The sequence below is a fragment of the Carassius auratus genome, chromosome 31 (genome assembly GCF_003368295.1).
Source record: "Carassius auratus strain Wakin chromosome 31, ASM336829v1, whole genome shotgun sequence".
Lineage (NCBI taxonomy): Eukaryota > Metazoa > Chordata > Actinopteri > Cypriniformes > Cyprinidae > Carassius > Carassius auratus.
This window is the reverse complement of record NC_039273.1, coordinates 7,528,971-7,584,593: the sequence shown is the minus strand read 5'-3', so window position 1 is coordinate 7,584,593 and position 55,623 is coordinate 7,528,971. Positions and strand designations below refer to the sequence as shown.

General features: G+C 38.1%; 2 protein-coding genes and 1 non-coding gene across 3 annotated transcripts; all 3 read left to right on the top strand.

Annotated features, from left to right (window-relative positions):
* Positions 1 to 3,524: 3,524 nt before the first annotated feature.
* LOC113050379 (probable G-protein coupled receptor 22) lies at positions 3,525 to 10,994 on the top strand. Its single transcript, XM_026213294.1, has 2 exons — positions 3,525 to 3,851; positions 9,115 to 10,994. The coding sequence occupies exon 2, from the start codon at positions 9,214 to 9,216 to the stop codon at positions 10,795 to 10,797; it is 1,584 nt and encodes a 527-aa protein (XP_026069079.1). The 5' UTR covers positions 3,525 to 3,851; positions 9,115 to 9,213; the 3' UTR covers positions 10,798 to 10,994.
* Positions 10,995 to 15,812: 4,818 nt separating this feature from the next.
* On the top strand, positions 15,813 to 15,885 carry trnaf-gaa (transfer RNA phenylalanine (anticodon GAA)). Its single transcript has one exon. It is a non-coding gene; the product is annotated as a tRNA-Phe (tRNA).
* A 254-nt stretch (positions 15,886 to 16,139) lies between these two features.
* LOC113050380 (inositol hexakisphosphate kinase 2-like) lies at positions 16,140 to 55,255 on the top strand. Its single transcript, XM_026213296.1, has 7 exons — positions 16,140 to 16,244; positions 28,969 to 29,120; positions 50,850 to 51,180; positions 52,824 to 53,040; positions 53,310 to 53,458; positions 53,597 to 53,772; positions 53,897 to 55,255. Exons 3-7 carry the CDS (start codon positions 50,958 to 50,960, stop codon positions 54,422 to 54,424), a joined length of 1,293 nt encoding a protein of 430 aa, XP_026069081.1. The 5' UTR covers positions 16,140 to 16,244; positions 28,969 to 29,120; positions 50,850 to 50,957; the 3' UTR covers positions 54,425 to 55,255.
* Positions 55,256 to 55,623: the final 368 nt, after the last annotated feature.

Here is a 55,623-nt window from a genome sequence, read left to right as displayed (position 1 = left end):
TATTTTTATATTTTTGACTGATTTGAATGTTTTCATGTATTACGCTCATTATATTATGTGTTTATTTCCATTATAGTATAAGGATTTTACAGTCATGTTCATTTTATGTGATGTTGGAGCAATTTACAGATTTCTTTGCACATTTTTAATAGCACAATAAAAGTAGTCATTTTCTAAATATACATTCATACATTGTAAAGTGATCTTTTCTACGTGTTCCATATTTGCTTGAAATAACCATTTGTTTGTGCATCAATCCTAGTCATACTTGTGATGATTCACTGATGATCCTGGACCGTCTTGTTAAGATGCCAGTGTACACTCATTACTACTCCTCCGGGGCTGTCACTCAAACACTGTTTTCATATGAATTTCTACTCATATTTATTCATTGGCTGCATTTTAGCCAGTCCATCTGTTAGGGTATTTTGTTCTATACTCTCATGCCTGCTTAATAACATTGTTTGAGTCTTATGTTTTTATTCTGTTCTTTCTTGAGATTATTCTTTCGTTGTGCCTTTTAATGAGTTTATTGTAATGTCAGTCACTGACAACTGCATCGAATTCACTGAAGTGCTTACAGAGGTCAACCATGTCTTAATCTAGATCATGTTTTAATCAAGCCTTGGGTGCACTGAATATTTAAAAAAATAAATAGCTTTCGTGTAGATGCATTCCTCATTCTCTCAGATCATTGCATATGCCTTTTAAAGGGCCCTTTCCAGATCCACTAAATATCCTTGGGAAGGAAGGAGTTAATTGCATTTTAAAAGATTAGGTGACATTGAATTTGACATTGAAAAGCAGTCTTTGCCTTTTCATTATTGTGCTGAGCATTAGAGTTCATAGAGGAAACGTATACACTGGAAAACAATGGGTAGAAATTATTTTCATTTAGAAATTGCTTGAAAAGAATCGGCAAGTAAACATTGAATTATATGTGAAATTTTGAAGTAGAAAGACTGAAGTAGAATTTTCTTGTAAGACATACTCCAATAAAATGTTTTATTTACAACTTCAAAAATATTTTTACAGTGTACTTAACCCTAAAAAGGACAACGTATCCTGAGGGGCTGTAGGGAGAGGGAGGGAAATTGTAGGTCTCATTTCTGGGTTTCAACATGACCATCTGTAGTGAGAAATCTACAGATCTTCAGATAAAAGTATATATTTCACATATTTATAATATTTGGAGGGGATTTTTATATTTAAAAAGTAGTTGTTAATGGTAAGCTTATTACATTTATGTTGCAATTTTATTAATTTAATTTTTACATTTTTCATAATCTACAAAATTATGTTTTTTTTTTACAGTCATGGCCAAAAGTTTTGGCAGTGACATTAATTTTGTGTTTTGCAAAGTTTGCAGTCCAGAAGCTTTTGTGATGTTCATTTTCATTGTTTCTAGATTATTGTGTTATGTGATCAGATGTATTTAAATAATTGCTAAAAGCTTCATTGGTCAAAAAATGAACTTTTCACACACACCCACACAAAAAAATTCACTGTTTTTTGATCCTGACACGAAATGACCAGCTAACATTTAATTGACTAATCATATCAACAGCACATGTGAAAGTGTGAATGAGTACTAGTCAGGTGAAATCACGATCATACTAGATTGTAAGAGCAGACTGATTGTTATAAAAGGAGAGAAGAAGTGCTTCCAGTCATGTTCTTGTTAGCAATGGTTACCTTCAAAGAAATAAGTGTAGCAGTCATCGCTTTAAATCGAAATGGCCTCACATGCAAGGAAATAGCTACAAAGAATATAACCCCTAAAACACCATTTACCAGATCATAAGGAATGTCAAGGAGAGAGTTTCGTTGGTTTGAGAGCATCTGCACACAGAGTGAGGCCAAGACTTTTGGACAATGGCCTGGTGTCAAGAAGTGCAGCAAAAAAGCCACTTCTCTCCAATAAAAACATGAAGGACAGACTGAAATTCTGCAGGAATTACAAGGACTGTACTGCAGTAAGCTCCCTGCCGACTGTTTGGAGGTGACCACTAGGCTACCATGAGTCCTGGGATGTGCCAAAAGTGAAGACCTGAGACCATCAATGTGTGGGGTTGCTTTTGAACCAAGGGAGTGGACTCTCATAATTTTGCCCAAAAATACTGCCGTGAATAAAGAATGGAATCAAAACGTCCTGCAAGAGCGACTTCTTCCAATGATCCATTAGCAATTTGGTGATCCGTGTATTTTCCAGCATGATGGAGCACCATGTCACAAAGAAAGAGAGATGAAGAAGTGGCTCAGAGATTATTACATTGAAATTTTGGATTTGTGGCCAGGCAACTCCCCGGATCTCAATCCCATAGAGAACCTGTGGTCAGTCTTACAAGGCGAGTGGTCAAACAGAGGCTCAAAAATTGTGATCAACTCCGAGAACTAATAAGGTAAGAATCGATGGCCATCAGTATCCAGGCAGGATTTGGCCGTGGAGCTAATATTCAGCCAGAGTGTTAGAAGAACAAGTTTCAACACTGTAAATATTGACTCATTATTTATATATATTAGGGCTGGGCAAGTTCAATTCTGCATGATTGCCTGGATATTTCTGAGAGGCAAAAGCGATAGATATGTAAAGCTATATATTGTGAGAGGGCCATGTGTTACCGCACTCTACTGCAATGGGTCCTGCGATTGCGCAGGTCTCTAACAGGAAGGTGCCTGATGTTTTGATCAAGGCTCTGGACTCTAAACATAACTTGTTTTTCTGTAACAAACTATAAAATATTTTCTGTAAAATAGTTAATATCCTAGCAGTGACAAATAGCTTGTTTTGTATATAATTTAATTACATCAATGTTATAAATTTAGATTTACTATAAATATTTTAACTGCTACAATGTAAAAGGAATACTGCTGTAAAAATCACTTTATTTGTTAATAAGGTGATTAAGTGTTTGCTAAGCATGTTATTGCACTTTTGTTCATATAGCAGTAGATACTTTTAAATGTAAAAGTGCACAATACACTATTTTTGAATGTTTTAAATGCATATATATATATTACACACACCCCAGGATACATCGCACATTTGAGGGTATAAATAAAACAAAAATAAATTAATTTGCGTAATAAATATAAATGGCATTTTACTTGTTCAACAGAATTTTACAAATAATGTTTAGTTTAAGTTACGAGAGAATAAATGTGGTTGTTTTTTATTTGATTAAAATGTTGTAACACGCATTGCCTAACAAGCATTCTTTTTTCAGTCAGTTTATACACCCAAATGGGCGACGTATCCTGGGGTATACACACATTAATATCTAAAATAAAATTCATGTTAAAAAAAGACTATGTCTTAAGACGATGGAAAATAGCAATAAATTCATTTTCTGATTTCTCTTTATGGTCTTGCCCTTTATAGGGTTAAACTCATATTTACATAATGTTTACAGCTCGCATGCTTAGTGTAATGCCGATTATGAAATAAATAAAAAATATATATAGGCTAGTAATAGAACATAGTTATACAATGTTGTCCACACATAAACCGTATCGTATAAATAGGTTTCTAAGAATCGCGCGGACAACTGAAGACTGCAGTTTGTTTGTTTGTGTGTGTGCGTGTGTGGATGCGCGAGGGAGCGGGTTCAGTACGTACGTCTGGTACACAGGATAGCGGCACTCATGGGTACTCATAGAAGCACAGTGGCGACTTCTATAACCGTTTAGCACCGCTGAAGGTGCGACATTTATTCCGGGCACGTACCTGACAGCGGACTGTCCTGAAGCCCCTAGGAATCTCGCGCTCTAGTAGAGTGAGAGACAGAGTAGAGCGCGCGCTCCACGGACCGCAGTGGAATGTAGCGGGGTTTCCCGGCGCGCGGGACAAGGTGAGTAAAAAACCTCCTAGATGCATCTTCCCACTACTCACAAGGCTATTGATCTTTTCACTTAATTGCCATTCGGTTCCATTTTACCACCACTCTTCATTCATTTTTGGGTGTTAAGTGATACATTTGGGCAGAGCGCGCATGGGAATATAAATGATAACCGAAAATCAGCAGTCTTTTGATCTGGACTCGACTACTAATATTCCTAACACTGCAAAAAGAATTGGCAGCAATGTCATATGCGGGCTATGTCGACACTACGGACGATTTGTGTACGAGCTAATCCATGTGTTGCCTGTAATCTGCAGTCAGCCATATGGAATTCAATGTCATTTGAATGGCTATATTGCACATTTTTTCATTAGTTTGTATAGCCATTATTATCTGTCACTTTGCACTCTCAGGCTTATGAGAGTTCAGTTTGCATGAGGGTATCATGATGATTTCAAACACAACTGGGCACATGCACATGCTCAGAGACACGTGACTCCAGCAAATTATTTAGTGAAAAATAGTTAAATATGCCTGCGTCAAGCATTTGACATTCATCACACACATTATCATATTGCTCCCACATGCACACACATTCTCAAAGATTACAGTCAAAGGGATTTTCAGATGCACTTAAGATCAGGCGGCAAGATGCCAGTTGAAGGAAGAAAAAGGAGAAGAGGGTGTATGAGACTGGTGTGTTTAAATTTCTCTTAAGATTAAAAGCTACAGCTTGTTTTTAGGACATGAAGCAACAGTGAGGAACAATGGAGTGTGGCGCAGGTATAAGTGGCCCTGATGTGTTAAGAATGTGTATGGAAGGAAAGAGGAATCTAGTTCATCAGCTATTTTAGCTCCTAGATGTGAAGTTATTTTGGTTCTTCCCTCTGTAGCGACTGTAGTTTCACGTGCTGTCACGCTCTTTCATTTCCAAAGAGTCTGTAAACAAATTTAATGCATTTGCATTTTCATTCCACTTTTAATATAGCTCATTATAAATCAATTTTGACTCTATGCAACAGTAGCACCCTTTTGTGCACAGAGACATACCAACAGATTCATTATAACATGCATATGTGCAATTTGTTGGATAAATATGTGGTTTGAATGCCTCTGCTCTTGAATAGGAATAAGAACATTTTGTGATTGTTTACTCACACAAGTGTCATTTCAGACTGTTTTTTTCTATGGAACACAAAGGAGAAATCTGGAAAAAACCTGACAAGGCTTTACAGGTTTTATCTCATCATGTGATCATCTTAATATGGCAATTTTATATGCAGAATGAGGAACAAGCTATTAGTCATCCAAAACTACAACTAAAACCATAACAAAATGTAACAAATTCAGCAGCCAAAGCAACATTTCTTTGATTTAACTTGATGTACTAATAACTAAAACTGAAATAAAAACTAGCTAGTAAACTATAAACATATATATATATATATAAACTATAGTAAAAATTACAAAACAAAAAAAAATAAGAATTTTTATTTTCAGGTTAATTATTCCTTTAACAGGGTACAAACTAGCATGGACAGAACAAATTGGCTTGGAAAACAATGGTAATGAAATAGTCTGATAAATGGCAGAAAGAGCTGAGACAGCATTAGTCTAAAGAAAGATGGATGGATGTCTAGCATAATGTAATGATGGATAGAGGGTAGGAGGTAGAAACAAACTCCTCCAGCGATTTCACAACACATTGTGCACCTGCACTTTCCATTCATCTCTCATTCTCTCTCTTTCACTAATCCTTTTTTTTTTTTTACACACAATGCCGTGATGTGCCATTTCTGACAAAAGTCAGTCTTACTTATTGTTGTCTCACTGCTGTGAACATTAGATGTTGAGCTTCAGTTATTCATTTGTACTACAGAATCCAAGCCCTAAATCTTTGTCCCCCCCCCCCCCCCCACCCTTCTGCAGTCTCATTGTGTTAAACATCAAAACTTTCTTCCTGCGGTCATTATCGCAGATGTGCTCAAAAGGCAAAGTCTGAGCCCCACTTGAACAGCCACAGATGCAGAAAGTCTCAGATTTTGTATTTTGACCACCCTTAAACTGTAGACCAGTTGCCATAGTAACAACCATCCTAGAAATGGGATCAGTCTCAAGTCGAACTCATTTATTTATTTATATATTTATGTGTTTTTTTGTTTTTTGGGGGAATGGCAGGCTGCTGTGATTGCGCAGCCTATAATTTCAGATCTGCTTGTGTTGATGGCATGTATTTTATATTTCGAGTTTATTAGAATAATAACCATTTCTTTAACATGATAAATCAGTCCTTATACACTGCAATGTCCATAGCCAAATTCATCAAGGTTTCGGCAATCATTTGTGTCCATGGTGTTGTGTGAGAGATCGTTGTGTGCTGTAATTCTACTGTCGTAGTACTTCTCTTGTTGGACACAAAAACTTATATGTGTGCAGGAATGCAGAATTACACATACACAATTGCTCACATGTACATCATAATCATCTTTACTGTCCAGTCCTGCTAGATCAATACCTCATTACAAATTCAGAAGGGCAAGTCATACCCCTCTTCCACCAAAATGATGCCAGTGCTTGGTTGGTTGCATTTCTGAATCTCTCTTAGTCCCAGCCTGCATTTGAATGAGTCTTGAAAGAGTGACGATGATGTAACTGACTATGGTACTACTAGGGATGCACCAATATTAATATCCAGATATTCAACTGCCAGATATTCAACTTTGAAATGATCAAAATAAATTTCAAATAAAACATTAAAAAGTTTTTTTAAATTATAAGAATTATTTTACAAATGTATTTATATATATATATATATATATATATTAAAATGATATATATATATTCATTTATATACATTTTAAACTTTTATAGATAGATAGATAGATAGATAGATAGATAGATAGATAGATATTACATTTGAATTTATTTTTGTAAAAAAATAAATAAATAAAGCACTAAAAATAAATACCAAAAATGCTTTTAAATACAATTTCTTAAAGGGTTAGTTGACCCAAAAATGAAAATAAGCCCATACATTACTCACCTTGAAGACATCCTGGGTGTATGTTACTTTCTTCTTTCATACGGATTCAGTCTGCATTATTTTAAAAATTGTCTTTGATCTTTCAAGCTATTTGATGCGACTCAGCAGGTGTTGCACTGCATCTGTCCATGAGAAGTTTAATAAAAAGTGCATCCAGTAAAAAAAAGTGTCTCACATAGCTCCAGGGGGTGAACAAAGGGCTCCTGTAGCGAATCGATGTGTTTTGAAAGGAAAATAACGATATTCAAAATGTAATATACAGCTTAATATAGCTTGCTTTCACTGTTGGAAAATGGATGCAGTTCCGGAGGAATGACATATGAGGCAAGTGTTGCGCATGCACCGGTGAGTAGGGCTGCGCGATAGGGATGCACCGAAATGAAAATTCTTGGCCGAAACCGAAAACCGAAAAAGAGAAATCCAAGGCCGAAAACCGAAACCGAAACACCGAAAGAAATTATGTGAATTATTAGTACCATTGCATTTATTGCTATGACCGTGTACTAACTTTACTAAAATTAAGACATTGCAATTGCATAAATTAATATTAAAGTTTCAAAGATAATTACAATTACATAACTTATTAAAAAAAAAAAAAAAAATACATAATTACAAATGATGCAAATATTTATTAAGCACATTGCAACAATCATTGCAACAAGCACAGTATAAAATAAAATTCAAACTAAAAATGTATCCCACTCATGTGTATATTTAATAATAATGTACAGGCCTACTAGCCTGCAGAAAGGTTTTAAAATGAACATTTCTCTCATAAAAACAAAGTGCATTTAGGTGAAGTGCATTTGAAATTTTTCTCTGTAGGACTAGAAAGTGCATTACTTCTCCAGTTGGCAAGACTGTTATCACTTCTGGGGATGGGGACTTCAGACAGTTAACCATCTAGCTGTTGAGCAGTTGAGCTTGTAATCTGCCTGACATTTGAGAAATATTTGAGAGAGTGTATTTAAATAGGACCAGGGCATAAATAAACATTTTTATCAAATTAAAGCAGAAATCTAGCATAAATATGGCTACAATCTGATATTATGTATGTATGTTTGTGTGTGTGTGTGTGTGTGTGTGTGTGTATATATAGTAGCCTAAGAACAAAATAGCCAACGTATTATTATTATTTGAGGCACTTTCTTGCAGAATTCCACTGAACATATCAGACAGCGATGGTGCATGCCCCTCATCTGGTGCAGAGACCAGTCTTTTTTTCTGCGCTCTGATCTGTCTCCTGCGCTTGGCTCTTCTCCGTCTCCACGCGGGTTCTCCGCATCCAGCGCGGCCTGGATCATTTCTCGTGCGCGCTGCCTTATTTCCGCATACAAGTAATGGTCTTTATAACGCGGATCAAGCACATTCGCGATGAAGTGCAGAGGATCCGAAAAGATCTCAAGAGAGAGAGAATGTTCTCACTGGTGTTAAGTGAATGTCGCGGGGAGCTCGTGGTCTTCGCTATGCAGGTGCACGTGCAGGTCGCGGTTTCTGTTTGCGTCATCACAACATTTCGGCCGTGTTGTTTCGGTGATAAAAGTCTATCGGCCGAAAACCAAAAAGGCCATTTTCGGCCGAAAATTTTCGGTGGCCGAAATTTCGGTGCATCCCTACTGGGCGATATATCTAACGATATGATCATGCGCATCTAGTCAGTAAATCTGGTTCCATGATTACCGCTAAATCGCCATCACCTGCTTTCAAATCGAACAGCATTTAATATAGAGAGCCTTAGATCACTGAAAAGCTACACAATATCGCGTTCATTATCCAAGATGATCTCATACATAATTCCCCCAGAACTGTGAGTGCAAGCTAGATTAAAGTGATTATTAAGTTTTAAATATAGATATTCTTCTTACAAAAACGCATCAATTCGCTACAGAAGGCCTTTGTTCACCCCCCCCCCCGGAGCCGTTTGAGACACTTTTTTAATGGATGCACTTTTTATTAAACTTGTCAAAGACCTGTGCAGTGCAACACCCGCTGAGTGGGATCAAACAGCTTAAAAGATCAAAGACAATTTTTAAAATAACTCTGACTGGATTCGTCTGAAAGAAGAAAGTCATATACACCTAAGATGACTTTAGTATTTAATGGCTTAATTTTAATTTTTTAGGTGAATTAACCTTTTAAATGTAATTTTTTTTTTTTTATGCTATAAAATTTGGGCTGTTCATTAAACAACAGAACGTGGTTCATTCTGTTTTTGTCTTCCCATCATAGAGCTGTCAATCATTTATCAACGCCTCAAGAAAATACCTGAGCAGGTGGATCATGGCCAGTGGGAGTGGCTGGCGTTACTATGCCTGAAGGCGTGTGGCGATGGTGTCCATGGAGACAGATGGCAGCTTCACTGGGGGCCACGGTCTGTCCCTCTTACAGACTGAAGATAGCGTGGGGCCTGGACTTCCACAGCAGGAGGGGGCGTGGCTTGGATTCCGGGCTACAGTGAGTGCTGTGCTGATGCTGGAGCTGCTCCTGGGGGTTGGTGGCAATTTGACCGTGCTGGTGTTATACTGTGGTCACTGCAGCCTGTTGGAGTCTGTCAGTCATGCCGTCACACTCAGCCTGCACACCCTTGACCTACTGCTCTGTCTCCTTTGCCTGCCAGTAACCGCCACACTCCTCATCCTTGGTGGAGCCTCGGTTCCTCACCACGCCCTTCTCTGCTGTCTCCACGAATCGGCAGCCAGTTTCGCCTGTGTGGGCACCGCACTTAACCTTCTTCTCATCAGCTTAGACCGCTATGATATCAGTGTCCGGCCAGCCAATCGCCTGCTGACACCTCGAAGGGCAACCATTTTACTTGTTGGAGTATGGACAGTTTCTTTAGCCGTACCTCTCCTACCATTCGTGGAGGCGGGGTTTGTTTCAGGGCAAGGTGAGGGGGTGTTTGTGCACTCCAATAGCACTGTGCTTTGTTCAGAGTGGGGGGGATCTCTACAGGCTCATCTGTTACTACAGGTTCCTGTGTTTCTCTGCTCTCTTGCTGTGATGCTGTTTACATACTTGAGAATTCTTCAGGCACTGCACATCCGCATTGGACGCACACCCAGGCCCCATCGAGACAGCAAGCGGCCTGTACAACGCCTCTGGTTACGCCGTAAAAGGTCAACAAGGTCGCCGGATCACACAACGAGAAACACACCCATCTCCCCACCGCCGCTTTCGACTGGGCCGCTTATCGCCTCGGATACAGTTACAACAGTAACCATCAACACTGAGACGAACACTCCCTCACTCACCACACCACTTAGCCCCACCCCTACTGTGTCTGTAATAACCTCACCCTTAAGCCCCACCCCCACTGTTTCAGTGGTAACCACGCCTTTGAGTCCTGCCACATCTATGTCCGTCATAACTAGCCCCCACGTCCCTACCCCTGCTACATCATCAGTGACCATGCCTTTGAGCCCTACGCCCACTGTGTCTACGGTAACCACTCAGCTAAGCCCCGCCCCCGTCCAAGGTCCACCCAGCATGGGCGTGGGAGCGTCAGTATCTGCCATTTTGGCTCTGCGTCGAGCGGTTCGTCGCCACCGTGATAGGAGGGAACGTCAAAGGCGAGTCTTTCGCATGTCTGTCATCATCATCCTCTCATTTCTGCTATGCTGGGCACCTCTCTCCATCATGCCCCTTCTCATGCTGGCCATCGGGCCCTCTGATTGGATAGAACGCCTGAGACTCTGCTTCCTTGTGCTTGGATATTGGACGGTAGTGCTACATCCGCTGCTGTATGCATTCACGCGGCAAAAACTGCGCAAAGTTCTGCATACTCGTCTGCGCAGGCTGAGGTCGCAAAACGTGCAGACTCGTATTCGCACTAAAACCAGGATCCGCCGCAAGCAAAGGGCAGATTGCAGCGATGCTACTGACCGCTGCCTGACAGAGGCTGTTAAAGAGTGAGTGTTTGTATGTCTGTGACTTATAACTAGGCTCACACGGAATCTGAATCTGTGCATTCTTAAGTGTTCGTCCGTCATTCCCTTTTGTTTTAGTTTATTCGAGATTTTGGATGATTTAATTATGCTTTCAGCTGATAATATCAATATTTTCAGATCCATTTAACATATTTAACCATGTTTAAATCCAAGGCCGTAACTGTATTTTGAACATTGGGGAGGGGACCAAACATTTTTTTTTTCTTTGGGTAAGGGAACAAAGAAAAACAAAGGACTAGAATTTATTGTAGAGTAATCAATTTGAGCTATTTGCAAATAATATTTTTATATTAAAATATGCACACATTCACTTAAGGCTGAGGTACAGTTGAGCGTGCAACAGACAGACAGATTCTTTTCAAGTGCTTGCATATATCAAATCATTTGACGTGTGCTGCTGTCCTCACAAAGTCTGTGTGGACAGAAATATTGGGCTGATCATGGACATCATTAAACTGTGTTAATGACGAAAATTGCAAAATGCCAAAAGGAGCTCATATGAGTTAACAAAATGTAAAATAGTTATGATTTTTTTTAAATAGTTACGAATGAGATTGTGTTGCAAACACGCACAAGTATACTTTAGGCTAAATTCTCTGCCTAATATGCTGAAAACAGCTCCGTTAATATTTTTTGTCTCGTCAACATAAAGTTATGAATTACATGAATAAATTCAAAACGGTGAAATTAATATTTAAGTTAAGATATATCATATAAGTTAAGAAAAAATAAAAGTTCATATGTTTAGCTACTTGCGTCTTCACACTCTTTCACCCCTAAACCAGAAGCATCATACTTTAATTCGCTCTCATCTTCTTTGAACAATGAAGCCTTCTTTGATTTGATTGGCCATGTCAATTTTTTGGACATTGACAAGTGCTATTAGCCCACTGATGCAGACTAGTCTAAAAATTAAACTTTTTGTTATCCTACCAACAAACAGAGGAGTGGTAATGGAACGCAGCAGAACAACATCAAGGATATCAAATACTGAGGTTAACAATTTGGCCATATCTAATTATTGAGGGGACTTGTGGTTACAGGCCAGGTTAAATCTATTCCTCCGATTTTCCCCACAAATCTGTGTAGAAAATGTCAAAGAAAAAGAGAAAGTCAGCAGATTCCGTCTGGGCCTGTTTATGACTGTAGGTAAAAGGTGTGTGCTGGAAACCATTAATGTGTTAGATGTGTTAGATGATATGTGTGACTAGCTCACCTCTATAAAGGAAACTAAATGACGTTGGTAGGTCTTTATTATCCACCAGTTTGTTGTATTATTGGCAAATAATCAGCATAGGGTTTCTAAAGCACACTGAACTCTGAGGTCAACAGGGCACTGTCTAATTAACAAGTAGAGCACAAATATTCCCATGGTGCTAGGGAAAAGAGCAAGACTGAGAGAGCGTTCCTACAGGTGTGAGTCTGCCAGAGGCCATGTGCAATAAATACCAAATCCAGGTTATGCATCGCATGAGATCCATATAAATTAGTACTTACATTTTTGCATTTATTGTGTGGTGTAAAAAGTAACCGTCTGTCCACCAGTACACATACATGTGCACATATTTTACATTGTGCTTCTCTATATCATTGTGTTTATTAATGTATATGATCAGGGATGTAAATAGTCACTAATATTTCTGTGGTTTGAAACTGCAGCCAATTTGAACTCTGCTCTACCAAGGGCATGTGTACTGGTTCATTCAGTTTCAGAATACTGACAAAACAACTTTTACAAAGTCAAAATCTATTTATTTTATTTGTGTCCCATATACTGAATGTATATCTTGTGCTGTATATTATTTCAGATTGAGATTGTTATTGTATTAATTTATAATAGAGGAGCAATAAGTCTGAATTAAAGTAATAAAAAAGATTCAGCCTCTTTGCTTGTTTGCTTTGTTTGTTCCCAACCTTAGCTGTCAAAATTCATACCTCTGACAGAAAAACATTAAATTTCACGTATACATCTTTTATAATATTTTTTAATTGTAGTTTTTATAATGGCAGATGTGGTACATTTCTAAAATTTATATAATATACTGAAGTTAATATAACTTGACCAAATTTGGTCAGTTTGTGTTATTTTTTCTTTTCTCTGCCAATGAAAATCATTTTAACGCAAGTGAAATCAAACTGTTTTAAAATCACACCATTCTGACTCCACTCTGAGTTTTCCTGTTCTTTCTGAAAGGAAATTGCTGTTTGTTAGGGCAGTTTGAATATGTAAATACTAATCTGTATATTTTGACTGATTAAAAATCAGTCTGAGCCACTAGCTCTGATAGTTAATTGGTGGTAGTGTCATTTCATTATGTGAATGTATTAAGAAGTGCAGACTGCTTTAATATATACAATTAGTCCATGCTGAGAAAGGTTGACTGACTTCATCCCAGTTGATAAAAGTCAAACAGGCAATTAAGTACCTCCTCTGTCTCCGTCAGTGTTTGCAGTCTCACACAGAAGATCAAATGCCATTTGAGGTATACTCAATAAAGTACCTGTTCAATCAGTGAAATGGTAGCCTTTCAAAGTCTCTCTACCTGATTCAGAGACCTTAAATGTTATTAATCTTTAAAGACTTTGTTGCGGTTCAGCCAATATGTGTGTAGCGAGTGGGAAACATTCATTCCTCATTATCGGGGACAGAAGCTGCACTCCACTTGTGAAGTCTGAACGTATTAACTCTTATTAATATTTGATGACACACGCTGACATTTGCAGGAGCCTAATAATTGGAGGGCCGATAATGGGGACGGGACCCTGCACACAGATGTGGATGCCTGACTTAATGGACATGGACATAACTTTGACCACATAGGTTAATGCAGGTCTATAACACCTTGCTTCTACTTTTCCATAATTGATTGACAATTATTTCACATCACCCTACCACTGCAAACAAGAAATTATAATGTGTGCTTTTCTAATATTGATTTAGTGGACATATTGTGTGATTTGCTGCTATCTATAAATTTCAATGTGTAAGGTTTACTTTAAAAATATTGTGCTAGAACTGTAACAATGAGGGTCGTATAGGCAAGGTCCAATTGTGGCTTTTTATAAATAAAAAAAGATCATAGTCAGACAGGCAAAGATCATACTGTACACCAGCAAAAAGTGTCCAGAGGGCAAGGCAAGAGAATAATCCAACACAGGCAATAGATAAAGGCAAGCAGCAAATGATCAGAGGTGAGATAAACAGGCTAGGGTCAGAACAACAACACTAGGAAGCAGAATGCAAGCATTTGGTATGGCAGCTATAGGTTATTCAATACTGAGCAGCTGTATGTAAGAGAGTGCAACTTTTATAGTGTCTGGGTTATTGGAAACAGGTGAGTGTGTGATCAGAGGGGATCTTGGGAAATGGAGTCCAGGGGTAATGTCTGAGTGGCTTATGTGACAACCTCTTGTGGTGAGCAGGGAATGGATCATGACAAGTACTATGGTACTGTCTGTACCATATTCATACATGTATACATACACACAACCATTTAATAGTTTAGGGTCGGTAAGATTTTAAAATCTTTTTGAAAGAAGTCTCTTATTCTTGCTTTTACTGATCAATAATAAAAACAGTAATGTTCTGAAATATTATTACAGTTTACATATTATTTTAATGTCATGTCTTCCTGTGATGACAAAGCCACTATTTCAGTCTTCATTGCCAACCAACCCTTCAGAAATGATTCTAATATGCTTATTTGCTGCTCAAGCGACATGTCTTGTTATTTTTACAGTTGAAAACCGTTGTGCTGCTTAATGTTTTTTTTGGAAACCATGATACGTGTTTTTGTGTGTGTGTGTGTGTGTGTGTATTTGTGTGTGTGTGTGTTTCAGCATTCTTTGATTTATAGGTATTTCAAAAGAATAGCATTTTTTTCTTCTAAAATGTCACATTTAATAATAAATAAATAATTGTGTGACCTCAAACTGCTGAACAGTAGTGTACACTTTATTCCAAGGTACTTGGTAAGTGCGCATACATACTTTTGACACTAATGTATCAGAGTTTATGCTAAATATGCTTAATTCGCAGTCACAGCTATTTTATTTTATTGAGCACATTTTATATTATTCAGAATAATGCACATGCACGTGAACATGCCTATACAAACATCGAATTAAGGCTATTATTATGGTTGCATTCAAAATGGCCTATTTGGAATTGTTCATTTATTTCCAAATGAGGACAATCAATGTACTTAATCAAATTTCTTATATTAAGTAGCATTATCAGCGTATTATCCCCATCACCTTCCTTGTTTCTGTCTGACACTCTCCCTTTTTAATTTGGAAAACTCAAGTATGCTGATTAGTATGGATGCCTTCTGTTTGTGAGCCTTCGTCAGCAAGGATAGAAAAGGAGAAAGAGAGAAGGTTGGTGGGAAATATTTTTCTTACTGTATGCAACATTAAAACACTGTCGTGTATTCATTAAAATCTCTTTCTGGCTTTCTCTCTCAATTCTCTCTCTCACATGCATCTTTTTTAATCTCATCTGTTCCACTCACTGCCATCATCTTCTTTTCATCACTGACTGTGCCTTGCTTTCTCTCCCTTCGTTCTGTCCTCAGTCCTCTCTTCTGTAGACTTACATAAGAACAAAGAAGAACTGCCTTGGCAAGGGGAAAGTCACCTTGGAGGAGAGAGAGAGATAGAGAGAGAGAGAGAGAGAGAGATTCGTGTGGGCGGAATAACTAGCAGAAAGCTGAATCCCATGATCCCATGTTGACTAATCAATTTTAATTTAATTGTGTTTATATATGTTCTGCCCATAAGTCTCCCAATAAGAGATTTTGTAAATTGTGTCTTGTAAATAAGTGTTTAAAAAAAAATTTGACATGAAGCGGTAAGTACACATTTCCGTGTGTTTTTCAGATTCAGCACCTAAAACATAGTACTTTTTTTTATGTAATTATGAATAAGGAAAATATAGAGAATTAATAAATTATTTCTTATTATTTTGTCGTTTCATAAGCCGAAATAGCTCAGTTGGGAGAGCGTTAGACTGAAGATCTAAAGGTCCCTGGTTCGATCCCGGGTTTCGGCAAAGCTTTTTCCTCACTTCAGAGTATCTAGAAGTAACATTAACAGTTACGTCAGCAGGCAAATGTTATGTTCGAAAAGCATGAAGAAAAGTTGTATAATAGAAAAGGCAACCCGGATTAAAATACTGCAAGTGGTGCTCTACCTCTCTTTCCGGTTATGAGTTGTGGAGTACATATAATACCCTGATGATGTCGCTCTAGTTTTAGTTTTATTTGTTCGCCCCTGCGATTTTGCTCTAATTGCTCCAGAGGGCGATGTTGATCAATAATTCCGCAGTCTTACCTCGTGGAGCCCGCGAGACATGAAAATTGTGCTGACCAGAAAAGCATGAAAGTCGCTGGACTGCGGTATGACTTCCCGGTACAGTACCAACTGTATAACATCTTGTTTTACACCTGTTTTAATGTTTAGAGCTCAACTGACATCAGACCTCGTTGTGCCTCACAATATGCTGCTGCTTGGCCTAAATGTGTGGTCTGTTACATAGGCGACCATAACATATCCTTACAAGACAAACTTTACAGCATTTTTTTTTAAATGATCTTTTTTCTATTTTTGACACCTCATGTTTTCAGCACAGTTGTGTAATCTTCTGGGTATCTGTTTTTTTGGTTTATCTATTATATCGAAACATCTCGATGAAATAACGTTAAGTAGCCTATATCTATAATATCTCAATCCCATTTATAATGTGTATTTATAATATAACCACTATGTATTTTTTTCTCCTATTTACTAACAAAACATTTAATATTTATTAGGAGTTAAAGGAGTAGTTCACCAAAAAATGAAAATTTCCTTAGGATTTACTCATCCTCAGGCCATCCAAGATGTAGATTAATTTTTTTATTCATCCGCACACTGATTTTGAAACTTTCTCACCAGTGCATGGTGAGAACTTTCTCTGCAGTGAATGGGTGCCGTCAGAATGAAAGTCCAAACAGCTTGTAAAATTATCAACAAGTAATCCACTCTCCAGGACATCCATTAAAGGGTTAGTTCACCCAAAAATGAAAATGATGTCATTAATAACTCACCCTTATGCTGTTCCAAACATGTATCTTCGGAACACAGTTTAAGATATTTTAGATTTAGTCCGAGAGCTCTCAGTCGCTCCATTGAAACTGTGTGATCTGTATACTGTCCATGTCCAGAAAGGTAACAAAAACATCTTAAGGTAAACGGTTCGTATCTCTAATACGCATTAATCCACAAATGACTTAAGCTGTTAACTTTTTTAATGTGGCTGACACTCCCTCTGAGTTCAAACAAACCAATATCCCGGAGTAATTCATGCACTCAAACAGTACATTGACTGACTTAACGTGTTTTAACTTAAACCTTTGACTCTACCAAAATACAAAATGTAATACTATATATTTGTGAGTAAATTTAAAGCAAATTTTCATTTTTGGGTGAACTATTTTTTTTAATTCCATTATTTTCTTCAGTTTTCATTATGTACAGATATATATATATATATATATGTTGTCTCTGATGTTATTGTGATGATAATCTTTGAATTGGATCAGTTCTGTGAAATGCATCATTATAGTTCATCAGAATAGTGACCTTTACAAGATAGATCTAATATTTGTATTGTGTCAGTGTAGTTTCACTTTTTATAGAACTGACCCCCCTGGGCAACACGTGCAAACATTTTAGAGTCTAATGATTCACATTTAGCACACACATTTTGGGAACTGATATTGCGTAACTGAAGACCAGTCAGCCAAATCCCAAAGCTACCACTTCATCTCCACGGAGTCTCTATCACACACATACCAAATACACAGAAACTTCTTCAACTATAACATCTTTTAATATCATCTTCAAACAACTTTATCTTAACAGTTCTTGTTAAATCGATCATTACATTCTTGTCAGTCACGCTCTCGTATTTGACATTCTGTAATATATTCCTTTTTTCTTATTGAAGCTGCTTCCTAATTTATTTTTACTCATAGTCTCTGGAGGTCACTGAACCCCATGAACCATTAATTTAACACGTGGATCGGGTTCTACTTCCATGTTTCTGTTCTCTAATGTCCCATCTTCTAGATATAGTGTTTGGTGTCTACATAAGGAATTTTGGTTGTTAGGAGAATGCAGGACACAATTAAATGAAATATATTGTAGTTTATATCTCAGTGTGGACAGTATGTTCCAGGAGAACTGTTTTCATCTGTAAATTTCTCCAGTTTCATTGTCCAGTCCTTAACTGACTTCTCATTAAAAGCGATGTTTTTGGCTATTTTAATTAAGGCATTGTTGGATGTTCTCATGCAGGAAGAGAGTGTTTTCGGAATTGCATCGTATTTCAAATCACCAGTACACTGAACCGAGAATCGTTTCTTTCGGACGCGTCCGATTTGAGAATAAGAGTGAAAATTGCTTAGTTTGCTTGATTTTGCAATAAATCCAGCGATCGTGAAATCCTGTAGGGACTGAAATCTTGATTTTTCACAATTTGTATGCTTTTCCTGGGTGAGTCGGAGTGCTGTGCTAAAAGAGTCTCATGAAACGCAGTCATGCACAGAGACCAATGGCCAAGGTCAGGGTAGTACTAAATTAATGTTACATTTTTGTTTGCTTTCGAACCCTATCGTTTATCCCCCAAGGATTTTGAATATACGTCACGTGTCGTATTGGACCAATCTGTGATACTTTTGCGTCATTTAAATGATGCTGATCTCCATACACTGCCATCAAATGGACAAGCACGTGTAGGACATTTATAAAAATAAAAATAAAATTAAAAAGAAATCTCCTTATGACAGGCATAAAGCATTAGAACAACACAAGAGTGAGTAAATGATGACTTAATTTTCATTTTTTGGGTGAACTATCCCTTTAAGAAGCAGATACTCCTTACAAACCAAAATTTTGTTGACCGGCCAGACATGTTTTGTAGGGCGGAGAGCATGACAGAGATGAGCTCAGACAGAACACGCATAATAACACATGAAAAGATGCTGACAGGACTGCGAGACGGAGATAAAGACTGTCCTTTAGTCTTGCAGAAGCATATTCTAATGACAGGTCTGTCTAGTCTCACAGTGCTTGGAATTACTTCTGTGTGAATCACATGAAGAAATGGGGATATTGTTTTATCAGCAAAATCAAATAAAAAATATAATGTTTTTCTTAAATTATTATAATTTTTTTTTTGTATTTTCCATAATTGTCACGAGTTAATCACCCCCCCCCCCCCCAAAAAAAAAGAAAATCACATTTTGAAGAAATAATTCTACAAAAATTCTAATTTGAGGAAACTCTCAGGCCTTCTAAAATGAGCTTTTTCTACTTTAGAAGAAATTTTGCATTACATCACTTGGTCACCCATAGATCCTCTGCAGTGAATGGGTGTCATCATGATGAGAGTTCAAACAGTTGATAAAAACATTATTGATCCAATAGTAATCCACATGACTTTAGTGCATCAATTATTGTATTGTGTAGTGAAAAGCTGCTGCATGTCTGTAAGAAACAAATCCATCATTAAAAGTGTTTTTAGCTTCAAACCGTATTGTTCATGATTTCAGCAAATTGTAACTTTTGGTGAAATATTCAATGTAATCAATGTTAATTACTATAATACAGTAAAGAAAATAATTTCTACGGTACAGTAATGGTTGCAAAAATTTACTTTGTCTTTTAATTTAGGGAGTACCATATGACTTTCTTTACAGTTTTTTTATTTATCTTTTACTAACAGTCATATGAAAATTTAGTGGTTTGTCCTTGTGTGTATCAGTGTGATTTAATGCACATCAAGGTCACCTGTCACCCTGCTGTTTTTGTATTTTGTGCATGTGAGCATGTCCTGGCCCTCTTTATTTGATGCCTTGTCTGAATTAGAATGTCTTCACTGGCAGAGATCCAGATTGGCTGCAGGGGCCATCTGTCTTAACGTGCTCCACATACAACCAAACAAATGTTTTCAGCACTGATACTGTAGATGGCTGACCTAAGAATAGCGGGATTTGGTGATTTACCATAGCATCTGCCATAGCTAAGGAACGTGGTTCATGTTAGGCTATACTTTTGTGTCATGAGCTATTGTCTTTGCGTAGACACAGCCTCAGGAATTGGAGGTAATTGAAGAAATGGTGTTAGCAAAAGTGATCAGCACTAATCCTGTTCTTCCATTCCTGCTCTTTCTCTCTGTGTCTGCATTTCAAGGAATACCGAAATGTAGCTCATATGTGTTTGGCACTGCTTTCATTGATCGGCTAAGTAAATGGCTTATATATATATTAGTAAAGCATCATTAAAAATATGCCTTTACTTCAAAACATTTTAAAGGGGGGGTGAAATGCTATTTCATGCATACTGAGTTTTTTTACACTGTTAAAGAGTTGGATTCCCATGCTAAACATGGACAAAGTTTCAAAAATTAAGTTGTACGTTTGAAGGAGTATTTCTGTTCCAAAAATACTCCTTCCGGTTTGTCACAAGTTTCGGAAAGTTTTTTTCGAGTATGGCTATGTGTGACGTTAGATGGAGTGGAATTTCCTTATATGGGTCCTAAGTGCACGTCTGCCGGAAGAGTGCGCGCTCCCGTATAGTAGAGCAATGAGAGGCTGAGCACAGACAATCACTGATAAGAGCGAGAGCGTCGCGAAATGTCACAAAAGGAGTGTGTTTTTGGTTGCCAGGGCAAGACAACCCTGCACAGATTACCAAAGAAAAAACAGCATTAAGGGAGCAGTGGATGGAGTTTATTTTTACAGAGCGTCAACGGAGTTGTGCAAGTGTTTGTGTTTGTTCCCTGCATTTCGAAAATGCTTGTTTTACAAACAAGGCCCAGTTTGACGACGGATTTGCATATCATTTATTTCTTAAGGATGATGTAATCCCAACGAAAAAGGGTCACGATTGTGTGTTGGAACCACAGGCGGTGAGTAAAACTGCTTAAAATATCTCTGCCTCCTTGTTAGTGCGTCCGAGCCCCGCTCGGAGCGAGTCGTTGCTGCTGCTGCTCTCGTTCAGTTTCAGCCTCTCATGCAAAAGCCTACTGGCGCTCGCGATTCTTTAGCTCCGCCCACAAGTCACGCCTCCAGTCGGTCGTGTTTTTCTGGGAAAAATCAGTACAGACTATCTTTCTCTTATGAATATAATAAAACTAAAGACTTTTTGGAGTTATGAAGGATGCAGTACTACTCTATAGGTACTCAAGATTAACAGGATATCGAGTGAAAACGAGCATTTCACCCCCCCCTTTAAGGAAACATTTATTTTACAATATCTGTTTTTTTATATTCCCAAATAACAGACAAAATGTATTTGATACACTTAAAAGGCAATGAGATAAATCATGTTCTATATTTAGCTTTCCCTGAGATTGCCCAAAGGCAGCCAAACTCAATTTATTTTGAGGCTCAGCATCACACTTTTAATGGTGCTCTCAGGCAATAATGAGCATACCACTGGATGCCAGGCAGTGTTGTTGACTCAACAAGAGCTGGCATTCATATTTTAACTGGAAAAAAGAGGGTAGTTTCCGGTAGATCTCACATTGAAGACTTTTTTAATCCCTCTTACTGACAGTGTTGTTGAATGAGTCCGGTATTTCAGAAAACATCCGACTAAATGAAAGCCCTTTCATCACATTAGATCCACCTTTTGAATTCAAACAAATTGTAGCCTGTAGAGAAATGTTACAGCAGTCACACAAGCACATTATAGGAAATGCCAAACTCTATTAAAGTTTGTGTATGGTTTGTTTGTGCATATGCTTAATGGATCATCAAGCACTTTTCCAGTAATAAAGTAAACATATTTCGATATATATCTAACAGCATTGCTGGAGAAGATATCGCTTGAATAGCTTGCGGTTACTTGACTTAACCTAGGTTCCCTGAGATAAGGGAACTTGGAGCACTAATCATATGCTGCTCTGCGAGCCCAGTGTTAAAGCAATAATAAGGGCCCTAAGGGACCTGGCCATTATCTTGCCCTGAGCTTAGCTGAGGGCTTGAGAAACTACATCCCACAAGGGAGGTTAGACCGATAAAACCCGTGCCTGCAGGGCGGGGATGTCTAATTTGTAGAATCTGGCAAAAGTGGACCAGCCAGTGACCACACAGATGTCACTGATAGATATCCTTCCGGACCACACCCGTGAGGAGGTCATTCCCCTTATGGAGTGGACTCTCACACCAACAGAGCATTCCAATCCTTCAGATGCGTAAGCCAAAGCTATAGCATGAACAATCCAGTGAGACCTTACAGTCATTAAGCCCAAACTCAAGACACAAAGCAAGTTTGAATGACAGTGCTTGCAAGTCACCCACTTGCTTAAACGAAGGCAAACACACACATTTCTGGACATAGAGCCGTCTCGTAGATGGTGCTCTTGCCTCAAGAATGGTGTTACTTACCCTCTCTGGGAGCCTAACAGATTCCAGTTTAGGCACCAGACATGAAGTGTCCACAGCTCATGCCTTTCGCCTGCAAGAGAAGGTCCCTTCTCAACGGGATGGGCCACAGGGCCATCGTTATGTATAATGGGAGGTGAGAGGCTTTATTTTTTCAAATGAGAGCTCGCCTTGAAAAAGCAGGGAATCTGCGTTCATATGTGAGAGGATGAGGAATTTTTGTCTTTAAAGTATGTGGGTCCGTTATCACAGTGGTAAAATATTTGGGTATGTGCTGCACCTGTTCAAAGAGGTGAGGAGTGAAAGTGAGCTGTTTTTTGGGGCGTTGCGGCTGAGGCGAGAATTGAACCCTTCCTTTTCCTCTCTAGCGCTTCAGGACAGCTTCGGTGGCTCGGGGTCCAGCACAACTTTTGGATGGAAAGGGGAAGCTTTTCGCCGGCCAGGGATTCTGTTTCAGCCAAAGTTCCATCTTTCTGATGCTGCGCCGGCTTTGCAGGCTGAGCAGCGGGGTTCTTCTTGCAGCCTGCAACCATTTACAGCAGAGCCAAATAGCCCTTTCGGCGAGACTGGTGAGTCAAGGAAGGCCATTTTTATTCCCACCAAAAAATACACGAATATTCGAACATCTTTTTGCGCATGTTGTCAATGACGCGCAATATGTCAATAACATGCCAAAATAATACAAAGAGACATAACTACTTGTATAGGTAGTCTATTTAAGTTAAAACATATATGACAACGTATTACCTACACAAAAACAAGGAAATCAACTAATGGCCAAGACTCCAGACCTCACGCTCTCTCACCCTCACGTTCTCTGCGCATAATGGTTTAAATGAACAAACAAATTTTTGTGCAAGCAATTTAAGGTCGCGACTGTTGTCCCAAATATAGCAGGCTTCATTCAGTGATTTAAACAAATATTTTTAATAATAATTAAAGTTTTACTGCATTTAGAACTGACATTGAATGCTCCAAGCGAGCTGTGCTGTGGTAATCATGGAACTTTTCCTTGACATGAAACGATAAATAATCAAACCTCGGATCCATTGCTTGACAGAACTCCCCGAAGCGTGCCCCATTCGCGATACTGATCGGTCTCATGTCCTTACAAATGAACGAAATTATTTTATCCGTTATGGCCTCTTGTCGTGTTGCAGACAAAGAGCTTAAGGCGGGCGATGCAAAGTAACGTTAAGTGTCTGTTTATCTGGAGTTCCACACATTATGCCATGCTCATTTGGGTGCACATTTTTGAGATGTGACCTCATTTTGCTAAGTGGTCGAATGGTATGCTAACTGTATCTTAAATAGCTTGCATACAACTTGATCTCGCGGGTCAACAATTTTACCCCATTTTCTCTGCAACAGTCGAGTTGTGCTCTGCACTTGCTGGCATCTTCCATGAAGACGCTTCAACTTTCAGCATTGATGCTCTGCCAGACAGTGTGACTCCTGTGACCTGTCCCTGAACCCTCAGGCACGCTAGCGCCCACTCGCAAAGCAGACAACCACGCCTCTACTACCGCGGGCCTTTTTTCCACTTTTTTTTTTATTCGAATATTAATTTTCACCTTCGCAACTCATTTTTTTAAACCTATTCGAATACATGTTCGAATTTAGAATATTCATTGACAGCCCTAGTCCTTTGTAGCACACAGAGCCAGATCTGTTGCTGTTGCAGCTCTTTGAAGGCCTCATGGTGCTCTTGGCCAGACTCGTCCATGCCACGGGGAAGTTTGGCTTGAAACACTTGAAGGATTGCCATTGTTTGCAGCGCTGAGCTGGCCTGTCCGGCTGCAGCATATGCCCTGTTGGTGATGGCCGAGATGGTCTTGCAGGGCTTAGATGGATGTGCTGCATGGCCCTTTAAGCCGAGGGCGGATGGTGGGCACGGATGTGTGGCGATCACTTCCTCCAGAGGGGGGAGTCTTGCATACCCTTTTTTGACAGCGCCGTCAAACGGTATTGAAAGTTGCTGCAGTCAAGGAGTTTACCCGTGCCGAATTGGGGGTGAGCCACATCTTGGTGAATGGGGCTGGGCGCTAGCGAGATGATTGCTCGTACTGAGCTGACCAATCGAGGCCCAGATCCTACATTGCCTTTACGAGAACACATATCACTTCGGCGTCTGGCTTTGGAACCTAAAGGGGGAAAGGGGTTGATTTTGGCTTCATGTTTCCGATGCTGCCAAGGACACAGAGTCATCGGCTGTGACGTCATCAATGATAATGTCCTCTTCGGACGTGCCGAATGAGATCAGTCCACTCGCAGCTGAAGAGGAGCACTGGTCCTCACTTGTTAAGCACATTGGTATGAGAGGACACGGGAGAGCTGGGCATGTGGGCACTGAGCCGATGTGACACCGTTTGGACCCGCTGAGAGAGATCCACTGTCCTGCTGTTTCTTCTTAGGAGAGGAGAAGGACGGGAGGGCCTGGAGGGAGGCACCGCCTTGATGAAACAAGGTGACCCGCGAATGTAGACGAGAGAGGCTCATGTTCTCACAGAAAGAGCACGAGCCATTTGTGAGCGCAACCTGTGTGGGAGAGGCAGATGGCGCACTCGCTGTGTCCATCTTCAACTTGCAAGAGCTCCTTGTATGATCCACACTCACGGCACAACATTTGAAACAACAAATTTTCTCTTACGCTCCTGATGCCAGATGCCTGTAGAGGTCACATCGCGTCACTGCCTCGTCGTCTTCTACGGCAGTGAGCAGAGCTGGAGCTTCTTCCACAGCTGCTTCTTTGCAGTTCAGTCAGCGAAGAGATGATCCTCGTTGCTGAAGGAGAATTGATCTGATGAATGGCGTTACGAGCCGACTTATATAGAGGTCAGCACTGCCCCTTCGTTTGGGACAAAGCGCCATTGGTTTGTGCAGCTACACAAACGTAAACAAATCAGGCTTCAGCAGAATGGAAAAAGGAGTTTTTCCCATACACCTAATGAGGGTGAACATTCGAAAAGGAACTGTAGCTCCTTTAAATTTCATTTAATAAAGCCACTAAAAGCTAAAATAATCCAGCTAATATTAACAGGTGCTATCTGTCGCTATCCATCACATACAACTTTCACTTGTGACTACGGTGTCATTGCTCTGTTCTGTCTGGTCTTGTTGGTTAACTTATACTCCAGAATGTGATGCTCTGGGCTTGATTTACTGTGTTACAGTAGATGATATAGATCAACTGTCAGTGGTTTGATCTGACCCACGCACGAGTTTGGCAGAAGTATTTGAATGTCTGACTCTGCACGTGTTACCAAAACAAAGTCAAACTTGTTTGCACATAAATCTTAGCTCTGCAAGAAGTGTTAGAGGGATGTCCTTCCGTGTAAGAGATATTTTGCTTTGCCAACAGAAGCTTATGTCTGTTAGAGGTTGTTCATGACTTTTAAATGTGGGCCTTATCAGACACTTCTAAACTGGTGACACTCCTAGACCAGTATTTTGTGCAAATTTAATATATCATCATATTTTGTTACAAAATCAAAAGTTATCACGTGTCAAAACAAGTGTCAGGCTTGAGAATATATAATGCATATAATAAATATTCCACTATAGAAAGTATTGCCCAGAAAGGGGCCAAAAAAAAGAGTACATTTTATTAATAAATTAATATAAAAATAATCATTATTGTTGTTTATTTCATTTTTTGAACCCTTCTGTACAATACTTTCTGCAGTGGAATTACATAAATTATTATTCATACCATGTAGGCCATTAAGGCAAGATTTTTGATATCAGAATTACTTTTACGTATGGAACTGGTAGAGATTGTAATTTAAAATTCATATTCGGTGTGATTTATTTTATTTATGTATTTATTTTTTACAGTCCAAAAAAAAAAAAAAATCCATGTCACATGTGAGGGGAAAAAATTATTTTAGGCCACCTTAGTCAATATTAGGGCTTGTGAGTCTTAAAAATTACATTACCTTGCGAGCCTCCATTGGAATGTATTTAATGTATTTAACTTATTTATCATAGATTATGTTACTGGAATGCAACTGTTGTCATGGAGATGGTTTATTCACAATAGCAAATGGAGTATCAGGTGGTTTCTCTTTTAGCTTAGCGTAATGTGCAAAGAATGTTTGTGCGTCTTGGAGTCTGTGGAGTTTCCACAGGACGTCTGCATGACCCCTGCATGCTTGTTAATTTTAGGTTATCTTGTGCTCTCCCACTTATTCATCAAGACCGCTATAAAATTGATTGTCTTTCAACATACAAAATCCTTGTTTGTAATATCTTAAATTTACAAGGGCACTTTGAGTGATCATATCACATTTTAAGCATATTGGTTCCTTCAAAGGGAGGCTCATTACATCCTTAGATAAATTAAATAGTAGTTCCATATTTGATTCATAGAAGGTTGCATTCAAACATTCACATATTCAATAAACAAAAGTTTGGGGTTAGTAAAATTAAAAAAATATATAAAAAATGAATATACTTTAGTAAAGATGACTGTGACAGTAAAGATTTTTATAATGTTACAAACATCTTCAAATAAATACTATTCTATTGAATTTTCGATTCATCAGAGAATCCTGAAAAAATGCATCACAAAACTATTTGACAGCAAAAAATGTTTACATAGTTTTTTAAACATTAATTAAACATTTATTATTGACTAAGTGATTAATGTTTCTTGAGAACCAAATCAGTGTATTAAATTCATTTCTGAAGGATCATGTGATACAGAAGAATGGAGTACTGTAATGACTGCTGAAAATGTTGTATTTGAAAATATGTACTAGGAGGAGTTTCTCATTCTAGAGAAAATGTGAATGGACAAAAATGTCTGAAAAATTTCGTAATGTGCAAACATCCCTTTTATGCAATAGCATAATGCAAAATGATGTGGATGTAAAATAAGCTGCTTATTTCTGTAAGGTTATTATTATCGATGATAGGTCCAGATGTTTATTGAATGTCATTTGATCTCTCTGCACTATGAACCTATTATGTGGGGAAAGGAGACCCATTAGCTAGAGTTTCCCTGACCTAAGTGTGTGCTTTTGAGTGTGTCTTTGCATGGGTTGTTATATAAAAGAGATACTCTGTCTCTCGGCAGCAGGAATCATGGCATCTCAGCTCCACCGTCATGACAAATATGCTAATGAGGATCAGCAGCTTCATTACACACATGGTACAACACATTTCCATACATCTTACTTGATTACTGATGTGTGTGTTTGCGCGTGCATTGGAATATGTTGGCTGAGAATCTTGCGTATCATTTGATTCTGATTCTCATGCAGGAATTAGATCCATTAACCTTTGCGGAACGTCATCCAGTTTTAGCTACCATTTCCAGTTCCTCCACACACACACATACACTCGTTTACACACACTTAGTACACACAGACAGTCTGGGGAGCCTTGAATGATGACAGACAGAATAGTGAGGACTATTAAACACCTGATCTGAAATGTCCTCATGCACTCACTTGTGCTGATTACACAATCTATGTTTAGAGCTTTAATAGCTAATATAATCGCCATTTTTCTCACAATTTGCATGGTGTCCCAAGAGATGTTCTGCTTCTATTGAAGAAACTGCAGATTTCTGTGCCCTGCATTAACTGTGATGTGTAAGAGGGGGGAATTAGTGGGCCTAATGAGCTCCAGTGAAATCTTCTGTAATTTGTTACCACACAAGAAGTCAGTGATTAATGTTGTTGTTGAGCTTCAACCACAATAATGAGAATTTCATCATCTCACACTACAGGGACTTCATTATGTGTGTGTCAGTGCACAGATGCTACTTTGGATGTGGACATACTGTAGGCTCTTTTGACTTGGTTTTAAGGACATACCGATTTTAAAACTTGATAATAAGCAAATGTTATGACCAATTATCAACAAAGTTGTATTTAAATGGTTGTACACTAAAATAGATTGTTTAAAAAGTTATAAGGGAATTTGAAATTCAACAAAAGCAATATTTTAAGATTTGCTAAAAAAAATACATTTAACACTGTTTTTAAATTGTTAGTGTTTTAAAGATTAATTTTAAGTGACTTTTAGATGATTGCACAAGGGAAATAAGCATGCACTTTTAAATGTCCAAAATCAACCGTGTTAATGTACAAAGATTTCAATATCAGAACATCCAATGCAGTATACCTATATTGTGCATCTCCACTAAAGTATGAGGAAATTTACAAGATCTGCCTTGCAACTGCACATCAGTGTGCTAAAAAAAACTAGTAGTTTATTTGATGCAGTTTTGACTTTATTATGCGAGGACTTTATTTTGACTCAGACTTGCGAGGAAAAAAAAAATCTGAAATAGTCACAATTGGCTTTTTTATTTTTTATTCAGTGGTGGAAACAAGCTTCTATACATCTTTGACAAATAACAGAGCAATTCTTGATTGTAACATTGAAACATACATTTTCTGTGAAGCTACTTTGAAAGAATACGTGTTGTAAAATGCAATATATACAGATAAACCTGAAATTGTTCTTTACTTTTAGTCTTAGTAGGTCAGTGCTAAACATTATGTAACAGACTGTGATCCATTCAAAAGGTCAATAACTCAATAACATTCACTCTCTTATGCATGAAGCCTGGACACACTGCCTGAGGTTTATATAGGATGGAATTTAATGTTTTGTGTGTGAAGTGTGGCACCTCGGGTTCTTTGGGTGTTATTGTGTCCTATAAAAATATTTTTTTTGTTTTACAGGGGCTGGCCAAGCATAAGATATTAAAGAATATCAGAGAGGAGGAGTGATGTGCAGATGGAGGAGTGCAATGATGACTGCTGCAGCAACAGGGCTGAATATCATCACCCAGCTGTCATCTTTATAACAACACGCACACAAACACATTGTCCAGGTAAGAGATCTAGTGATTATACGAGCGGCCGTCTGTGTGGGAACTCAGTTTTATCTGTTGGACTGCAGCTCAGTTGCAGTCTGAATCATGCTTTCACGTTCTCAGCTGAAACTGCGTCACTTCTCGCTTTTGTACAGACGTCACAAACACCAGTCACCCCTGAGGTGCAATGACAGTCCAATCACAGCCACGCCTGCACAATTACACTGTGTACACTGAACAACAAACTGTCAAAACGGCAGCGTCAGCACTGCGTGACACTATACGGACACACATACTTTATGATAACATTGGCAGGAGGATGCAGAATGAATTTCAGAATTTACCGTTTCATCAGACACACGCGCCTGGCCCCAAGTTAACTTATGGTCTGTTTGTTTATCTGTCTGGCTATTTCGTTGTCTACAAAAGCAGTTAAAGTGATGAATAGACTGAAGTTGGGCTCAACTAGTTGGGTAGTGCTGGGGAATATGTTTCCCATTCATTTATTTATTTTTGGTGCTAATAATTTCAAAACTGACCAATTTTCCAAAAGGCTCCTTGAATAAACATGAGCACGTAAGTTACTGCAAGTTTAAAAATCAAAACAAGGCGTGGTTGTTTTTATATCACTTTATTTCGGAAGGAAGACTATTTTTAATTAGCATATACAATTTTCAGTGTCATTTTTATTTAATCTTATTTGTTATATGCCTGATAAAGCAGCGTTTGTGAGCTCAGTGCTGTACAGCAGTTGCTGGGGAAACTGCTTTAAAGCACCTCCTGTTGGCAGACAATGAATTAGCATTTTCAGCAAGTCTGATACGTAGCAAACATATTTTGCTTATCAAAAATAATCTACTCTAGGGGGACAACTTGGTTGTTGTTATTGGTTCTATTTGGAAGTCTACCGGAAGTCAAGTTTGAGCCACAAAAACGTGTATGCGCAGTAACGTTTGTTTATGTTTTTGCCGTTGTCTATATCAGTGCTTCCCAACCGCGTTCCTGGAGGCCCCATAACACTGCACATTTTGCATCTGTCCATCTGACACACTCAGTTCAGGTCTTGGAGTCTCTAGTAATGAGCTAATGATCTGAATCAGGTGTGTTTGATTAAGGTGTCATGGAAAACATGCAGTGTTGGGGGGCCTCCAGGAACTTGGTTTGGAATCACTAGTCTATATGATTTGTCCGTTTAAGGCCATTTAGAGGATGCTGACTCAATCTGGTGAAGCAAATTTAAAGTGAATAGGAATATGTTGAATATGCACTTAGTGTTCCCAAGACAGACGAGCTTAGAGTGGTTACAATCATCTGGGTTTAAATCACGCTCAAACTTATTTGATTCTGATGCAGTATTTAAACTGAAGCTCGCAGCAGGCAGCTTTGGTAAGAGGCAGGACATTTCCCGACCAGGTGCCGAGTGCTGTCAATCATTTATCAATCTGTCTGAATACACTTAAAGGGAAAGTTCACCCAAAACTTTCTTCTCTTAGACGAATCCAATTGGATTTATATAAGCCCCTTTCACACTGCACGTTGGACCCAGCATATTGCCGGAACATTGCCGGGTCGCTTTCTGTGTGAAAGAAACCACGTCTCGGGATTGATTCCAGCATTGAACCCGGGTCTGGACCTAGTAACATTGCGGGGTCCGACCCTGGACGAGCGCTGTGTAAACAAAAGCCAAATCTAATGCCGTGTCGAAGTGATGACGCGTGTTATTGCGTTCGCGATAGGGGTGTCCATGGTTAACCGGTTAACCGATTAACCGTTAAAAATTGCGTAACCGAGTGAAACATTTTGCTCGGTTAAGTGACGTCAATGGCGTGCATTGAATTTAGTTGTAATACATTTTTGCACCACCAGAGACCGCCAGAGCGCTCCCAGACATTTGTAATGTCCACAAGAAGTCATTTTTCTAATATGAAGCGGGCAAAAAAAAGTACAGCGTTGGAACATTTTAAAATTAAGAGTGACAGGGCAAAATGCAAGTATTGCAATACAGTGCTTAGATGTACTTCAAGTACAACCTCGTTGTTGTAATCTCAACAGCCAACACCCGGGCATCATTAGGCCGGTCAGGACTCACTGGATGCGTGGCGATGAGCGAAAGCATCTCAGCTGCGTGGCGTGTCTGTTTTTAATTCGGCTCCCATGTTAACAGGTTAGAGCTTGCCGACTGCCTGCGTGAGACGCGCGGCTGAGGCGCGGCTCGACGCGTGCATGCTAGAAATAGAACTGACGCCTTGTTGGAAGCGTTTCCAGGCAAAATATAATAGGAAAATATGTTTATATGTCATTTTGTACACAAATACATATTAATTCATGACATTTTGATATTTGAAAGTCTATAGGTTGACATAAATTCAGATATAAATGTCATTAAAAAAAAAAAAATTATCGATTTTCAAATATTGTACCTGTCAAACATATCATAGTCATAGCCTTAGCGAGGCGGCCGCGGAGCCTGCTTGTTACCTTTGCCTAAACACGGAAAGTTACATAACCATTACTAGAGCCTGTTCCTTTATAACATAGCCAAAGGTCGGTGTATATTTGCTTTATACATTTTAGGCTTATTCTCAAATACAGATTGTGTTAGTGGGCGGGATTATTAGGTAGTTTTAATAGGACAATTTGACCGGAGAGATTAAATTTTGTCGGACATTTCTTTTTTTTCTTTTTTTTGGCCAATGTCTGGAAATTACCGGACAACGGAAACCTATGGTTAACCGATTATTAACCGCTAAGGGCCTCGGTTAACGGTTAATGAAAAACTTGAAAACGTGCAGCCCTAGTTCGCGATGAATAAATATGTGCAAACTGTAATGAAGCAGAGATCAGTTAGTTCCTCACTTTCCGCGCTGACGCAGAGATTGTTCGTTTGCTTCAGTGAAAGTATAACATGCCTAACGTTTTCGACTCTTACATTACACGTCACGCCCTGATGTCACGTGTCGTTACGGGATCTTTACGGGTTGTGTGTGAAAGCACATACATATCCCGGGTAATCACTGGCAGTGTGAAAGTGCACAATCTAGCGACCCGGGAACAATTGCCGGAACACTTTTCCTGTGTATTTGCCGGAATGGCAGTGTGAAAAGGGCTATAGTGAGTGGGTTTTATGGGGCAGCTGTGACCTAATGGTTAGAGAGTTGGACTTGTAACACGAAGGTCGCAGGTTCGAGTCTCAGTGCCGGCAGGAGTTGTAGGTGGGGAAAGTGAATAAACAGCGCACCCTCAGTACCCATGAAGTGCCCTTAAGCAAGGCACTAAACCCCCAATTGCTCCCCGTCACTGGAGGAAATAGTTGCCCACTGCTCCGGGTGTGTGTTCACTGTGTGTTTTCCCTACTCACTGCTGTTTGTGTAAACTTAAATGGGTTAAATGCAGAGCACCAATTCCTGCTATGGGTTACCATACCTGGGAAATGTCAAGACTTTCACTTTATTTTTCAAAACAATCAATCAAAATTAGTGCCCAATAGCTTTGCTCCTACGCCTAGTGAGAATATAGTTCCCAGTATTTATATGATTAAAAATGGTCTCTATCTCATATAGCCTTGTTATTTGTACACGCTGTGACTATACAGATCACAACATGTAAATAGGAAAATGTTTGCTTTATTTTGTCACTTATTGGGATTACTATGCTACCATTATCCATTTACATCCAGTCTTTGTGCTAAGCTAGGCTAGCAGTGGGTGCGTCAAATAACACTTACAGAATGCACAGAAATGAAAAAGGTATGTATGGACTTATCTAACTCTGGGGGATACTGTGAATAAGCTAAAGTCCCAAAAAGTCGGAGTGTTCCTTTAAAGTGAACAACATATAGGTAATTTTGACCTCAATTAGTTAGTTTTGGTTAGAATACATCACATCCGGTCGGGCGGTCGCATTTGGTCTAGCCTCAGAAGTTCAAATATTTGAACGCATCTGAAGCTCAAATCGGATCCGAAATTTACACATACACGGAACTCCACGCACCTCCCACACTACTTTCCATTGGAAATTAATGACTTCCGGTCTGTTGCTTTTCGTTTATCAAGTGGAGACAGTGGAAAGGCGGCTTTAGTCACATATATTTAGAACCACTGCTGCTCAGTGCTCCTGTAGCCTACCCCTGAAAACATAGCACTCCCTCTCCCTCTAATGTTTTCTCTTGGTTCCTTTCTCTTGGTTAATGTCAAATTAATTTTGTTAAATAAGTCGCACCTGACTGTAAGGTGCAGGACCAGCCAAACTATGAAAAGAAGTGCGACTTATAGTCCGGAAAATACGGTAGTTGTTTCTGCACAGTAAACTGCCATAGGAGAATGTATCTTAATATTTAAACAAAACCTTTCTTTCATCTATACAGAATGCAAAGTATCCAGTTTCACTTTAAGGTCAGATTTTATATGCTCAGTGTTATTGTTGTGTCATGCTTGTGTGAGTGTTGCTTTGGATAAACATGTTTTGATATAAAGGAAGCATGTGTATGCAGAAAAACAGCGTGACAGACAGTAAATACAGGTGAACGGCTACGTGTCGACTTTGTTAAATGTGCCTCCTGTTCAATTGCCGGTGCAGGTGTTGTGTTGAAGTTTGTTTGTGTGCGTCTCTGTGTCAGCTGTTATTTTTCCACTTCTGCTTCCTCTTTGTGTCCGGAGCTCTTTCGTCGTAACTGGTCGCATATATTGCTGCTTTCTGCTTGAAAAATTCCATGCTGCATCCTTGAAGAGTAGAGTGAAAACGAGAGATGTGATGGAGAGAATGTTTGAGACAAAGTGTGAGAAGGACTGGAGGAGTGTAATGAGATGAGATTAGATCATGCCATGTTGTGAAGAGGATAATATCGACCCTTATATCTAATTTAACGCACATAATCTGAATGGAAAGCTCTGGAAACAACCACACAGAATGAATTTCACAGGGAAAGTGCCTTAAGTCAAAAAGTCTTGAGTGATGAAATTTTTTTTCTTCAGTGCTCTGCTCAGTTTATCAACTAGATATTGCGATTTCTGAATAAATTGATGATGAAAATCCTTTAGAACTCAAATCATGCATGACTAGAAAAGTTTCTTCTGCTGGTAAAATATAACTTAAATCACAAAAGCCTGTTTATTTATTTATTTATTAAATCTACCTTCCTCTTGTATGTCGGTACAAGGTCCAAATAAGTCAAATGTAAATAGGTAACCTAAGAGTAAAGAGAGAAATGTTCAAGTTTTCCTTCATCTTCATTAGCCTTGTCAAATTCCGCAGACTCTCTATACATTGCTTAACAGCTTTTTGGGTCTTTTGCAGTCTGCTGCTTTGGCAGAGCAGCTAAAGACAATTTGTTAAACATTCCGGCAGTAATAGCCAAATACTTCCTGAATAAATAGCAATAAGTTATTTTGAGGTTTAAGTTTGCACTTAACAATTTACTATCCCCCATATGTTCTTATTGTTCCCTTAGCATTCTAATTAAAAATCTCAAAACGTTTTGGCCTATTCTCGGCTTTTACAATTTGCATTTCCGTATGGAAATTTCCATAGTCTGAGTAATCAACATCAGTGCCAGGCTAAACAGCATACTTGCTCTTTGATTTACTGTCCAAAGATTATGCTGACTCCAGGCTTTATGCTCACCTCATAAAATCAACTAGGCGAATCTGTTTTGCAACTTATTCTCAAACAGCAAAAATGGATTTGAATATGCATTCTCAATTATTGCACTCCATAGTTATATCTTTTTTTAGATAATTGTTTTTTGATAATAAAGATGTAGTCAATGTTCATTCATAAATGTAATATTGATAACACTGGTAGGCAGTAATAATAAAATGTAGATTTGGATGTTTTGGAAAGTGTGTGATGTGATGATGTTCATTCATAAATGTAATATTGATAACATTGGTAGGCAGTAATAAAAACATTTCGATTCGGATGTTTTGGAAAGTATGTGATGTGACAATCAGGTAATGAGTGATTGTTCAAGATTGGCCTTTTTGTGACAATTTGTCAGTTTTGAGCTTATATCTTTGTCTGCTTGGCTGAATTATCCACGTCATTTCATGTATCAGAACATATCAATTTATTTTGTGGATTTTGACTAAATATTGTCTACAAGTATGTGTAGTTTCAGCAATTCAGTAAACATCTCATTATTAAACTATAGGTAGGCCTATTGCAATTATATCGACAAATGGCTGTCAAGATACAGTATTGTTCAAAATAATAGCAGTACAATGTGACTAACCAGAATAATCAAGGTTTTTCGTATATTTTTTTATTGCTACGTGGCAAACAAGTTACCAGTAGGTTCAGTAGATTCTCAGAAAACAAATGAGACCCAGCATTCATGATATGCACGCTCTTAAGGCTGTGCAATTGGGCAATTAGTTGAATTAGTTGAAAGGGGTGTGTTCAAAAAAATAGCAGTGTGGCATTCAATCACTGAGGTCATCAATTTTGTGAAGAAACAGGTGTGAATCAGGTGGCCCCTATTTAAGGATGAAGCCAACACTGGTTGAACATGCATTTGAAAGCTGAGGAAAATGGGTCGTTCAAGACATTGTTCAGAAGAACAGCGTACTTTGATTAAAAAGTTGATTAGAGAGGGTGAAAACCTATAAAGAGGTGCAAAAAATGATAGGCTGTTCAGCTAAAATGATCTCCAATGCCTTAAAATGGAGAGCAAAACCAGAGAGACATGGAAGAAAACGGAAGACAACCATCAAAATGGATAGAAGAATAACCAGAATGGCAAAGGCTCAGCCAATGATCACCTCCAGGATGATCAAAGACAGTCTGGAGTTACCTGTAAGTACTGTGACAGTTAGACGACGTCTGTGTGAAGCTAATCTATTTTCAAGAATCCCCCGCAAAGTCCCTCTGTTAAAAAAAAGGCATGTGCAGAAGAGGTTACAATTTGCCAAAGAACACATCAACTGGCCTAAAGAGAAATGGAGGAACATTTTGTGGACTGATGAGAGTAAAATTGTTCTTTTTGGGTCCAAGGGCCACAGGCAGTTTGTGAGACGACCCCCAAACTCTGAATTCAAGCCACAGTACACAGTGAAGACAGTGAAGCATGGAGGTGCAAGCATCATGATATGGGCATGTTTCTCCTACTATGGTGTTGGGCCTATTTATCGCTTACCGGGAATCATGGATCAGTTTGCGTATGTTAAAATACTTGAAGAGGTCATGTTGCCCTATGCTGAAGAGGACATGCCCTTGAAATGGTTGTTTCAACAAGACAATGACCCAAAACACACTAGTAAACGGGCAAAGTCTTGGTTCCAAACCAACAAAATTAATGTTATGGAGTGGCCAGCCCAATCTCCAGACCTTAATCCAATTGAGAACTTGTGGGGTGATATCAAAAATGCTGTTTCTGAAGCAAAACCAAGAAATGTTAATGAATTGTGGAATGTTGTTAAAGAATCATGGAGTGGAATAACAGCTGAGAGGTGCCACAAGTTGGTTGACTCCATGCCACACAGATGTCAAGCAGTTTTAAAAAACTGTGGTCATACAACTAAATATTAGTTTAGTGATTCACAGGATTGCTAAATCCCAGAAAAAAAAAATGTTTGTACAAAATAGTTTTGAGTTTGTACAGTCAAAGGTAGACACTGCTATTTTTTTGAACACACCCCTTTCAACTAATTGCCCAATTGCACAGCCTTAAGAGCGTGCATATCATGAATGCTGGGTCTTGTTTGTTTTCTGACAATCTACTGAACCTACTGGTAACTTGTTTGCCACGTAGCAATAAAAAATATACTAAAAACCTTGATTATTCTGGTTAGTCACATTGTACTGCTATTATTTTGAACAATACTGTATTGGCACTAATATCAAAAATCCATATCAGTTGACCATTTGACAGTTTAGTCATTGGAGACATTATGGATTAATTGTATATCAGTGGATGTTTTTGCAGATAAAGACCAGGCAGACAGATGAGCAAAAAGCAAGTAGATTGAGTACATAATAAGAGGATAGAGGGAAATGCTACTTTTTTGTACCAGAAGTAAATATGTGTGCTCGTGGGGTCTCTGCAGAAACACGTGCTGCTCTGCTCACATGCAGCAGTGATCACAAAAATTCTGCAGTACCCCTCCAATACCAATACTGACTCACTCATCCCTCTGGTAACAACCCATATCCAACTGTATTCTCTAAGACACACACAGTCTCTGCAGGATTGTCCTTTTCTGCACCGTTTTATCAGCATTTCTCCAGAGAATCTTGCTGATGAGTTGAGAACAGAATGAGATTGTCAGTCACGTTTTGAGCGCTCAGTGGGTTGATCAAACAAAGTTCGGTTTGAAAGTGATTGATTGAACTCATTCTGTAAAATGAAAAGGGTTTCTTCGATTTCCCTAAATTCTTAGGACTCAAAACTGAATTTTGAAAATTTGGCGACTGTGTGCTGACGTTGGTTTATGGAAGCACAATCCATAACTCCTTTTCAGTCACATCGCTGACGTGTGATGCATGAGGTGCATGCTTCATGAGTTATTTTTGCTGTCAATCACTAATGTTACTGCTATCAACCTATCAGGTTATAATAGGAGAGATTGAGGGTATAGTTATTTAATGTGTGTGTGGAGGTTCATTAATTTGAACCCGTACCTCAAAGCTCATAACTCATACAAAAGCAAATTACCCTTTTGGGCATCTATAAGAGTGCATCTACCATCAACTAATTTAAGGGGGTCTAAAAAAATAATTCATTTTGTTAATGTGATCGGGCATGTTGCAGCTTTTGCCAAGTCAGAGTATCTGAGAGAAACAACATATCCTCCATTCCTAGTCTACAGTGACCCACATAAAACCCCTGCAGACCTGCGCTATGCTCTCATTTAACAAAGTGGCCAATTTGTAGAGCAGAGAGACTAGCTTTGGGAGAGGATATTAGCACATTGTGGAACACACACAAGACAAAACCTGGCAATCACATTAAAAAGCTGCTCCTGATACTCCTCATACTGTCATAGATGCAGTTAATTAGAAAATGAAATTGATTAACCCATCGCAGCACGTGGGCATATTTGCACACAATCTCAGTACATCATATTTGGTTGGATGGATGTTTTGGGTGTCCACGTGCACGAGGAACACATGCCAAAGGCAGCAACTGTACTGAAAAATAGATTATTTCTTTCCTTTATTTTTCTATACATGGCAAGATATTTAATCAGACTTATAAAGTAGAGATCGACTGATATATCGGTTTACCGATATTTCCCCGATATTTAAGCATTTTACCAAAATCGGGTACCGGTTTTGTAATGTCAGATTCACCGATAAATGCCGGCATCTGCTGGGTATTTTGAGAATTGCGTACTGGATCAACACACTGGATCAAGCACGTCTGAGGGGAGACGAGACCACAACAACAGCGTGCAAGTACTTGATTTGCTGTAGTTAGTAAACTTTATTTAACATAACAGCCAGTTATGCACAAATTAGATGCATTATATAAATGCCTGATATGTAGTTTATGCAGCTTGACTCCATGAGTTGGTCTTTATTTCTTAGAGCCATGTTAAATAATCCATCAAGTCCTGTCCTAATAAAGATTTTGCCTGAATTAAATAATACGCATGTTGGAAATAAAAGCTAATTTAATTCTCTCTCTGCTGTCTTTGCTCATCGATAGTCTTATGAAAAGAGAAAAAAACAAAGTGAAGTATGTTCTTACTTCACTCAGTCATTTATTTACTTTATAACAGTAAATAAATATAGTTTCCGCATATCGGTTATCGGGCACATAAACGTGCAAATAATTGGTATCGATATCGATTATAAAAACATCTGTATCGGTCTATCACTATTATAAAGTGATTGAGACACACAGAAATTAACATTTTATATTAGGGTTTCATTAGTTATATACATGAACTAACAATGTTGTTTTCAACATTGATTTTAATACATACATTATTAAAACATTATTAAGATCAAAAGATGTATCTGTTAATGTTGTTTAATGGACCTGAGCAAAAATGAGCTAACAATGAACATTTGTTTTTGTATTAACTAACAGTAATAAAGTTTAATAAATACTTCACCATTTGTATTTCTGGTTGCTAAAATTACTGTAATGTAATGGGACTTTATTGTGAAGTGTTATCCATAAATGAATTGGAAAGAGAGAATCTAAGTGAGAGCAGACTACTCATCCAGCTGTGAGGCTGGACACTTCTAGAAATGTCGGCAGAGACTGTTACTCACAGACTTGCTCACTGTGTTTCTATGTCTTACACTTATTACCAGCAACTGCTCTATGACAAAGTGTTTGGGATTGCTTTCCATGTTTATTAACAGGCTTGTCAGAAATAAGGAAGAAATCATGTAAAAAATATAGATATAGTTATACCTTACAGTTAAAAGAGGCCAATGTTGTGTTTGCTTACTTTAGAGCAGGGGTCACCAGATTCGGTCCTGGAGGGCCGGTGTCCTGCAGAGTTTAGCTCCAACCCTAATTAAACCCATCTGAACCAGCTAATCAGGCTCTTACTAGGAATAAAGGCAGGTGTGTTGAGGCAAGTTGGAGCTAAACTCTGCTAGACTCCGGCCCTCCAGGATCAAGTTTGGTGACCCCTGCTCTAGAGCATGTGTCACACTCAGCTCTGGAGGGCCTCCATCCTGCAGAATTTAGCTCCAACACACCTGCCTGGAAGTTTCTAGCACTCTTTGATTAACTGGTTTAGGTGTGTTTAATTAGGGTTGGAAAGCTAAACTCTGCAGGACAGTGGCTCTCCAGGAGAAGAGTTTGAGAATCATTAGAACGTGTTTGTGTTTTAGCTTGATCTGACTGAAAAATACTGTAGTGTTGAATAATTTGATCTTTAGAAACACAATCTATGATACCGTAATAATTTCTAATGTTACATAGATTATTTATCCTAGATAGTATCTGTATGTGCATGGTTAGAATAGCTGTCTTTCTGTTGTGAAATGTTATGGGCTATGTTTACACCTGTATTTAGCACTGTCCTCAAATGGATATTAAGTACAAAAACAAAATCAGTTACTATTTGCGAAAGCGATTACCATTTTTGTATTTTTTTTCTGTTATTGTACTATATAACCATTGTTTTGTGTTATTTTCCAGGCTTCTTTTGTACTCACCGATTGTTTACTTCTGTTTTCTTGCATTAGTCCCTTTGTAAACCTTTTGTTGTTGTTGTTGTTGTTGAAGAGTGTTCTTTTAGGAAGATGTTACATAAACCTCTTAGGAGTTTTAAGAAGATTATATAAATAAAAATAAAAATACTAATTCTGCCAAACACTAGTGATTGGGATATCTATAAAAATGGACTACTTTGTATTTGCACTGGAATTGTAGTCTTTCAAAGTTCGGGAGTTTTCGGAGTTCTAGAAAACTGGACTTTTCTAGATAAATTCTCTGTGGTTTTGGTGTTTGTTAACTGTAAGCAAATCATTTTCTTGGACATCACATGTTGATGAACACAAGTCTTTTGTTGGTGGTTATAAAGGTGTCTAATAGTTTGTTTGTGAAAGAGTGTAGGTGGGGACGCTGAAAATCAAGAGGGGAAGAGAGATCTATTTACTGAAAGAGCGATAAAGCTGTGGGGTGACTGGAGTTTGAAGCTATTTTTGGCTCCCTATTTACTCTCCGAGCACCAGTTTGAAGGGCTTGTGTGTGTGTGTGTCTGAGCATGTGTTTGCTGATTCATCATCCCTTCTTTATCCTTGACATTGCTGTCGTGACTAGGTGGTTCTGAGGAGTGGAATCAGAGGAGTGTGATAGGGATGGCATCTGCTAAGTAAATTCCTTGCTCAGACAGTCTGAAAACGTCTGTGGGGTGTCAGAAAGACTTTGAAAGACGCTTTCATTCCAGTCTCTGTTTAAAATACTGTTTCCTTAAAAGCATTGCATTGTGGTTTAATGCAGCACCTTGATGTCAAGGGATTTTTGATAATGTTTCTGCTGTAGGTTGTTAATGAAAAACTAATATGAAACTTTACCAAGACTTTAAATTTCTGTTATTTTCTGTATAAATTCTGAACTTTCTGTTCTTCAAAAAATACTGAACCCTCAAAAATGCAAAAAGGCAGCAAAACAATTTCTCAACTTTGATGATAAATGTTTCTTGAACACCACATCAGCCTATTAAGGCAGTCACACAACAGAAGAAGCCCACGTCTTAAAAATCCAAACACATTGTTTTCTATGAGTGAACGCACACTAGCAGCACCGTTTAGCATCTGTTCATGGTGCCTATCTTTGTCGTGCTGTGCTTTTTGTACAAATTTTTTCTAGATGTGACGTGGAGCAGTGCTGTGCTTCTTGTCCGGTGTGTAACCTTTAGAATGATTGGGATGATGTATAATGTGAATAGAAATTCAGCTTTGCCATCACAGGAATGTTACATTTTAAAAGATATTAAAATGCAAATCATTTTTTTAAATTGTAATAACATTTCACTATATTCATGTTTATAAAAAAAATTATACTCTTTCAAAAACAAAATCCTGTAATTTTGTACTCTTTTCCACACAGCTTTTATCCTGTGCACTTTTTGGTGACAAAGGTTTTACCTAAGAACAATACACGAGCTAAATGGCCACATTTAGTCTGAAACGTAAATTGTAGATCTATGACTGAATCACTTCTATACTGATATTCAATACAACAGCACAATTGTGAATGTGATATTGCTTAAATATCTCGCACTCTGGTTCTCTAGATCTGCAAATATTATGTAGTGCTCCTTTTAAATCAAATTATAATCAAGAAAGCCAACAATCTTTAGATATTTTCAATAATGTTGTCTCCATTTTTGTAAGTTGTTTCCTTATTGGTACATTAGATGTGCTTGGTCACAGAGCTTTATTGTACTTACTGTCCATCCATTATGTACAATGTATGGCAACTGTTTGGCTCATGAGTTTCTATCGCACACTGCTTCCTCTTAAATTGAGGCTGCTGCAATCTATAAACCTCTTTTGAGATTTGGGACTCTAATGTTTTTGTGTTCACTTTGTTACTTGTAGGGCAGCTCTCAGTAGTTGTATCCTCTCCTGATTTGAACTCTCTCTAGCTTTATACTGTAATCTAAAGCCCCAGTCAGTCAAGGTATCTTTGCTCTAGTGTGCTCAGGCCGGACTCTCCAAATATGGCCATGACTGCTTCTCATATAAATAACTTCTGGTTAAAAATGTACTCCTATATAGTTTTAAAATGGTATATGTCATTCTTTTAATGTATGCTGCAATCTGAAATGCCAGGACTGTCAATGCTGCTAAATGACTCAATAGTAGTTTGGCCTATGTGGTTGTGACTCATAACTATGTAAATGTATTCTCTTTGTTAAGGTTCCTAAAAGTTCAAAATGTATTCTTTTAATTCTGCATTTGTTATTTTTATTGGCTGTCTCAAATATGCTGCAAACAAAAATACTAAAGCTGTTTGTGCATAAACCTAAAACTTACTGTATCATTATATTGAAAAAGATCATTATAGTCAAAACCTTTTGGTTATGAGAGCCAATGCACAACTTGTTCCCAATTAATATTTTTGTATTTATATCCATTTATTAACATTGGTGTTGTCCAAAAAATCTCATTGCCATGTTGTAGTTCTTAGAAAAAGCAGACAGCACAGCTGTTTTTCTTGTCAGTGTCTTTTGGGAGTTGATTTTAAGATGACCTGTTGTTGATTGTCCTGCATTTGTGTGATTTGCTGGTCCCTGCACATGTTTTTGTATGTGTGGCCAAGTGACCTTTGGCCTGAATGTTTTGTACTCCCATAACTCGTGGTTAAATGTGAACTTTTTTTTTTTCTTTGAAGCAACTTGCATAACATGGGAACACTCAGATAAATACTGTCTTGCTTTTACCATTCACAGCTGCAAGATAACACAAACATATGTACACACAAAACCACAAGTTTAAGCCAAGGCATGCCTTTATCTTGGGAACTCCTAGAAGTCCAGGAACATTGAAATCCTCAAACATCTAATGGCAATGCGCTCGCTGATTTAAAGCCAATCAGAGTGTATGTATGTGTGACTTTATTACCTTTTGCTCACTCCTTTATATTCTTTACAATTGATATATTGTTTTTTTTCCCTTCTTTTTAATATTTTGTTTTAGGAAAATCTTGCTTGGTGTCTATGTGCATTTAATTTTTTTTCTTTGAATACTTCTCTGTTTGTTGTTTGATTTATTCTGCTTCGTAAATGTTTCTATTTTTTATTATATAAACATACCGGTACACGTTGATATAAGTGCATATGTTTATGAATGCTATTTTGTAGCATATATTATTTTACCAATTTTGGTGTTCACTCATAAATTCTGTATTTTAAATCAAAAACTGAAAATTAATAAAAACAAATATATACACACAGTCCCTTTAGAAAGTCATTTTTTTTTTACTTTCTTTTTTCACAGTTGTGATAAATCCTATTTTTGCTTTGTCATTTTGGTGAGTGGGGTGGAGATTTATGTGAGGATAAAAGAAATTTAAAGCAGTTTAACAAAACACATAACAATGTGAAAAAAGTTACTGGCCACACATACAAAAACATACGCAAGTGTGCAGGGACCAGCAAATGACACAAATGCAGGACAGTCAACAACAGGTCATCTTAAAATCAACTCCCAAAAGACATTGGCAAGACAACTGTTGTGCTGAAAAAACAGCTGTGCTGTCTGAACTACAACATGGCAATGAGATTTGTTGGACAACACCAGTGTTAATAAATGGATATAAATACAAAAATATTAATTGGGAACAAGTTGTGCATTGGCTCTCATAACCAAAAGTTTTGACTATAATGATCTTTTTCAATATAATGATACAGTAAGTATTTTTAGGTTTATGCACAAACAGCTTTTTTACAGCATATTTGAGACAGCCAATAAAAATAAAAAATGCAGAATTAAAAGAATACATTTTGAACTTTTAGGGATACAAGTAATTTAAGCCAGTTTAACATAACACATAACAGAATGTGAAAAAAATTAACTTTCGATAAGCACTGTGAGTGTGTGTGTGTGTGTGTGAATGTATATGTGTATATATATATATATACACACAGTAATGGCCTGCCATTTTTTATATTTTCTGTTTTGGTTTGTGCACTGTCTTGTATTATGTATTGTATTCTCTGTTATCAGGTTGTCTTTCATAAACTAGGATACATTTCTGCATAATAGATTGTTCACGTCAGTTCATCTCTAAAGGTAAAATCATGTTATTTTGGCTGCTATGTTTATATGTCTTCATCTGTTATTATTCTGTGTATTTTAGTGTATATAGTTTGTGGTTTTTGACAGGCCAGGGTTCTCTGCAGAGGTTCCACATGAGCCCTTCTGATCCACGTGATTATTTTGCTTTTGTACCTTCAGGCCGTATGGATTCAATTAAAGTACAGTTTTGCAGAGAGAGTGGGAGGGTGGTATGTCCGGAGGGAGCATTCTTGAGTCCGAGAAGAATGGAATGAATACAGTAGGCCTGAAAATGTTACAGAGAAAACGCCAGAAAACAGTTTGTGAACTTGAACTTTAAGAAGTATGAACAGGGAGTCTCCTTATTGTAGACATGCAGATAAAGAGCACATAGTGAGGTGTCGATCATAAACCTTAATCTGGAGTAGAATTGGTCAGAGTATAATGAATTGATTTTTAATATTTGCATTTGATTATTAGCTTTTATTCTAAACCGTTCTAAACTGCTTTTATTCTAAAGTGATATATATAATAGTTTTGCTATCAGATTTTTTTTGTGTGTGTAAAAAATCATACTTTTGAACTTGTGTTTTTAAGTTAATGTAAAAAGTCTTTACTTATTACAGAACGAATGTGAAACTTTAACTCTATGGCAGTTCACTTCAACCAACATCTGGAACTTGCATTAATTTTGCCGTGTGATATTTGTTCCCAAATCTTTCTCGGCTGATTTTATTCTATAAGTCAATATTCATCTTTTAGATTTCATATTTTGTTGGCAGTACCAAAGTAGATTATTTTTAAAAACTGGGATATATTTAAAACCAAAAGTATGGCCAAAAGTATTTTTCTTGTGAAATTATAAGTGGCCATATAGGCTACTTTTTACTTGGCAAACTTTTTTTTTTTTTTTTTGAAAAGTCTCCAGGTTAATAAAACGTTTTCCACAAGTTTCTAGAGACCTTAAAGGGCTGTGTCATTCACATATACATATATACGTCAGCACTACGTCAGAGCCCAATACACATACACGGGGAGGGTCACGGGGGTCTGTGTGGAATCTCCACTGTAACTGAAACTATGGTCGTAACCTTTAACTTCGCTGGAAGTGGGGCAGGAACGCAGAGGTGTGTGTTTAATGGTGTTAATGGAGGAAGTCCAAGATTTAAAGTATAAGAGGTCCATCGTGTTCAGTGATCTTGTTTTGGATAGTACTGAACCTTTTCCAGACCTTAAAAAGCAATTATTTGTGTAAAGCCTATTATGAACACCAACCAACAGTCCTCACACAGAAATGTATGGGTTATGTTTTACGTTTGTTGTGGGGTTCAGGGATAGAAATATCATTAGCAATAGAATTTAATGGCAGTCACCATAATAAAAAACAAAAAAATTATTAAGTCTGATATTGTGCAGAGCGAGCTGGTGGATTTGTTTGTCTCTGTGTGTGGGAAAAGTATGTCAACAGTGTCTTGGGGATATATGAGGTTGGGGGGTGTATTTATAGACCCTTGTCAGAAATGTCACCACAGAGCAGTGACTTTGTACCATCTTATCCTAGTACTGAGCACTGTTTACTAGCATTGAGACACATTTGGCATGCATGCTGACCTCGTGCTTAATTTACTTTCCCTGCAGACATATGTCACCGTGAAACAGAGGTCAAAATCTGCCTCCAACTTTATCATTAGTATCTCTGCAGTGATTTTTAATGATAGAGCTAAAGGCATTGATGCAGGAGGGCTTGAAAATGGGTCAAAAGCCTGACACAACAATGCACACGCATGACTTTTTGATGTGCATCAACACAGATCGATCACAGCATCTCACAACTTGATTCTAGATGCAGTGCATATTCAGTCCATGGTTATGTGAGAACTGTTAAATCAGACACTGAATGAAAGTGAATCACTGGTGTCATTTTTTCAAAGTGTAAAGAATAACTGAAATTGGAAAACTGAAATCTAAAATTGAAATTAGAAACAAGTGTTTAAAGGTATTTGTACATTTACAATAGGTTTCACAAAAGAAATGTTTACCTATTTGACATTACAGATATTTACCACGGAAATTAATATTTTCCATATTTATATACTATGGTACCCTAGGGTACATCCATTTAATTTTTGACATAAAATGGGCCAATAACATTAGCAGTGTCGCTATACCTGATATCAAGAGGAAACTATTACTTCAAAGAATGGTACATGTACAAAAAAAAACTTACTGTAGCCTAGTAAGTGAAGGAAATTATGTGTACTTGATATGATTGATGGCCGCACACAGAGCTCAGGCTTTTGGGTTCAAAAGCTTCAACAGTTTGAAAATGCCTGAGAATTCTGTGCTTACAGTATTTATGTCACTGAATATTTAAATGTTTGGCAGATGTGTCTGTCTGATCCAGCCTGACTTGACCTTTTATTGTAATGTCTGTCATAAACTGTCCGTGTCTAGGTCTTAAATCCCATAATGCCTCCAGTCCACATAATGCATTTTGAAAACAAAATGAAACATGTTTCACTCTCTCTTTTTCTCCCTTGCGCTCTTTATCACTATTTCCTCCGTTTTATGTTGAAATAGGATACTTTGTTTTTGTCCAAAAGAAGCACAGGCTTACTCGCTGTGTTGTATGGAAATACTGGACTTGATGAGTGTAAATACAGTTTTTCACAGTTCATTGCTAAAGCAACAAACAGTTTTCAAACGATTTTGTTCCAGTCATCATGTTTCATCATAATAAAATATGTTTAACTATGAAAGAGTTCATATCTTTGTTAGAACCTTACTGTAATGTGTATGTGTGTGTGAGTGTGTAACAAACACACTTTGAGTTTTATCCTTGAGCGTTTCTTTATCATTGAAATCTGTCCTATCTGTTTCCACGATCCAAAATATCTGTATTGTAATAACTTTTTCCACTTAGGTTTGTAAAACACTTACAATTTCCATATATCAGTGTGTGTGTGCAGGTGTTTATGGACACATGATTTATTCAAAAGGAAGTAGCATTAATCTGGTTATTTGATCTTATTATGGTGGTAACCAGGGAGGAGGAATAAAATAGATTTTACTAAGCCATCAGCTGCAGTCTTCATCTCATGCATTAATTTAAACGTCAGAAGTACTGGTCATTACTTATGACGTTAAACATTTGAAGATGTTTGATGTTACTTTTTGCATAAATGAGGCTCTGCTCATGGCTGTCAAAGATAACTTTGGCTCTCGGTTCAATGTAGTGTAAAAAAGAGGACATAAACTTTGGTAGCAGTGGCTTGGGTCTGACTTATTTGTGTCAATGTGAGCATGTAGATTTAGAAGGTTTGGATGTGTTGGTCAGTGTGCCCTGTCACATCCTTCTTTCTGTCACATAGACACACATTTATTGAAAATATAATTGGCAGGAAATGTAGGCCACCATCCACATTAATAATTTTAGCACTGTCTGGGTCATGTAATCCAGCATGCGCCCACACACACACACACACGCGATAGGTGTCTATGTTGCTCGCTGTCAAGTTTGTAAAGCATTTTTTGTGTGAAGGAGCAGCAGTTTTGATGCCTAATTTGAAATTATATCTAGGGACGCATGACATATCAAGACCAAATTAGTTATTGATATCTGATGATGTTGGGTATTTAATTATTCATGGAATTTCGCCTATTTTTTACATTTTAGAGCAGTGGTTCTCAAGCTTTTTGACTCCCAAGAACCCACATTGTCCACAACAATATTTGTGATTTCTTATTTGTTCTTGGTGAATTGGAAAAGTGGGAATAGGGATGAGGATTTCAAAAAAAATTTTTTATTTTTGCTCAATTTTTATTTTATAAATAAATAATAATAAAATAATTTAGAGTTTGGCCTGGCTAGACAAATTCCCATGGATATTTTTTCATTTAAATGACATTTCCAAATCTATAGATTTTATACTTCAGAATTATTGTTATCTCTTTTTTTTTATTTTATTTTTATTTTATTTTAAAATAATTTTAGGTAGTCTCAGAGCTAATTTTTAAAGTACCTTTTCTGCTATATGTAGATTATCAGCCATAACAATAAAATAATTGAAGGCTTATTGGTTGGAGAATAAAAATAAAACTGAAAAAAAAGAATTTCTATTTACAACAGCAGCCTCTTTTCTGTTTGTTTTTTGTTTTTGACATTGAAGTACAGATCACATACATATTTCCAGTTTTTAATTTGAGAAACAAATCCAACACTATAGAAGTACCATGTAACTATAATGTGTCAAGGAGCTGCTTTATTTTGTGTAGGTGTTTTCTAAAGATCTCCTCTGGTTTTTAAATAACCGTCTGTTGATGTTACACAAGGTATCTCTTTATCATTTAAATGCACAAACCCAGACATCAGAACTGTCTTAAACGTATTAAATATTTAAGAAAGATTTACAGATGAATGCAGGGCAGGAATTGGTAGCGTAAAAAGATCTAGCTTTCTAGCTAGACATTTCCTGGTTGCATAAACTGGTGGTTCCCTTCCATGCCAGCTTATATTGTCTGTGCCCACAGCAGTGTGTGAACCCCACAGTGGGTGCCAGGCTGATATCCAGTAACAGCACAAATACGCACATTCACCATGACCCTTACCAAAAATCCCCTTGCTGTCAGTCATGCACTAACTGGCTCATGCTCAATGGCCTAATTTCTCATTGTCTGTGGATTATGGTTTGGCAGAACTGAAGAACACCAAAGACCTTGTCTCAAAATGTTTCATAATCACATTTAGACACAGCAGCCTGCTCTCATAATTGTAATGAATGTAATGCGTCATTATCAAAGGTGTCACATCCTGTACTTGGATCCAAGATTATAATCGGCACATTTAACATCAATCACACAGTCCAACAGTCACCAAAAGCCTCCATCAGCTGCATCTCATAGAGGTCTCCATGAGTATTAGGTTGAAGCCTTACTCCATCTCATCTAGTTGTTTGACTGAGCTTGACCTGAAACTGAAATATTTTTATACAACATTTAGTTCAAGTACTCTCTAATATCAAGCCGCATTCCAAAAAGTGATTACAGTATATGCAGTGCTTGTCAAAGATAAAAGTTTGGTTATTTGACTTTTTTTGGAAGTAATTTATTTGTAATAATATTTGTTCGTTTATTATAACAAGGAAATCAATTGCAAACGCAAAACAGTGAAATTATATATAGAAAAATAACAATAGATAATAGATTTTGTAAAGGGTAGATCAAGGCAGGGTTTAAAGTATATAAAAGTTTAAACTGAATTATGTGATTTTAAAAGGTTGTTTATTTACCCCAAAGATTGCCTCTAGATGAAAAGATTATAATCTGTGTCTATGGCTCTGGATTAGGATTGAGTCCTCACCCGGTGCTCATTGATCGCACACACACTAATCCCAGTTTGGGAAAGTAGCACAGAGTAGAATTGTGTGTGTGTGTGTACACAGAGATCTGTGTGCAAAGGCATGGTTGTCTCTGTCCCATTGTTGTGTCAGGGCCTCGGGGGTGATTTAATGTGTTTGTATGTGCGCGTGTTTTATGTTATTATGAGCGTCATCCTTGCCTGCTGCCTGATTCTTAAACTAAATTACAATACTGCTCATTGCTGAGCTTTTATTATCAAGCGACTCTATCAAGTGTGTGTACCTAGTAGTTTTTCAGAAGTTAAAAAGCTTTCCAAGTTTGATATACAACAAGTGTGTAAACATGGTGTAAACGTGTTTACATGCACTTTGAAAATGTAATTTCAGTCAGAATAAGTCCATGCTGCGCACGTACCATTCAGATGACAATATTTAAGACACAAACACTGTAGGAACACCCTAGTGTACAGTGTACACGTAAAAAAGGGAGGAATTGAGCTTTTAAACATGGTGAATTCCAAGGATGTAACCAAAATATTTAAGGTTGAGGGAACCAAAGGTAAAATTTTATGAATTACTCATTGAGAAATTCGTATTGATTGCCTGCTATCCTGAAGACTAGTGGACTGTATCCCCTTCACTGTGCGTTATGAATGCAGACTTGGCATGTCTGGTTATACTTTCTATTTTTCAGCTGTCTTTCAGTTTCCAAATCAAGCAGGAGAAATCTGTGGAGAATGAATGAATGTGCACTTTCTCTTCTCTTCTATTTCCTTTCCTTTCCTCCTTATTCCTCATATCTCTTTGTTTTGGTCTTAAACTGCAACAACCCCTACTTATCTCTCTATCTCTTTCTCGTTCTCTATCTCTCTCTCTCTCTCTCTCTCTCTCTCTTGCCTTTCCCTTTGTTCGATCAGTTTCCCTTTTCTCATTTCCAACCCAACAACAGCTGCTGTGCTCTGATTGGTTGTTTCAGGAGGGGGGTGGAACCATGTGACCTGTTGTAATATTTTTCCTGCCTGCTTAGAACAGATCTCTCAGTTACAGCAGAGACCGGGACAGACACACTTTCACAGTCTTTCCACATAGTTAACCTTTCTACGCTTAGCACAAAAACATTATTGTAACAACTCTTTCTGGAATACTATTTTTATATTCCTTTAACAGGAATATTTTTCTTTTTGTTTGGTTTTCTCAGCCTTTTGTGCCTGAACGGCCACCAAGGAAACGGGAACAGAGGAGGAGAAGACAGACAGACGAATAGAAAGCTATAGATCAGCCTGAGAGAGACGGATGTGTACAGAAGATGAGTCCGGCTTTAGAAGCGCTGATGGAGGGGTGTAGATACCCGGGGAAAGGAGAAATGAAGGGAGGAGTGATGTTGGAACCATTTGTCCATCAAGTCGGCGGCCACTCTTGTGTACTGCGGTTTGGGGAACAGGCCATCTGTAAACCACTTATACCCAGAGAACACCAGTTTTATAAGAGCCTGCCACCTGAGATCCGCAAATTCACACCACAGTACAAAGGTAAGTGAACACTTAACAGAACATAACCATTACAACCAATCGGCCACTTTCTTGTTTATGAGCTCTTGTGTGTGTGATGGTATTCCTTCATCTCTCTTGCTTTCTTTTTCACTCTTATCTGTGCATAACATTTCATAAGGAGTGCTTTAAAGCATTGTTATGAAGGATTTCTATGAATAAGTTACACTGACTTATTTCCTACAGTGCATTGTGACTCTTATAATAAAGCCACGTACACTTTTATATGCGGTAACTGATTGGGTGACCCTTTTTGAATGACATTTAAATTATAGATAGATATAAACAGACTAAAAGAAATTTGGATAGATAGATACATATATACTTAGAGTTATAAGACATGCACGCTCTTACACACTCATAACACTTTTGGGCACTCACAGATCTATGTTAATGGCATCAGATGGAATATCATGTTCAGTTCTTTTAGTCTGATATATTTAAACACTCTCGCACACAGACACACTGGCATGTCTTGCGGTGTCTTTGACTGGGCAAGAGTTTAGGGCTAAAAAAAGCTCAGGCAGGGAGAGGATATGACATATAGGAAAGAATGTGGACACACCCTCACATGCTTGTGCATACTTACAATGCTTATATTGTAACGTGCCCGTCTCTTACACAATTATAAGGGTGAGTTGTGTTTTTCTTACTCGCCCTAAAGCCTGACACACACTGAAAGAAACTAACCACATGTTCTCTGACTCAGCAAGTGTGAGCCAAAGTGTGTATGAGCGTTGGTGCAGAGATGTGACATCAGTGTTATTGATGTCATCATTCTATCATGACTGCAGAGGTCGAGGTTTCAAGGTCCTAGTGTCTGAAACTTGCACCATATACTTACACACAAACAAAAAGCTTGTGTTTTGTGATAAGAATCATTCGTTTTTTAATGCTTATGCCATTCAATGTTGAAAAGGTTTTGCTGTTCTCTTTCTTTCTCTGTCTTTACCCCCCACCCCACTCAGCTACCCATAATCCCCTTGTGATGATTAGTTCCATCTATGGTTATCATGAGATACCACCACCACCAAATCAGAGCTTAGGCCACATGACACTGTATATGTATATTTTGGCTTTGTATGTTATGTATTCATCTGTATTCTGAATGTACCGATGCAATTTTTCAAATTGTTGCTGTGTGTAAATTTCAGTGAAACCGTTTCTGTAAAGTTGTCATATGCTTCTTTTTTGTATTTGATATCTAATGTGGGAATCTTGCAGATGGTTTGTCCAATGAGGGGTAATAAAAGAGCTCATTGAATTGTACTTTCTTGACTCCCGTGTTTTTTGTGTGTCTTTTTCTGCTTAGCACTAGAAGGCATGCAAAACTCTCTCCCACACTCTCACAATTATATGACGGTGTTAAATATTCACGGTCAACACACATTAATTCCCTTCTCAACTATTCACTGTCTACACACATTAAGTCCTTTCTCAACCCTCTGCTTCTCTTTTATGTTTTATGCTTATTAAAGTACAGTATAAACCGGATTGGGTAAGAACTACATTTTATAATCATATGATTCATCATATCTGAATCATATGTTGTTAATGTGTCAATACAATGTCCAGTGTACTTATTGTCTCTCTTTTTCTCTTTCTTTCCCTCCTGTTCTTTCCAGGTGTGGTGTCTGTGAGTTTTGAAGAAGATGAGGTGGGGAATCTGTGTTTGATAGCATACCCACTCCACAGTGATCCACCTGATTTGGAAAACAAGGAGCCCTCTGTTGATGGGGAGCCCAAGACTAAGCTTCTTAAATGGGGGAAAAAGAAACCATCAGGCCTCCTACCAGAAAATGAGAGAGCCAGACAGAGCCGCAAAGAGGAGAAGGGCAAAAGGTAATGGAGGACACATGGCTAATAAACTAGCATTCAAAAGTTTAGGGTCAGTGTGAATTTTATTTTTATTTTTTAAGAAAATAATACTCTTAAATCACACATATGCATTGAATTGATGAAAAATACCAGTTAATACTTGAAAATAATTTTACAGACCCCAGACTCTTGATAGTTATATGCACATCCTTATCATATAGTTCAATGGTTGGCACACACACGTGCACATGATGACACTCATTTGTTAAGCCTTTCTCCTCTGATCTCTGCAGTAATCGGGATGATAAGGCAGAGGTTTTGTACTACAGTCTGGAGAAGGGAAATGTGGTTTCTCAGATCAAACACAACCCTTGGAGTCTGCAGTGTCACCAGCAGCACCTACAGAGGATGAAGGAGAACTCCAAACACAGAAACCAGCACAGTATCCTTTATAACAACTGGACACACTTAGAAATTACCACTCTATAATAATGACACTGGAAGAAAATCTTGTTAGACATGTAGGCTCATTTATACAATCTCTGTAGTACTTTTTCCCTTGACCCATGACCTCTCTTAGAATTTATTCTGCTGGAAAATCTAACATGGCGGTACGGGGTTCCATGTGTTCTTGATCTGAAGATGGGAACGCGTCAGCATGGGGACGATGCCTCTGAGGAGAAGAAAGCAAATCAGATTCGCAAATGCCAGCAAAGCACTTCCTCTTCTATTGGAGTACGCCTCTGTGGCATGCAGGTAACTACACATCTTCTAAAAATTCTATATGCACGCGTGTGCCAAAAGGTTTTACATCGGGTGTCTTTGTTTTAGTGATTAATACAACCGTAAGTGTAATTCCGATCTGTGTTTCTCCTAATAGGTGTATCACAGCAATACAGGGCAGCTGATATTCATGAACAAGTATCACGGGCGTAAGTTGAGTCTGGCCGGGTTCAAAGAGGCTCTGTGGCAGTTCTTCAGTGATGGCCGAGTTCTGCGCAGAGAACTTCTGACCCCAGTGCTGCAAAGACTGAGAGAGATGAGAGCGGTGCTGGAGGCTTGTGAGAGCTATCGTTTCTTCTCCTCGTCTCTTCTCGTCATCTACGACGGGGCTCCACCCCCTGCCCCATCTAGATCCCGGCCCTCTCGTGGAGGAGAAGAGGAAGACGAGGAGGACGATGATGAAGATGAGAACGACGATGAGGAGGGAGCCTACGGAGGACGTCACGGTCACACTAGCAGCATTTCCCCAATGGTGGATGTCCGAATGATTGATTTCGCTCACACGACATGTCGTGATTATGGAGAGGATGCCATCGTCCATGAAGGTGGAGACAGCGGCTACATCTTCGGCCTGCAGAATCTCATCAGCATTCTGTCAGAGCTTGAAGAGCACACCAACGACTAAACATTTGCCATGCCAAGGCTCAACGTGGGCATCTTGACCATGCCATCAGGGTTTAAAGTACACGCTTAGCTCACACTGCTATGCTTTTTCATAGCCCTAGCAGGGAGCAGTTACGTAGGTGAAGTCCTAAGGAAAATCCAGAAACCCACCGGAGCTGAGGGGATGAACTCTTTTGTAATTTCTCACTGAGGTGAAGAACTGTGGTCCCTCTCCGTGTCTGTTATTTCTGCAGGGGGCGGCAGTGGATGAGTTACTGTGACATCACATCTGCTCTTGTATCTTCATTTGTTCTCTTCATCTGTGAAAGATAAGGGGAAAATAAGTTGATGCTTGCATTAAAAGAGACATTTACAATATGAACCTTTTGATGAGGTGGATTTGTAGCAACGGTAGCACAATCATAAATTGATATGACAAGCAACTAAGCAACAAACATGAAGGTGCTTTAGAAACACTAAGCAGGACCCTGCAGGTCTCAAGGGAAGAGACTTTTTAGGGAATGATGAGTGTGTGGAAAAGGGAATTTTCATAGTCCTTTCCACATTCCTTATATAAAAGACTTTTCCCTCTTGGACATTTTAATCTATTTCGTTATCTTGGATACTCTTCATTCCATAGCCACGTGTTGAAGATTAGCATCCTAACTCCAGAGACTTTAAAGAGAACCCTATTTATTTATAAGAATATTTCTATCAAATGTGAATGGAAATGTGACATTCCATCCCTAGTTCTACCGTATGATGTAAGTGATATAGGTAGAGAAATGATTTTTATGTCATGGTTTTCTCTGTTTTTGACAAAATGAAACAAAATAAAATAAAATAAAAATTGTTGTTGTTGTGGTACATTCTGAAACTTGTAATTTCTCTATTTGTTTTGTTTTGTACAAAAAGAAAAGAGATTAAGGCATAAGCACAGCAAGTCCTCTTTGACATCAGATTTATTACATTGACATCAGACTTACGGCAATGACAACTACATTTACCAAAAGCCAATTAATATTAGCACTCCGGTTAGTTTGTGTACTTGAAACAAATAGCCATGCAGCAAGTCCTCTAAAGGCAGATTCAATTTGGTCGAAGTCTATGGCTAATAATGTGTAAACAGCAGTGTACTTGTACAGTAGATCCAGACCCTAATCAGTGTACATTTACTCATATAGCAGACACTTTTATCCAAAATGACTTTCAGTGCATTCA

What these genes read in the sequence shown, in the direction of transcription:
- LOC113050379 (XM_026213294.1), top strand. Translation starts at nt 9,214, where the DNA reads ATGGTGTCCATGGAGACAGATGGCAGCTTCACTGGGGGCCACGGTCTG.
- LOC113050380 (XM_026213296.1), top strand. Translation starts at nt 50,958, where the DNA reads ATGAGTCCGGCTTTAGAAGCGCTGATGGAGGGGTGTAGATACCCGGGG. An exon ending in CAAACACAGAAACCAGCACA is followed by an intron (nt 53,459 to 53,596) that starts GTATCCTTTATA and finishes GACCTCTCTTAG; the next exon opens with AATTTATTCTGCTGGAAAAT. An exon ending in TACGCCTCTGTGGCATGCAG is followed by an intron (nt 53,773 to 53,896) that starts GTAACTACACAT and finishes TTCTCCTAATAG; the next exon opens with GTGTATCACAGCAATACAGG.